Source organism: Arachis hypogaea, chromosome 12 (genome assembly GCF_003086295.3).
Source record: "Arachis hypogaea cultivar Tifrunner chromosome 12, arahy.Tifrunner.gnm2.J5K5, whole genome shotgun sequence".
In the NCBI taxonomy this organism is placed as follows: Eukaryota; Viridiplantae; Streptophyta; class Magnoliopsida; order Fabales; family Fabaceae; genus Arachis; species Arachis hypogaea.
Window position 1 is genome coordinate 63,194,050 of NC_092047.1, and position 72,089 is coordinate 63,266,138.

The 72,089-nt window shown below is 35.2% G+C and overlaps 3 protein-coding genes, 1 long non-coding RNA gene and 1 other non-coding gene across 7 annotated transcripts; 4 read left to right on the forward strand and 1 right to left on the reverse strand.

The window, feature by feature from the left end:
- The first annotated feature begins 4,039 nt into the window (after nt 1-4,039).
- LOC140177318 (uncharacterized) lies at nt 4,040-5,465 on the forward strand. Its single transcript, XR_011869145.1, has 3 exons — nt 4,040-4,233; nt 4,393-4,493; nt 4,978-5,465. It is a non-coding gene; the product is annotated as an uncharacterized lncRNA (long non-coding RNA).
- Nucleotides 5,466-8,095: 2,630 nt separating this feature from the next.
- Nucleotides 8,096-18,374, forward strand: LOC112727448 (probable voltage-gated potassium channel subunit beta). The gene is made up of 4 exons (XM_025777185.3): nt 8,096-8,885; nt 9,176-9,319; nt 9,987-10,151; nt 17,964-18,374. The coding sequence occupies exons 1-4, from the start codon at nt 8,316-8,318 to the stop codon at nt 18,075-18,077; spliced, it is 993 nt and encodes a 330-aa protein (XP_025632970.1). The 5' UTR covers nt 8,096-8,315; the 3' UTR covers nt 18,078-18,374.
- Nucleotides 18,375-19,428: 1,054 nt separating this feature from the next.
- LOC112727449 (protein FAR-RED IMPAIRED RESPONSE 1) lies at nt 19,429-26,063 on the forward strand. 3 transcript variants are annotated; one of them, XM_072209293.1, is made up of 6 exons: nt 19,429-19,702; nt 20,374-20,469; nt 23,612-23,692; nt 24,165-24,889; nt 25,043-25,446; nt 25,535-26,063. In XM_072209293.1, exons 4-6 carry the CDS (start codon nt 24,738-24,740, stop codon nt 25,924-25,926), a joined length of 948 nt encoding a protein of 315 aa, XP_072065394.1. In that variant the 5' UTR covers nt 19,429-19,702; nt 20,374-20,469; nt 23,612-23,692; nt 24,165-24,737; the 3' UTR covers nt 25,927-26,063. The 3 variants fall into 3 exon arrangements, with proteins under 3 accessions (XP_072065394.1, XP_072065393.1, XP_072065395.1); XM_072209292.1 differs by lacking the exon at nt 19,429-19,702 and adding an exon at nt 20,108-20,243; XM_072209294.1 differs by lacking the exon at nt 19,429-19,702 and having other exon boundaries at nt 20,337-20,469.
- Nucleotides 26,064-49,758: 23,695 nt separating this feature from the next.
- Nucleotides 49,759-51,823, forward strand: LOC140176741 (uncharacterized). The gene is made up of 5 exons (XM_072208286.1): nt 49,759-49,877; nt 50,208-50,728; nt 50,816-50,968; nt 51,080-51,357; nt 51,476-51,823. Exons 1-5 carry the CDS (start codon nt 49,759-49,761, stop codon nt 51,821-51,823), a joined length of 1,419 nt encoding a protein of 472 aa, XP_072064387.1.
- A 4,841-nt stretch (nt 51,824-56,664) lies between these two features.
- On the reverse strand, nt 56,665-56,772 carry LOC112730867 (small nucleolar RNA R71). The gene has a single exon (XR_003166671.1). It is a non-coding gene; the product is annotated as a small nucleolar RNA R71 (small nucleolar RNA).
- Nucleotides 56,773-72,089: the final 15,317 nt, after the last annotated feature.

Below are 72,089 nucleotides of genomic sequence, written 5' to 3' on the forward strand. Positions count from 1 at the left end.
AAAAATAAAATTATTATTAAAAATTAAATATCCAGATAAAAGAAAAATAAATTATAACTTGTAAAAATAATTTATAAAATTTGTTACACAAATATTAAAATGTATGAACCGTCGTGATGTCACTAACACAAATACAAATCATACAATATAAACAAATGTATAAAAGTAGAAATAAGATCTTCAAACTCAATCAATATAACAATAAATGAAAATTTTGTTATTTATCTACTAAAAACACGGTAGTAAATACTGGACAAAATAAAATCATATTTTTATAAATATATTTATAGATAAATAAAAAATTAAAAACAAACACACTAAACAATAAAGAGCATCAATGGTAAAATATAACCTAAAAAAGTCACTTAAATTAAAAAATAATATGTATGTGATGAATTATAATAAATTTATATATGAGGAGTAAAAATAAAATAAAAAATTAAAAATAAAATAAAGAAAACAATTAAAAGAAGTAAAAGAAGGTAAAACAAATAATGTGTGAAATAAATAAAAAATATATTGTAATAGAGAATTAATATAATTAATAAATATAATAGATAAAGGAAAAAAATTAAAATACGTTCTCATTAAACAAATTTCAAGAAAAAAATTTTGAAGAAGAACCTATTAATCAACTTTTATAAAAATATTATAACAAATTTAAAATATCTTTAAAAAAATAATTCTATTAATCAAAATACATAAAAAATAATTGATATAAAACTAAATTATAAAAATATTTAGCAAAATTCAGATAGAAAAATAACAATAAAGAAATTACAAACATTATACCTAAACATAAAATAAAAAGGAAAAAAGGATAGAAAGCACATTCTAATTATATATAATTAAAATATATTGTTGAATTATTAAATTAAAAAAATTAAATTGATGTCTAAAAATAATTACTAAAAATAATAAATTTTGATAACTAAAAATAATAAATTAAACTAAAGAAAATTTGAAAATATAAGAATCATAGAATATATAATATAGGAGTATATATACATTAATAACAAAATAAAATCGTAGCATATAGAATTAGAATCCTGCAATATTTTTAAATAAATTAAATGAATTCATTTAAAAATAATAAATATTCATTCACTACAATGATTAATATCCATTTTATTTACTGGACTGTACTAATAAGAGAGTAATTAAAAAATATATGTGACCAGTTTAAATAATTTATTTAAGTATCTATTAATTAATACAAAATATAAACTCGTTACCTTCTCAATAATTAATACTCGTTTTATTTAAGTATCAATTAATTAATACTTATTTTATTATATATATATATATATAATAATAATAATAATAATAATAATAATAATAATAATAATAATAATAATAATAATAATAAGATAATAAATTAAATTAAATAAATTCATTTATTTCATTGCCTTATATATTATTTATTAAATCATTTAATATTTATGTGGTTTAATGAATCGAACAAAATTTTAAATAATTAAATATCTATTCTAATTAAATTAAATATTTGATTAGTTATGATGGATGTAATTTAATGAATCAAATAAAATAATAAATGATGGAATATTATTTATTCTAATAAAATCAAATAAATATAATTTATTAGTTATAATTAATATAGTTGAATAAATCAAACACATTAAATTAAAAAATAATTTAGCTAACTTATTTCTTAAGGACACATTTTAAAAATATTTATTTTTTAATAATTTTTATAAAATATTTCTTTTATAATATTTTTAGCTTATGCTCTAAGAGCACAGTTAGCAGAGCCATCAAAAAATACTTAATTAGTTAATATAAATAATTAGTAGACTTGATTTGGTTCAATAAATTAAATAAAATAAATGTGAAAAGAAGAGATAAAGAATAAGTGAAAGAATAAAAATGTGTAGTTATCAAAAGACAATAAAAATTTTTTTTATTTATTAATTATTAACTTATTATAATTAATTTCACACCATTTATTATGTGTTATTCATCTTACAAATTAACACAATCAATTAGTTTAATTATAGATAATTAATTATAATTGATATAACTCATTTCACTATACTTTCTAAAAAAATAATTAAAAAGGCACGCTTTAATTTTTTGTTAAAGTAAAATAAAATAAAATACATAAATTGAATAGATATAAATCTGAAAATTATAAAATTTTATTAACAATTTAAATAAATTAGTACCATAAAACTGAATTCAATGTCTATTTAAAATAATTATTTACCTTCTATTCTTCTAATTATTAATAATGTAAATAAAATAATACACTATAACTTTTTTTTTATTTATTTTAAGTAATTACTAATATTTTATTTTTTAATTATTTTTTTGTCTTATTTATCATTCATGCTTTCGATCAAATATATTAATAAACAAATAAACTAAATTAACTACCTCAATTATACTTGGACTATTCAACAATTCAACATAATCTTTTCAATTTGGGATTAACTACTAACCATAGAAAATAAAAAATTTAGAGTAATTTAGTATTATTAACATTAATTATGTATAATGAAATAACCTAAAATCATAATGTAATTTATTTTTAAAAAATTAATCAAGCATTATTGTTAATTATAAAATAACCTAAAATTATAATGCATTTTATTTTAAAGAAATAATCAACCATTAACATCAATAAATAAAAACTATCGTCAAAATGCTTTGATTAAAAATATGAGGAGTTAATTACTATTCATTATTAATAATATATCGATTATATCAAAAAATAAAAATATAATTATCCACATTTACATCATTAGAAGAATTAGCATCACAAGTAGAATTTTATCAAAAAAAGAAGTAAAATCGTTTTATATATATATATATATATATATATATATATATATATATATATATATATAGTGAATTTTAAAATTAAAGATTGTTGAGTAATTAAGAATTTTTTTTGAAATAAATAGTAAAAAAATTAAATGTTATCAACTATATTCTTTCATAAATAACCCTTTTAAGTTGTACGTTATGTTTGGCATGGTTTATTTGTATATCATTTAAACTGGCATTGTTTTTATAACGATCATTTATTCTTAATAATTGTTAGAGTTTTTGATGCCTTACAATAATTATCTATAAAGAAGAAACATATATATTCTGAAAAATTTATTAAATAAATTTATTCTTTTTTTCCTATTTTCACATTAAAATTTTTTTTGTTCTATCCTTTTTTAACTATTATCATGTTATTATAATTGTTAAATAATATTAGAAAAAAATCTTTAAAAATAGAAATAGCGATGTCATCTCGAATAATTAATTCAATAGAATTAAACTTAAACGAATAAGATGGTTCAATTAATTATACAGATAATAGTATATTTATAAATATTAATAATAAAAATAGTCTCACTAATATAAATGACTAATTCAATAATTATATAAAAAAATAAATAATTACATAATTGCATAATTTTTAAGATCCTATACGATTGAATTTAATGGACAAATTTAAAAATATCTATACGATAATATCCTAATATTTTAGCATACTGTAAATCATATTATAATTTTATATATCATATTATAACTTTAAGTCAACTCCTTAAACACATGAAGTACACATGATAAAAGAGAATATTACAAAACAAAATTATAGTAAGATTATTTAAAAATATCGTAAAAAAGATACATCTCTTTTATTAATCAAAGCTAGAAAGAAAAAAATATGCGCCTAATAATGAGCAACTAAAATAGACAAAAATCTTTAAAAAATATAAAAAAAATAAAATGTATAAATAGTAATAAAAGAAATAAAAATTAAATAAATTACAAAAATTGTACCCTTAACATAACATATACACACTGTTTAGTTCAATAGAAAACAGAAAGAAAGAAAATGCAATGAAGGAAAAGAGAGAGAAAACTTCATCTTCCGTTGTTTGGATGTGAATGGAAACCGGAAAGAAAGTGAAAATAGTGGTGTGGGACCCACATCCAACTTTTCCTTCCAAAGTTGCGAAGAAAACTAATGACAACTCTACAATGAAAGTAAAATGATAAATTTACCCATGTTGTTAACATCGAAGAAAAATTCCTAATGTAAGCTATCTGTCTCTGAAACTTGGAGAGACTTCTCTTCTCCACCGCATCTTCATCGTTGTGCTCGACAGTGCTACCGCGGCTTCATTTTCGTTGTCCACAAGCCACGACAGCTTCGTCATCGTCGTGACAGCTCTTTCTCCTCTTCATCATTGCAAATTCAAGCCAAATGTGAGTTTTTTTCGTTCGATTTTGTACTTTTTTCAAAAACAAACTGGAAAAATAATTATGCACATAGTATGTGCTCTTTTTTTTCAACTAAGATCCTCTTGCTTTGGTTTCTTGTTGTTGTTCTTCAAATCCACCGTTTTGTGCATGCTTGCTTGCTAGGGTTCGACCTGTGAAATCTGGATATTCCATACAGTTCGACAACAGAAGGTGCCTGCTGCTGCGTAGTGTTTGGCTTGTGTGTGTTGGTGATTCCCGTTTGGGTATTGTTGCTCTATTCAAAAGATGAATTAATATATATGATATTGTGAACTATTTTCTTTATTGATTTCTGCATGTTTGATTTCGTAATTTTATTTTTTATTTTTTCTCCTCTTTTTAATTGATTTGATTTCTTTATTACCTGCTTCATTACCAAGTGTAATGATTAACTGAATTAATATTATAGTTATAGTTTATTCAAAAGTCCAAAGCTTCCTAAATGGTAAAAAAATCATAAATTAAGAAATTTTTTGATAACCCAAAAGAATAAAACATGATTAAAATTGAATATACCCAGTCCCAAATCCTCATCATGAAAGAGCCAAAAAATTGTAAAAACACAAAAAGGTCACTTCAGATAACATTGCATTCGAAATGTGGAATGTATATCAATCATTATAGGTGATAATGTTTCTTAAATGTGAATATGTATGTATAGTTTACACTCAGAATTATTTGATTGAATTTTTTATTGGATTGTTACAGGTTAGATAATGCCGAATAAGGGAAATAAAACAGCAGAAGCCAATCAACCTTTGAAAGATAATTTAAGATGGTCTGATGATATGGATGAAGTTTTGCTAAATGTATTAGCAGAGAAAGCATCGAAAGGTAATAGGCACGATGGCTCGTGGACAACTGAAACATATGCCAATGTTGTGAAGACTTTGAGTATAGCAATAGGCCCTCACATAACAAAGAATCACATAAAGAATAGAATGAAGATATTGAAAAATCATTTTGCTGAGACATATGACTTATTTCATCACTTAAGTGAATTTGCATGGAATTCTGTAACTAGAAAGTTTGAAACTGAAGAGGAAGTGTGACAAGACTTCATTAAGGTATCTTAAACTTTGCTTTTATTACTTATACTATTGATGAAGTTAGTCAATGAATAATTTCAACACTTGTTTATGTAAGAGAAACCACAAGCAGAAAAATGAAAAAAATACAAATTAAGAATTATGATACTTTGAAGGAGTTGTTCGGAGCTGATAGAGCTACTGGTAAAGGGGCTGCTACGTCACGAGAAAGGATTCAAAAAATTGATAGAGATCATATTGATTTGAATGACTCATTTGAAAATATTGAATTTTCTGACATAGATGTTAATATGGGACATGATACCCCAACGTTTTCTGCTAATTTAGATTCACCAAGTGCTCCTCATAGTCAACCAAATCAATTAGGTGGGACTTCAACGTCAAGAGGAACAAAGCATAAGTCTCCTATGAATGATTTTTTGGAGGCACAATATGAGAAAGTTGCTTTGAGAATTACTACCATGGCCGATGCTGTCAAAGAGGGTACTTATCTGTCTAGCAAGCTACATGACGTAGCTCAGAGGCAGGTTGAATCAGACAAGCTTCAGTGGCTGAGAGGCAAGTTTCAGTTGCTGAAAAGCAAGTCTCGTTAATTGAAAGACAAGTTGCAATTACTGAAAAAGGGTTGGCTATTATGCAACAAAGTAGGCCTCGCCTTTATAGCGAATCAGATGTATGGGATATGTTGACTGAATTAGGACTGATAGGTTCAGCTCGGATGCAGTGTTATCAGTTTTTATGTGAAAATGAGCAGAAAAAGCGCCAAATATTTGGGATCCCACTTGAAATGCGATTGGATGCTCTTTTTTATTTCATGACAGCTGCTGGTGTTCGCTTAGGAGATATGGTACTTTCATAAAACATTAACCATTACAAGTATAACTTTTATACACACTTAATTTCTGATTAATTTGAGGTTATTGCTTTCATTAATTGATTACGGGTTTCTGAGTGTCATATACTATGGGTATATCTTTATGTATTTAAAGAAGATATAATTTTCTGTTTTATTTATGTTAACCATGGTTGGAAATCACTTTATGTATATATACTTTGAGATTGATTGGTTGTTTAAATAGAAAGACATCGATAAAATAGATTATCATGATCAACTATGATCTTTGAATTAATTTGTCTTTGTTGTATATGCTCGTGCAGGAATCATAACTTGAAAATGTTTGGGAACAAGAAGTACGCTGCTTAGTACAAGTAAAAATCGATCATGTGTTAATATTTTTGACTCAGATAAACTTTATTTTTTTGATAGATGGGTACAGATGGCTCAAGCTATGTAGAATTGATTTTTTGGAAGTAGGCGATGTCGCTGACCATGAAGAATTACCGTTTTGAAAAGTGTTGTCTGATGATAAAATAGTACTCTCTAGGAATTCTTTTGATTATTACTTTTTTGGCGTTTTGTTATATGTTTATAAAAATTGTATATGATTTTTGGTCGCACGTACTTGGAAAGAAATGCTACTAACTTTTGATAATATTTTATTTTGTAAATACAATTTAGTGAAATTTTTTTTAAATATGCTTAAGGAGATTAATGATGTAAAGTATGAGTAGTTTTTATTATTCTTTTACGAGATTATTTATTTATATATTTTTAAAAGAATAATATATATTTTTATTTATGACATTAAAAGATAATAGAAAAGAATAAATTCATAAAAATAAATTCAAAAAAATATTATTTTTAATGAAGAAAACACGTTAAAATATTGAAATATAATTTGGATAATTTTTTTATTAGAAAATAATTTAAATACATTGGTATATTATAATTTATATATAATATAAAGAAGGATATTAATATAATTTCACTTGGTTATGATTTTCTCTTTTCTTACTTTTCCTTTCATCCAAACACAACAAAAATTTTTTTCTATTTTCTTTCCATCTATTTTCTTTTCATCCAAACAACATAAAAGAAAATCAACTTTTCCTTTCATTTTCTTTTCTTTCATTTTCTTTCCTCTCATTTTCTATCTTTCATCCAAACAAAGTGATAAGGTGTGTTTGTTTGAGGTAAAAATGGGAAGAAGGAAAAAGGAAGGAAAGAAATAGGAAAGAAAATAATTTTTTTTCTTTGTTTGGTTGAGGAGAGAAATGGAAGAGGAAGGAAAATGGATGGAAAAATAATAGTGGGACCCACCAATTTTTTTTCTTCCAACAATGGAGAGAAAATTAAATCTCTCTCTACTTCCAATATTACCCTTTTACTATTTTCTATATCATTTATAATATAAGGATAAAATTATCTTTTTATAACATTTATTTCCTTTTAATTTTTCTTTCATCCAAACACATCTAAGAAAAATAAAAATTCACTCAATTTCTTTCTTTTTCTTTCTTTCCTTTCTATTTCCTTCCTCTCTATTTCTTTCCTTACAACCAAATATAGCCTAGAGAGAGAAAAAGAAAGAGAGAAAAGAGAAGGAATGAGTAAAAAATACATTATAATTTGGTATAAATAGATGACATTGAAAAAAATAAACTAATTAAAGTAATTCATGTATTTCGTTATCATATTTATTATTTACTAAAATAAATTAATATTTACTCCAATCAAATCAAATTAAATAAATAATATAATTAACTAAATTAATTAATTGATATAATTAATTGTAAAATTTAAATTTCTAATCAAATTAATTAATTAATATCATTAATTAGTTATAATTGATTTGCTTTACATAATTTAAAGAAATAAATCGAAAAACACTTTTAGAAGCATGTTAAGTATAGAAATCCGATTTTTATAAGATAAAAAAAATAATAATAATAATTAGTAATTACACCTAATTACACCTAACACTTTAGCTGATAGATACCATCATCGCAAGAAAGATCTCTCATTTTCTAAAACCGTCTAAAACGTTCCACTACCACATCCCTTCTACTTATTTCTTATTCCCCCCAAATTGGCAAGTAGCACGCAACAAACTCTTGATCCACTGTGCATTTCCCTGTTCTTCGCCCACCTTGAAGATGACGATGCAGTACAAGAATCTAGGGCGATCGGGGCTGAAGGTGAGCCAGCTGTCATACGGGGCATGGGTGAGCTTCGGGAACCAGCTAGACGTGAAGGAGGCAAAGTCCCTGCTGCAGTGCTGCCGCGACCACGGCGTCAACTTCTTCGACAACGCCGAGGTCTACGCCAACGGCCGCGCCGAGGAGATCATGGGGCAAGCCATCCGTGAGCTCGGCTGGAAGCGCTCAGACGTCGTCGTTTCAACCAAGATCTTCTGGGGCGGCCAGGGCCCCAACGACAAGGGCCTCTCTCGCAAGCACATCATCGAAGGCACCAAGGCCTCGCTCAAGCGCCTCGACATGGACTATGTTGACCTCATTTACTGCCATCGCCCTGACGTCTCTACGCCCATTGAAGAAACCGTTAGGGCCATGAATTTCTTGATCGACCACGGCATGGCCTTTTACTGGGGGACCAGCGAGTGGTCCGCCCAGCAGATCACTGAGGCCTGGGGCGTCGCCGATAGGCTCGATTTGGTCGGTCCTATTGTCGAACAGCCCGAGTATAACCTCTTGTCCAGGCACAAGGTTAGCTTGATGATTTTGGATGCATTCTTTGTGTTGCTATAGTAGATCTTAACTGGAGGGACTTATAGCGGTTACTGGATTCACGTGGAATAGAATAGTGAAATAGAACATTGGGGTATATTTGGTTAGCAAGGAGATGCTGATTGGTTATTGATATTGTTTGAAAGAAAATTTATAATTTTAGCTAGCCAGTGACTGTTCATAGTCTATTGTCGTAATTTTCTTTTTAATTTTTTATCAACGAGATTTAGTAAGAACTTTGATTTGACTGTAACTATTTCTCTTTACAGGTTGAGTCTGAGTTCCTCCCGCTCTACAGCAACCATGGTTTGGGTCTGACTACTTGGAGTCCACTTGCATCTGGAGTGCTTACAGGGAAATACAAGAAAGGAGCTATTCCTCCTGATAGCCGCTTTGCTTTGGAAAATTACAAAGTAAGGCTTGATTTAAATTTCCAGAAAGTTATATGTGTTTGTGTCTTTTTTTTCGGAAATTTGCCAAGCAGTGGATGTCTAAAAGAAAGATACTATGGACATGGTCTTCTAAGGCTGAAGGCTCAAGTTGGGTGTTCTGTTTTTTTGTGTTGCATTATATGCTTTTTGTATTGACTTTTATAGCATGGATTAACTTTGGGGATTTAGTTTCTCACAAGTTGTGGTAAAAGAAATTGACTTATTTGTCTAGTTGATACTGCGATATGTTACATGGTGGATGGTGCAATGTTATCTGTATTTTCTGCTGCAACTGACATCTTAGGTGTAAAAAGTATCACAAATTTGAGGTCGTATTTTGATTGCCGAACAATGATGTATACTTGCCTATTTATTAGAGTTGTGTGTATGGATCAGCATTTTATAATGTAAATAATGGGACACATGTATCCAATGATATTGACTAATGAGAAGCATTGATTTTGCAGACGCTCCTTAAAAGAGTTGTTTACAAGAATTGTAGTTGATATATTGTTGCTGTTTGTTTTTGGCTCAGAGTTAAGTTTAGCATTTAGATGCCTACTTTGTTAACATGTATTGAATGATTTTTCTATCACATTTGTTTGTGACCAAGCATGTAACTATTAACTCTTTTTCTCACGTCCTGTAGAATCTGGCAAATCGATCACTGGTCGACGATGTGCTCAAAAAGGTTGATGGGCTGAAGCCTATAGCAGATGAACTGGGTGTGCCATTATCACAACTTGCAATCGCATGGTGTGCAGCCAATCCTAATGTTTCATCAGTTATTACTGGTGCTACGAAGGAGTCTCAGGTTAGTTCTCGCCCATTCAAGACGTATTTAGAAGACCTTTTAGTTGGAATATCAATGAAACCTATCTGATACAAATCCTACTCTTTCATTTTACACATTTAAAATAAAAATGCTTTCCAAATTGACCATAATACCGGTACAACTGTTCTGAAAGCTAATTTCTGTATCCGGTGAATTCTGTTTGCTTAAAACAGAAAAGAATGGGACTGAGCAAAGGAAGGTATTAAAGTGTAAAAACTAGAGAATACAAGAAGGAATAGAAAAGGACATAAAACACATTTATGAAAGGTTCAAGGAACAAACGATAAAGGGCCTGTTTGAAACAGGTTCTGTTCTTTAGTTTTGGAAAACATTTCAAAAATTAGAATAATTCTATTTGAAGTGGTGTTTTTAAGAATAATTTTAAAAATCTAGAAAATAAAAACCTATTTGGGAAAATTGTGAAACCAAAGGGCAGAGACTTGGGTGGTGGTGGATGCCACAAGAAACAAGCAGTAAAACAAGTACTCTGTTTTCTGACTTTTGAAACACTGCCAGAAGATAATTCCTTAACCAGGTCATTCTCTTTTAAAAATTGGAAATTGCCTCTGAAATCTGTTGTCAAATAATCCCAAAGTGTTTTTTTAGTGTGGTTCATATCAATTTATCATTCGAAAGAGGGAAAACAATCAGCAGATTATTGAAAATTTTAAGCTTATTTTCAACCCCATACTAGGCACTAACCTATACGGAATCAGATCCAATATGGGTTATCTTAGTGGGAATTGGATTAATTCATGGGCCACCTTTATCCTCAAGGTCGGAGGTTGAAATCCTAGAAGGTTTTTTGGGAAGGGGACTTGAAGTGTCTGAATATTATATATATATTCAAATGTACAGGAAATCATCTCTTTATAGAGGAATTACAGAAATAGAAATAACTAGAAAATGGGAAAGATACTAGCCTAAAATAAGAAAAGATTTCTAATAATAAAATCTCTAAAAATAAGCTAAACTAAAACCGGAAAGGATATTATAATTAATTCTATTTACAGAAAAGATTCATGAAATAAATTAAGAATCTGATTTTGATTTGATCTAGTCAACACTCCCCCTCAAGCTGGCTTGAAGATATCCTTCATTGACAGTTTGCTTATTATTCTATCAAAGGTCTTCTTGGGTAATCCTTTAGTTATAACATCTGCCAATTGTTCCGTGGTCGGAACATATGGGATACAAATCTGTCCTCTCTCAATCTTTTCCTTTATAAAATGCTTGTCAACTTCAACATGTTTAGTTCTATCATGCAGAACTGGATTATGGACAATAGAAATTGCAGATTTGTTGTCACAATACAACCTTATTGGTGGAGAAATGAGAACCTTTAATTTTTGTAGGATTTTCTCTACCTATAGTGCTTCACATATTCCATGAGCCACTGCTCTAAACTCAGCTTCTGCACTACTTCGTGCTACAACACTCTACTTTTTACTCCTTCAACTAACCAGGTTTCCTCCAACAAAGGTGCAATACCCGGATGTTGACTTTCTATCCATGACATTTCCAGCCCAATCTGCATCTGTATAGGCTTCTACTTGAAGATGTCCATAGTTTTTGTAGAGTAACCATTTTCCAGGCGACCCCTTCAAGTACCTTAGGATTCTAAAGACAGCATCCATGTGTTCTCGGCCAGGTGAATGCATAAACTGGCTTACCATGCTCACAGCAAAGGCTATATCCGGGCGTGTATAGGATAAATAGATTAGCCTCCCCACTAACCGTTGATATCTCCCTTTGTCCATTACATTTTCTGGTTCAACTGGCTTCAATTTTAAGTTAGGCTCTATAGGTGTTTCAGCAGCTTTACAACCAAGTAATCCCGTCTCTTTTAAAAGATCTAAGATGTACTTTCGTTGGTTCATAAAAAATGCCTTCCTTAGACCTTGCAAATTCAATTCCAAGGAAGTATTTTAATGAGCCAAGTTCTTTGATTTCAAAAGCTTTGGCAAGCTTTTCTTTCAAGTCTTTTAGCTCCAAGCTATCATCACCTGTCAGAATAATGTCATCCACATATACAATTAAGATGGCAGTTGTATTAACTGCTGAATGTTTATAGAAAAGTGTATGGTCAGCTTGGCTTTGAGTATAACCAAGTCCCTTCACCACCATTCCAAGTCGTTCAAACCAAGCTCTTGGGGATTGTTTCAATCCATAGAGAGATTTCTTTAGTTTGCATACTTTATTCCTCCCTAGTTCAGCCTCAAATCCAGGTGGAAGTTTCATGAATACCTCTTCCTCTAGCTCCCCATTCAGGAAAGCATTTTTTACATCTAATTGATGTAAAGGCCAATTGTAAATCGCAGCAAGAGATAAGAGAATCCGCACAGAGTTGAGTTTAGCAACTGGAGCAAAGGTCTCTTGATAATCTACTCCATAGGTTTGTGTAAATCCCCTAGCTACTAACCTAGCCTTATACCTCTCTATGCTTCCATCAGCATTGCACTTGATGTTGAAAACACACCTGCAGCCAACCAATTTTGTATTCCGGTGGCAGATCTACAATCTCCCAAGTTTCATTCTTCTTGAGTGCATGCCACTTTTCCATCATTGCTAATTTTCAATTGGGATCATCTAGTGCTTCCTCTATATTCCTAGGCTTAAACAGATTTGTAATTTTAGAAGTAAAAGCTCGACGTTTTTGAGAGAGATTTTGGTAAGAGACATAATTGGAAATAGGATGGTTGGTGCTGGTTTTGAGTACCTTTTTGGTGCAGGTTTTGGTTTCTTTCTTAAGGGCTATTGGCAAATTATTATTAGAAGTAGCAATTTCAGATTTACCTGGAAGATCCTCAGGTACTACAGTTGGGCCGTCTTCCGGGTTTTCAGATTGGGTTGGTATAGAGATGATGGGCTGGTCTCTATTCTTCTTGGGATATTTTCGAACATAACATCGAAGCTCCTTTTCTGATTGTGGTATTTTTTTTTCTGTTTGTGTTCCAACTAATTCTGGCACAATTTCAGAATTGATTTCCTCATCTTTTTTGGCAATTATTTTAGAAATTGTTTGATCAGTGAAAGTTGTATCCTTAATATGTAAGATAAGAGTGGGTAAAGGTTCATGCAAAAAATTTTCTTCACTTAGACTCTCGCCCTGAAGAAATTTCTTCTGAAAAAATGTTTCATGTTCCAAAAAAGTAACATCCATGCTTACATGACATTTCTTTGTGTGTGGATTGAAACATTTATAACCCTTTTGACTTGGGGAATAGCCAATAAAAATGCATTTTTCTATCCTTGGATCAAGTTTACTTCGGGGTGAAGGTGTATGCAAAAATACAGTACAACCAAATACTTTTAAAGGTAAATTAGAATGCAACCTACATGCTGAAAAATTCTTTTTGAAAGTATCCAACGGTGTGTAGTAATTTAACACACGCGTAGGCATTCGATTTATGAGATAGGCTGCTGTTAGGACAGCATCTCCCCATAAATACTTTGGAACATTACCCTCAAACATAATGGCACGTGCTACTTCAAGGAGATGTTTATTCTTCCTTTCAGCAATGCCATTTTGTTGGGGTGTATTGGGACATGTAGATTGATGTTAAATACCTTTTTTTTTTTGAAGAAATTCACCAAGATTTTTGTTAAAGAATTCAGTACCATTATCACTTCTTAATATTAAAAATTGTGTCAAATTGAGTTTCTACCATTTTTGAAAAATACTGAAAAATTTTAGGAACCTTAGATTTTTCATGCATGAGATATATCCAACATAGTCGTGTGTGGTCATCGATAAAAGTCACAAACCATTTCTTTCCAAATTGAGTTGTTGTTTTCGATGGACCCCATACATCACTATAAATCAACTGAAAATGTTTAGATGCATGATAAGGTTGAGAGTAATAAGAAACTCTATGGCTTTTTGCACGAATACAACTTTCACATTTAAGGAAGAATCAATATTCTTAAACAAATTTGGAAACAAATGTTTGAGATATGGAAAATTAGGATGTCCTAGTCTGTTGTGCCAGAGCATTATTTGGTCCTTTATAGGTATAAAACTTATACCACTAAATCCTTGAGCTACTTTATCTTCCGAAATATTCTCAAAATGATAGAGCCCGTCCATCATCTTAGCACTGCCAATCATCTTTTTCGAGGTCCGGTCCTGAAAAATACCATGAGTGTCAAAGAATGTCACAGCACAATTGGAATCCTTGCAGATTTTACTAATAGAGAGAAGATTACAAGAAAGCTTAGGTACATGTAGGACATTTCTTATGTCAATGTTTTTGGAGAATTTAATTGTACCTTTTCCAGCAATGGATGAAAAACTACCATCAGCAACTCTAATTTTCTCATTTTCAAAAGGAGGAGAATAAGTTTTAAATAAAGGAGAGAGGCTGGTCATATGGTCAGATGCACCTGAATCGACAATCCATGGTGCATTCAAGTTTGAGGTGCAGTTAAGGGACATAGGAATACTAAAATTACCTGTTTGAGCCAAAGAACCACTAGGAGTACTAGATACAGAATTGGAATTTAACAGCCTTATGAGCTGCTCAACCCGTTTCTTAGTCAAGGATGATTTTTCAGCATCATGAGCAGTTGGGGTAGAACATATTTTAGGACCAAGTTTGCTGCCTTTAAGATGTGCTGATTCTCCATGAATCTTCCAGCAGGTTTTTCGGGTGTGACGAGGTTTATTGCAGTGGTCACACCAAAGATTGGAGGGATACTTTTGATTTGATGAACTTTTAAGTGCAGTAGGTGCCACTAAGAGTGCATTAGACTCCAAAGAAGTTTGTTCAGTCTTGCCTTTCTCCATCATCACAGCTCTACAAGTTTCTTCTCTTCTAACCTAAGCAAAAACTTCTCCAATTGAGGGTAGGATTGTTCTTCCAATAATTCTGCCATGAACTTCATCTAGCTCCACATTGAGGCCTGCAAGAAACTGAAATGTCCTTCCTTCTTCCACTGTTTGTTGGTGGTGTTTGGCATCAGCGGCTGAAATCCACTTGTAGTTATTGAAGTGGTCAAGGTCCTGCTACACCCGCTTCAATGTGTGGAAATATTTGGTGACATTGTCACTCCCTTGTTGAATTTCTCTAGCTTTTAGAGTAAGTTCATAAATCTGGGATTTATTCCCAAGATCAAAGTACATCTCCTCGACACTATCCCACAATTCTTTGGCAGTGGTATAGTACATATAGTTACTACTGATATCCTCCTCCATTGAGTTCACCAGCCATGTCATCACCATGGAATTTTCGATATCCCACACATTATATAGTGTCAGTGACGTTAGGCTGGCTTTGCTCATCAGTGAGATATCCAATCTTCCCTCTTCCACGAATGTACATCTAAACTGATTGAGACCACCTAAGGTAGTTTGACCCATTGAGTCGAAATGTGGTGATCTGAATTGAATGGGAGTCACCACTAATTAGTACCCGTTGCTCAGATTTTAAATCTGATGGAGTAGGAGTGGTGTTCTCCTTTTGTTCATGATTAATGACTGAGGAACTGTCAGCCATATCTATAAATCAGAGGCACAGTGCAGAGATTCTGCTCTGATACCAACTTGAAGTGTCTGAATATTATGTATATTCAAATGTACATAAAATCATCTCTTTATAGAGGAATTATAGAAGTAGAAATAACTAGAAAATGGAAAAAATACTAGCCTAAAATAAGGAAAGATTTCTAATAATAAAATTCCTAAAAATAAGCTAAACTAAAACCAGAAAGGATATTATAATTAATTCTATTTACAGAAAAGATTCATGAAATAAATTAAGAATCTGATTTTGATTTGATCTAGTCAACAAGGAACTGTATCGTTAACAACTCTAGGTCCCAGGGAGTTAGACTTCCTTTCCTAACCTTGAATTATCAAAATGAAGAAAAATATGGAAAGGGTACTAGTAGTTCAAATTTGAAAAACTAAAAGATACTTGTTAAAAGATAAAGAACTTGATCCCCTATTCTCTATGACCCAAAAGGATTTAAAAGAAAATTTTGAAAAAGTCACAAAATTCTCTCTTTCATGAAGGGAAGAAAACCAAAGCCATCACACGCGCATACGTGCACATGCACACACGAAAAAGGCGAAACTAATGGAAAGTTAAATTATTGAAACAGAACTTAGCCTTAAAATACTTAAAAGGCTTACTTCCTGAATGGAACTTTTGCTTCCATAAAAACTAAAACTACCAATCTCAAGTCCCAACAATGTTAAAAACATGACTGCATTTATGGGTTCTTAACTGATGTTAAACCGAAAGGGGAACATCTCAAAACCAATGTTGAAAGTTTTTTGTGTATCGCCAGGCTTCATTTTTAAAATATCTTATATTAGGGAAACAGAGCCCTGCGCATCTCTAACACCATGCTTTTTTAGTTTTTATGCTGCCGCTAATACCACAACAATCGTAAAAGAAAAGACATTTTTCTTTTACTCACAGAAATCAAGAACGAAAATAGAAAAAAGGAAAACAAAGATGATAGACATATAGAAGGAGGAAAGAAGAATAAGGGAAAGAATATATAGTCCTGGCTGTACCAGACTAGCAGTTTACCTATTGAAGAGTCTAGCAAAAAGCAATTAATAGGCTTAAACAAGTTTTCGGTTCCTATAAAATACCCATTTAGACCATCTCCAGTAGCGAATTCATCCCAGTTTCTGTTTATGGTCCACCTGTCATAAAAAATAACTCCATATCAGCTTTTGCGTCATAAACAGTAAATAAGAACTCAAAGCATCTCTCTCTTCTCTATTAGGAGGAACTAATTTTAGTCTTTGTTGTGGTTCCACTTAATTAATTAATTAAAATACTTAAAATTAATGTAATTAATTTTTTTCAATAATATAATTTAAATTTATAAATTTAAAAATAATTCACTATTAAAAGATATTAATATTAAATAAATTCATATATAACAATAATACACAATATATAATTCGCGATTACACTAATTTGTAAAATTGCTTATACACAGAAAAACATAATTAAGCTCTATAGTTGACGACAAGCATTGTGAAATTGCCATATTTGTTAATGATAACGGTAACATAGTAACGACTAGTTTCCAACGGCTAATTTTGAAACGGCTAACGGTTAGTTTTACAACAGCTAATTTAATTTAATAATATAATTAATATTCAATATTAATTTAATTACTTATATTAATTATGATTTAAATAATTAATATAATTTAATATAATTTTTTAAATAACTATATTAAATACTTAATCATATTTAATTTATAAATAATTATAATATTTAATTATATACATAAAGTTAAATATATGTATGGTTAACATATTATGCAACGTTAGTTATTATATTAATACCATATTATTTAATTTTTTTTTAACTTAAATGCCACAAGTTAAAATATCAAAATCAAAATGAAAACAAACCAAGTCTCTCTGAGCAGGGCCTTGCTTGCTTTGAAAAATGTGCTGGGACTCATCTTTATTTTGTTCCAACGGTTGGTCTTCATCTTTTGTTAGACAAACAGTAAACAGGTCCTTCATTTATTCACCGTTGGAGATGCTCTTAAAATTTCTTTTGTGGTCCAATAAAATTTAAAAGGTTTTTTATATTAGTACATATATACACGTTACCAAAATTTAATGTTATCTTTTCCAAAGCTATTGTGTTGAAGTGAAAAATATAAAATCGATGGATCATACATAATGCATGATCTATATGCATATTTTCGTACCTTATATATACATGCATTTTGACAATTTATAGTAGTACTAAGTATGATTAAAAATATCCTGGTTATTTATCTTACTTTTTTCTGTTTTCTGTTCAGATTCAAGAGAACATGAAAGCCATTGATGTCATTCCATTACTTACTCCTGCTGTGATGGATAAAATCGAGGCTGTTGTTCAAAGCAAGCCGAAGCGGCCCGACTCATACAGATAGATGCTGCTTCAGATCCGCTACAATGCTACATTATTTGCACCTTATATCGGCATGCTTGGTGTTATTCCCGATTGAGATCTCTTCTTTTCTTCCTTGTTTGTATCTTCTTTGTGTTGTACATTGGTGTTGACTTTGCCTTTACTTTTGGGTTCAAGGTTGCCAAATTGATTTTAGTTGCAATATATTCCCAGAATTGAGTAACTGGGGTATAGGATTTACATTGGCTCAGATTTAATGATGGCTATATGATTTGAACAGTTTATAAGTTTTTAATTTTAGACTTTATTTGGATTCTTATCTATGTTGTGAGCTCTAGAATGTTACTGGGGCAGAAATTTATTTTTCCTGGTTGCTTATCAAAGAGAGCATATTTTTTGGCATAAATATGCTCAACACTTCGTGTTTTAGAAAAGTTTTTTTTTTATTTTTTATTTTATTTTTATTTTTTTAATATAATAGATCCATATATGATCTGTGCACATTTGTTAAGATGTGAAGGTTTCATAAATCTAATTTTGTTCGAGTATTTTAGGTGCTAAAAATTTAAGATGTTGTGCATCTACCAAAGCTATTAATTTTTGGGTATATTATCAGAGTTCAGTTCTGGGTTTTCCAGTTATGCTCAAATTAGTAATGTGCTCAGAAACAGTGATCAATTCACGCACTCGGTCTCGTGCTCTATCTTCATGATCTTTGTTACCAACATGGGTACTGACTCGTGCCATATATAATAGCTGGTTGAACTTATTACCACTATCAGTTGTACATCTTGCAAATTGTTTCATTCACTTATTGATGTTCTAAATCACATCCTCAAATTCAATATAATTGCAGTCGTCAAAGCTTTAATAGAACTTTAAAATCACATGGGAATGTATTGTAGTCTTTATTAGAAAGATATCAATGATTTGGGATATATTAATAAGAACGTTCAATTTTCAAACCCATTTTATAAAAGCAAATCAAAGCAAGAATATATATATATATAGCTATGAATTGTAAATGCAATCAACGGGGGAAAGCATAGCGGAGCAAGAAAAAGTCAAAAGAAATAGGTGCAAATCTTTGGTAATAAAGAGGGCCAAAAAGTAAATATCATGCAAGTAAATATTTAAGTTATTCACCTTTGCTAGGTTAGTTTTCTAATCGAGTAGAACCTCACCCTAGCCCCTGACGATTTCGCAAAACCCTTTTCCACCCCCTAAAAAAAGGTATAATGTCATTGCGACCTCTATCCATCACTTTCGTTAGATATCATGGCTTTTCTGTCAAAATTTCCGTTAATAAGAGGTAAAGACTACATGTAAGGTTATGTTGCTACATGTTATTGGACAATCCATTTGGACAGATCGGCTCCTTATACCGTAAGCAAAACATTGGCGTTCTGATGAGGCCAAAACGTTGCATTACACAACAGCAACATCATATAAGCAATCTCTTCCCATTCATTTCCCTTATTAACACTAACAATTACAGAAGAATCTTAAGAAAAATCCTATTTCACACCAGAAATTCTCCAGTAAGAGACACCGTGATGGAAGACGAACAACGATGTGACGATGCAGTGACGGCGAAGATCTGACGTCATCATGACATAGCATGACGTCCTGTTCGAGGATTACGAGGTAGGCTCTTTGCTTGGTTTTCTAGCATTTTTTTATGTTTGGTTTTGTTGTGGTCCTGTGAGTGTGATTCTGCTAGATGGTCCTACTTTGTAACACCTTGCACGCAACTCAAAGTTAGTGGAATTAGTGGCTTGTCTAGTAGCTAAGGCGACAAATATTTTCTGTTTTATGGTTAATTAAAGTTATCAAGTAATGAAAATCAATTAGCGATTTCTGATTAATGTTGAGTGAGGTAATTAAAAATTGGTTTTGAGTTGTTGAAGTTTAGTTTAATTTACTGTTAGCTTACTACAAATGTCTTATGAAATTGTGCTTGTGTTTTATCATGGAGGTTGGTTTAAAAGAAATAAAAATGGTGTTCTCAACTACATGAATGGCAAGGTTAACATGTTTTCTAAGTTGGATAGAGACTTGGTCATTTACAAAGACTAAGTGGAAATGCTTAAGGGTTTGGCAACAAAAGCGAAAGAAGCAAAGAACAACTGAGGCTACTGACAATCCATCAAGGCAGCAGCAACAAGTCCAACAAGCTGAGTAGCAAGTACTATGTAGACCTAAGTTTATAATGTTTGTGGGTTTAAGAGTACTCTATCAATATCTTTAGGGATCTAGTCTGCAAAAAAAGTCAATTAGAGTTTAATTGTCTCTATTTTATCTGTTTACAACATCAGGATGTGCCTCCCACTAGCAATGCTCCAGGGCCGAATGGAGTTAATCCAAATGTGACAAATGGTGAACCAATAAAGAGTGAAGCAATTGATCATGTTGTAAGTGCTACTTGTGTATAATATTGCATTTGAAACATTACGAACATATTAAGTCTAAATTTTAAACTTAGTTGTGCATATAAGCTAAAGCTAAGAAGCAGAAGAAGAAATAATCAAAAATAGAAATTACAAAGTCGCCACAACTTTGGGCGTCATTATTTTGATAAAAAAAAAGATCTTTTTTTAATAAAAAAAGATATTTTTTATTTTTTAACGTGTTTGGCAAATTTCTAGTAGTAAAAGTAAAAGCACTAGAAAAAAAAAAGATCTTTTTTGAGAAGCTGTAATTTATATCTTTTTTTAAAAGATCTTTTTCTCTTAAAAAAAAGATGTTTTTCATCTAATAAAAATAAAAAAGTACTTTTATATCGTTATACCCAAACATAATTGATAGATAAAAAGATTTTTTGTATGAGATTCCCAAATATAAAATTACTTTTACTTTTCCATAAGATCTTTTAAAAAAAGATAACTCAAAAAAAGATCTTTTCTTAGAAGCTCACCCAAACAAGCTCAGAGAAGATGAGATTCCACATTCTCAATCTATACCACCAATTGAGGTATTGGAATTGTTTTTCTCAATGTCAGTGCTTCTGGGTTTAAGAATTGGAATTGATTTTCTTATAATGTCTTGTAATGATTTATTCGGTCAGAAATTGAATTTGTCATTTCTGTGGCCTATTCAAGAGGCCAATGTTAATCCTTAACCCAACTCCATAACTTACAACGACATACAACTAGGGATCACACTAATAGCAAGACCATGGAGATCAAAACAACCCATTGTGAGGCCATACTTGCCTGATTTAAGCTTTTTACATGTTACACCAGTAACTGCAAAAGCATCCAAGCCAATACGTCCTAAACCAAGTAACAATAATGGAATTTCTTCAAAGACATTAGCATCCACGAGCCCTTTCACAACAGCAAGGCTTTTCTAGTTTATCCTAACTCTAGGACCCAGGCTTCAATCCACCCTCAGGCTTCAAGGCACCAAGTAACTCTAATGCACCAGCTGCTTTCAATCCTCTAAAGAAGAAGTGAAGACTAGGGCCTACTTAATATAAGTTGCTATTTTACTATTACTAGGATGATGTAGTTGTTTGTGTTTATTTTGGATGGTAAGTTATGACTTTTGTTGCCATATCCACTTATGGTCATCCTTATTAGGCATCCATTGTAATTTTGGCGAATCCTTGGATGGATATCACAATGGACTTCATTGTAATTTTGGCGAATCCTTGGATGGATATCACAATGGACTTCATTGTGTAGCATCCCAAATTAGTCTGGTTCATCACATATCGGTGGTTGTTGATCGTTTTAGCAAGGTTCACAAAAAATCTCCTAAATTTGAGTGGTACCCCTTTTTGAGTAGGTTCTGGAAAAGTCTTCTAAGTTTCAGTGGTACTGGTACCAGTTTCTTTTACAACACGACCTCTCATCCCAATCAGATGGCAAAACAAAAGTCATCGATAGGTCTCTAGATCAGTACCTTAGGGTTTCCACTCATTCTTACCCCAAGATTTGGAGCGCCTACTTGTTGTGGGCAGAATTTTGTTATAATGGCACCCACCATTAGGCGTTAGAAAATGTCGCCTCATGAAACTCTCTATGGATTTCTAATGAGAGCATTGTCAAATTATCTACCACAAGTGTCGGAGGTTTAGGAAGTCAATGATTTTCAAAGAGCTAGAAAGGTGATACATCGCGAACTGAGGTTTCTCCTCTAACAAGTTCAAGTGAAGATACGGCAGTAAGCAAATCATCTTTGATGACCCAATGAGTTTGCTACGAATGATTAGGTTTTGCTCTAAATCAAATCGTTACGCCAACTTTCTCTAATCATGAGCAGCCATAACAAACTAAGCAAATGGTTTTATGGCAGGTTCAAGATCCAGGAGTCAGTGGATCATGTGGCTTATCAATTCGCACTACCGTCGATGTGTGTCCTGCACTTGATCTTCCATATCTCGGTTTTGAAGAGTAAAAGGGTCCTCCACTAGTAGATGCGCTAGTTGCTCCATATTTGCCCTTATCCTATGGCGGTATTAGAAAAGAAAACCATGACAACCTCAGATGGAATGCGAGTTGATGCTATGGTCGGTTGCAAAGGGGTTTCGCGAGAAGAGGCCATCTAGGTTGATATGTTTGAATTTACAACTCTATTTTCTGAGATGGAACTTGAGGGAAAGGTCTCTATGGAGGAAGGGATAGTTGATATAGCTCAATTGTAACTCCAAACCAAAATCATAATATTGAGGATGGGCTAAGAAAGAATGAGAAGGAGAAAGATTGGCTAGAACCAATTGAAAGAGATGAAATTGAGCCAAAGAGAATGAGACGAGCTCCAACTTGGTTGAAGGATTATATTAAGAAACAGAGGAGGATGCAGGGAACTAGAGCTAGAGAACTAAAGTATCCTAAGTAAGTTAGAGGGGAATGCAAATGGAAATAAGGAGAGAATCACGTCAATATAGGATTGGAGAAGAATTCAGTTAGATCTCTCTAGGAGTTTCATCCTCACTCGAAGAGGAAATTTTTGCATCTCATTATGTTCGATCCACAAGCATACATACATATACATTCTCCAATTCATTCATCTAGTTTCTATCATTTTCTCACACAATTATTACTATGAATTTAATTTTTCCAGGCAAACACAATTCAACAATTTTTGTATGGATCAAGCTCCTCTACATTAAGGAGATTGATAAAATAAGACGACGAGTATCTAATTACTCTTATCTTTTCACTTTAAATGATCTTTTCTTATTTGTGTGATTAAGATTACGGAAAAGCTCTGCATACAAGTCCTGTATGTTTTACAAGTTCATTAAACAATAAAATCAAAATATGCGCTGCTTCAGGTACGTTGATTACACGCGCTATATAACATCGCGCGTATATCTAACTACCAGATTTAAAATATTTCTTTCCTTTTTCGTTTTCGTTATTTTGAGATTTCGTTGTTCTTCTTCTCGCGCGTCTTCCCTCCTTCTTCTCCATCGTTCTTTTCCTCTCCTTTTCTCACTAGCATCTTCTTCGTTTAGGTTACCTTTTTCTCTCTCTGCAACTCGACCTTCGTTTTCTATTTTTGATTTGTTGTTTTCTGAAATCAAAGTTTGATCTCGTTTTGAAGATAATGGATCATTCAACCTCAGATTCTCAGCTGAATGCAGGCGAAGTGGATTATGAGTCAGAATCTAATGAAGTTCCTGAGGTTTGATTTACATAGGATTAGTATGAATTTTCTTTTAGTAATTTGTATAGCATTGTGTAGTTGAAAAATTGCTGAACATTGACTGTGAAAGTAACACGTTTACCTGAATCTGTCGATTCAATGTATTAGTTGTGATTAATTACCTGGAATTTGTAGTAGACGCTCGGGTGTAGATCAATTCTTGTTTGGGTGTATTTTAGCTAGAAGTGTGGGTGTATCTACACTTTACTGGTTTTTTTTGTTATTTTAATTGACTTGTTGTTGTTTAGGTGTATTATATTAGACATGATTGGGTGTGTTTTTAGTTTTTGAGATGGTGTATTCTGCAGCCTGTGTATTTACAGTTTATGGCTTTAAAAGTCATTCTGTAGTTGAGTTGTTGCAGTTCGGGTGTATCGTATTAGACATGATTGGGTGTATTTGAATCATATCTATGGGTGTATTCACAGTTCTGACACGGTGTATTTTGCAGCCTCTCTCGGTTGTTGATGACGAGTTTGTTTCAAAGGTCGGAATGACCTTTACCACCCTTGAAGATGCTGGAAAATTTTACAGGAACTACGCCAAGGCTGCAGGTTTCTCTACAAGAGTTCGGTGCACAAATAGGAAGGGAAACGAGATTAAGAACCAACTGATTACATGTAGCAGAGAGGGAAAATGGAAATCTAAAATATCTCCGACCGAGAAGACCAATCCGACAGCCGGTCTAAACTGTCCTGCAAGAATTTATATACACACATTGAAGGATGTCGGTGCTTGGATCATTTCAAAGGTTGTGCTGGATCATTCACACCCCTGCTGTCCAAGCAAAGCAGAGATGCTCAAATAGCACAGGGAACTAAGCATGTCCATTCGTCGTACGATATAGAACAACGAGGAGGCCGGTATCAGACCAAGCAAAACCTACCAATCATTTGTTGCTGCTGCCGGGGGTCACCGCGAGTTAAATTTTATCGAAAAGGACGTGAGGAATTACATTACCAGGGAAGTGTGGAATGTTTCCGAACAAGAAGATGCAAAGGAATTCAGGAAATATTTGTTAAGAATGAAAGAGAAGAATCCGAATTTCTTTTTTGAGCTCCAACTCGAAGAGGATCAATCGATTAAGCTGGCTTTTTGGGCCGATGCAAGAAGCAGAGCCGCCTTTGAGTATTTTGGAGACGTCATTTCATTCGACACCACCTACAATACAAACAGGTAACAAACTGCCCCTGTTTATGATGCTAAATTAATTTATTTTTACTAATCCGCATCAGAGGTGTATATTGGCTGTTTCATTGGGTGTATGCGAAGCATTTGTTAAGGTGTAACTAATGATTTTGCATTCTGGACCATGATAATTTGTTTCAGGTATAATTTGGTCTGTGGTTCTTTTGTCGGGGTGAATCACCACGGTCAGTCAACATTTCTCGGATGCTCTTTGATGAAGAACGAAGAAATTGAATCATTCAAATGGTTATTTCAAAGCTGGCTTCGTTGCATGGGAGGAAACGCTCCGAAAAGGTTTCTCACCGATCAGTGCGCATCCATGAAAAGGGCTTTAGAGGCCTGTATGCCAACAACAGTTCACCGCTGGTGTATTTGGCACATCATGAAGAAGATTCCAAGCAAATTAAACAGGTACAAGGGACATGCCGATATCGAACAAGAAATGAGCCAAGTTGTTTGGAACTCTCACAGCAAAGACTCATTCGATAGGAATTGGAATGATTTTCTGCTGAATTTTGGTCTTGCGGACAACAAGTGGCTTTCAGGTAATGTCTTTTTAAAATCTACAGCAGAGGTGTATATTGCATGTTCCCTCGGGTGTATTTACAGCCTGTGTTTGGGTGTATTATGCAGATCTGTACGAAGACCGTCACATATGGGTTCCTATCTATCTGGATCACCACTTCTGGGCAGGGATGAGAAGCACACAAAGGAGCGAGAGCATGCATTCATTTTTTAACAAGTATATCACCCGGAACAGCTCGCTTATTCAGTTCGTCAAACAATACGATAATTGCCTCGGAAGCAGGGAGCAAGCAGAGAGAGAATTAGATGCTGCAGATTTTCATACGCTCATACCGTGTGCAACCAAATCCTGCATTGAAGCTCAGTTTCAAGATGCGTACACTCACGCAAAGTTTAGGGAAGTCCAAGCGCAATTCAGAGGAAAGGCGAATTGCATCACGAGATTAAAGAATTCCGCTCTAGGCTATGGGAAAAAATATACATGGAATAGAAGTTGTTGATAAATGGCAAATATTTACATCATTTGTTCAATTTACAAACTACCAAGCAGTTGGATTACCCAGTTTCTATATCAGCAGAATTAATCTGACAAAACGGACTTAATAATATAGAGGATGGCTTCGACAGCCTTATAGCACTACTCTCTCTAATTGCCCGATCTCTCTGTGTATTCATCTCACTGAATAGTATCCGGGAAGCGTACTCCACTCTATAGTGGTCCACCTCCTCCTACAATTAAAAAGTATATTCTGTTTAAACAGCAATATTAATTCAGTAAAGTAATACAGAGTTATATGGTTCTAAAGACAGTTACCTGTGGCCAATTATCCCATTGATACTTCCCCTTTTTGATGTTTTACGGCTCAATTAACTCCATCCACTTCATAACGTACACAGCGCAGTCATAGCTGAAAACGAAGAAAATAAATTACAAATCTCATTTACAAAAGTTTAATGTTCAGAGTCACAAATTTATACCTTGTTTTTTGGCCAGATATTTTAACATATGGTGATTTAATTTCCTTCTCCCTCTCCCCTTTTTGAAGAGGTTCCCCGCCGGCATATGTTATCAATCTTGAAAATACGTATCCCTTAAATACGAAAACAAATCAGTAATACACCCGAATGAATGGACAAGATACACCCAACTGAATGGACAATATACACCCATCAGAACTAAAGAAATAGACCTATCTATTAAAGTAAAGAAGACAGAGGCAACTTACAGTGAATTTATTAATGGCCTTTCTCTCATCGGTGGGAGCTTTTTTGTGTAGCGGGTCAAGTATTTGACATTTTCGCTTTCTTGTATTTATCAGCCATAACCACCAATGCCCCGAGTAGCAGACAGGGGCAAAAATCTGAAGGATTGCCACACGTGAACAGTGTGTTATTTTATTTTGCAAATAAGTAAATAAGCATACTAACAAATTTAGCAAACGAAAACTTACATATGGGTGCGAAGTCAATTTTTTTTCTATCTATGAAGGGAATGAAACTCGGGTAGGCTTCCACCCTGAATTCCTTTTTCATTTTCGGTGATACGAATTCCCCGTTTGGGTGATCCGAAAGTGCCATGCACTGCAAGAATTGCGAAACAAGAAATAAAATACTAAACTTACACCCAATGGAACGTAATAAAGACACTCAAATCAATACAGAAAATACACCCAAAGTTCGGAGAAGTAACACTTACCACAATATCGGGGGGAGACAGTATATTTGTTCTTTAAACCTCTTTTCATTTTTGTTGTTGAGGATGAGGCAGATGGCAGATACAATCTAGAAATATATGCCAAAATCAATTTTACATTAATAAGCATTGTAATTGACTTTGGTATAAAAAGATTAATGTTATTCTAATATTACCTGAGATTCTATATCACTTTTTGCCTGGAGGGAGGCAAGGTGCATTCTCATCAAAATGTATTCTCCTTGGCCAATCAGAGTGCACATTTCCTCATACTCGTTAGTATTGCCATCTGCATCTTCCTTCAGTCTCGTCCCCCAGATGTAGCACTTTTGTTTCATATCATCTGGAATTTGATTCATTCCCCCAGGAGTTTCAAACTTTGCAGAACTTTCTCCCCCAGTCTCCCTCTGAATTTGTGGACTTGTGTTTTTCCCTTCGCCGCACTGCTTGCTATTCTTTGGACCAAACTGTCCAATTGTTCTATCAAATTCGCAGCTTCTGGAGATTTTTCCCTTTCTGTCTCCTGCGTTGACGCCCCCTCCTGGCTTGAATCAGTCAATCCAAGGCTGAATGATGGCACCCCTGGATCTGTTTTAGGAACATAGGACGCTGTCCGTGCCATCATCAATAGGGCAGCAGCGTCTTCTGTGTCTGGATGACTGCGTCATCATGTATAAGAATAAGAATAAGAATAAGAATATACGGATGATAAGCAAAGATTGATTTTAGTCTGATGAACTTACATTTTAGTTGGAGCTGGGGGAACCGTGGGTGTGGTCTCTTGAAGTTGTTTGGGGGTTTCAGGAGTGCTGCACAGTTACAAAAAATTAATCACGGCGTAAAAAAAACTAATCAGGAACAATATACACCCAAACTGTTAGCTAATATACACCCAAACTCTAAACAAATATACACTCAGTACTATTTCTTACGTTTCTGTAGTCCCTTCAATCTGTAGCATAGGGGTTGGTTCAAAATTTGTCTCAGTGGTTGTTTGGGATGCCGGCACAAAAACCTGAATCGGGACTCTAAACAAGAAGAAAAATGAAAGGTTAACAACGCCTTTGAAAATAATAAGGTTATAAGGTTGAAATATTATTGGAAAACTCACATTGCAAGCGCTTCCGACGGTGTCTGTTCCCTCACAACCATCATATTCGAATCAGACGGACTTAACCTAAAATACACCCAAAGAAATTCAAGAAATACACCCGAACAATTCAAAAAGAAGACAGGCTTTGTTTTTTTGAGAACTTACATACTTGCAGTTTTTGCTTTTTTTTCCTGCCTTTTTTTTCTTGAATAAAATAATAAAGGGCTTTTTTTTCTAAAAAAAATATATACAGAATTAGAAGTAGAAGGGTAATAGAAGAACAAAAGTAACGGTTATTTGAAAGAAAAAATTACATGCTCTGTGATGGCTGGTTTACACTACTCTGTTCTGTGTGTCCTTGAGAGGAAGGAGCATCACTTCCCAAGTTCACAGCCGGTATTCTAAAACAGATTTGATGTTATTCAGACAAAATAAGATACAGGTATAAAATATACCCAAATGAATGCACAAGATACAACCAACCGAATGGACAATATACACCCAACACAACAAACTTAATATCCCAACTTATTAAACAACATACACCCAACTTGATCCACAAAATACACCCAAATGGTTCCACAAAATACACCCAAATCATGATAACAAGATTTTATTAAATAATAAAGCTTCTTACGTTTCAGACGACACATAGCGACCTTCTGTCGATCGCAGGTCAGGTTGGTTCTCCCTGCAAAACAAGAAACAATTATTAGCATACAAAACACACCAAAATATGAAATAGACAGCCCAGCAAGACATACCCCTCTGCAGCAGATTTATCAACATTTTGCCCTAGCCATTCATCTAGTTCGTCACTTGATATTTCATATGTCTCACTACATTCATAAAAGAAGACGTTAACAAAAATAATTACGATGATAGACGGTAATATAGCTTACGAGGTACTGTACCCGTCAAAGTATTGATCTTCTTTAGGAGGTGAATCCTCCACAACAACTTTTTTCTTTTTTGGTTGTGTTCTGGGTGGAAAAAAAAAGAGTACCAATCAGAAATAAAAAATTAATTTTATCACAGAATATTATGCAAAGAAGTGCTTACTTTTCTGGTGTTGTTTTTGTTTTTTTCTTTTTCTTCTCCTTCTCTGCAGGTGATGATTCTTCGCTCCTATAAGTTAATAATAGACACTTCAGTTAATACACGAAATCTTTATAATGAAGCCAAAAGAAAGGAGTAATAATTTCAGGACATTACTCATCACTTGGTTCAGATTCAGATTCTGAATCAGAATCTAACTCCTCTTGCCTCTGCTTTCTTTTTCTGGAGTCCATTCTGGAAGGCAAACAATGATTATTTAGAACATACTAAAAATACACCCAATGTGATCAACAAAATACACCCAACTCGAAAAAGAAATTACACCCAAGTATGGTACTTACTTTTTCCCCTTTTTGCTGGGGTGTTTTCTTGCTGAATCCTCTGAGTCTTGTTGAGTCTCAGACTCAGAGGTAGAAGTGTCACTGTCAGTAGCTGTTTCTGTCTCCAAAGACGATGTTGGACTCGCCTTCCTTTTTTTTGTTTTTTTTATTTCTTGTTTTTTTTCTTTTTTTTTTCTTTTTTTTTCATTTTTTCTCTTGCTCTTGTCTCCACCATCTTCACAATCCCCTGAAACATGAGATATTTTAGCTAGCAGCATTCAGGTAAATAAAATACAACCAACATATTATGTTTACTTACCAAAATTTCCTCTCTTTCTGCAGTCATTTTTTCCACCAATTGCTCCTTAGTCCAGTTCGCAATCCAAGGCTTTGGTGGTCTTTCAGCCCTCTTCTTGCCTTTGTTTTCTGAAAGATGAAAGTATATTATCATCAGGGCAAAGAGGCAGCCATCAATTACCTTCTTCTTCTTCTCCTGGTAGTCTGTGATGCCCTTGATTATAAAGGTCAAAACATGTCCCCCCCAGTTTCTCTCCGATATGCCGTCCATCTTAAAAATTGGGGCCAGGTGCACGGGCGATATTTTGTTTATCGTCGTTGGTAAAAGGAACGCCATCTGTATGTAGAGAATGAATATCCTCTTGAACATTAGGCGTTCCTCTTCACTGCCAACGCCGATTTCCATCATTTCATCGGTAAGACTTTTGAGGGTCTTACCCTGGAATCTTCTATAAATTATTTTGTCATCGTCAGAAAGTTGCTTATAGTCAACTTTCTCAGGAAACAGATTTCCTACAAAAAGGAAAACAACAAAGTATCAAAATCGGTTCAAACACACCCAAGCATCAACCTTAAATACACCCAAGCATGAACTTAATATACAACTATAATTTTGAGCTAGTTACCTGTTGCATTGATGCCAAGCGCATCACCTATTATCTTTGGTGTTATTTGGAAAGAACCATATCCTGTCTTCAGTTTGTTCTCCCCAAGTTTGAAGTTGTTTGCCAGTTCCCTTAAGAGTTGGTGATCCACCCTTAGTGGTGGGATGTGCATCAACCCTCCAAATCCGAGATCCCTGACAATTGCCTTCTTCTCCTCAGTCATGTTTCTGAACTTATCACTCAGGAGATGTGTGGCACACTTAAGGTCCTTTGTTTGGTTTCTTGCTGCCATTTTGTCTGAAACGAAAAATACACCCAAAGACATCAGTAATATACACCCATATATATGAGTCAGATACACCCATTAATAACAGTAAGATACACCCATAGTTATGATTCAGATACACTCATTGATAACAGTGAGATACACCCATAGATATGATTCAGATAAATCCATATATATCAGTCAGGTATCACTCAAACATGCTTCAATATCAAATTAATTGAGATATTAGTAAGATACATGCATATATGAGTCAGATACACCCATTGATAACAGTAAGATACACCTATATGTAAGAATCAGATACACCCATTGATAACAGTGAGATACACCCATTGATATTATTCAGATACATTTATATATATCAGTCAGATATCAGTCAAACATGCTTCAATATCAAGCCACATTACAAGTTCAAGCAGTATTCACCCCCCAATCTACGGAATAAACCCCCAAAAATCAACAACAATAGCAGGAGAACTTATTACAAGAACGTAGAACGACGTAGAACTTAGAAGAACAACGTAGAACTTGGAAGAACGACGTAGAACTTAGAACAGTGTAACAAAGAAGCAACAATAATAGTAAACCCTAGAAGAACGACGTAGAAGAAAAGTAAAATATACAGTAATCTTAAGGAACTTACATTGAGTGTTGTTACTTTGTTTTCTCTTCAGATTCTTCACGGAGATTTTGATGTTGTTTTGATGGAGGTTTCGAACAACGATTTGTATATTTTGAACTTTGATTTTTGCTCGAAAATGGGAGCGTTTCCTTGTTTTCGAAGCGTTTTGAGAAGTGGAAGAGTCTGCCATACGTAACCATTTGTGTTGAGCGCGTGATTTTGACGCGCCATGTTATGTTTCTTTATGCGCGTGTCTTCGATTTGGGCTGGGCCAACTTGGATGCTTGTAAACTTGTATGTGTAGCAGGCCCGTTAAGATTAGGGGTGAAAACAGGATAAGACAAGCTTTACTCCTAATAAGCCTAGTCTGTAAGGTAGTTAATTAGCTTAAATATTGTTTGCAGCCTATTATAGCTTAAATTTTAATATTATTTTTTGGCAAATGTTAATGCGCTCCAAAAAAAATAAAAAATGGAATACTATTTGAACATCTAAATCTTAAGCCACAAAACTAAAATTTTGAACCCTAAATCTTAAATTCTAAATTCTACATGCTTTAAATTTTAGTCATTAATGTCAAATATTTTGTTAAAGAGTGCAAAACTCTTTACTTAGTAAAAAACTTTAAAGATGACTATTTTTTCAATATTTTGAAGTTTAAACATATTTATTAAAAATTTTATATTCCTCAAAAAATAAGATATGTTTATAAATGTAACGACATATGTTTATATATATATATATATATATAGTGATTAATTTAAAATATTTCTAAAAATATACTTTAAAAATATAATAATAAAAATTGTTTAAATTTTATATATATTCAAATAATTGGAACTATAAATCTTTTATGGTATCTCTAAAATGTGTCTTAGCATGACTGATGAGCGAAAATTAAAACTCATGAATGTTGACAAGTGTACTGAATTGTTCAAGTAATACTATGGTAAGTGGATATCGTTCTCACAAGGATTAGAGGATTGAACAAGCAATTATCAGATTAGAGAGAAGATAGAGAGTTTGAATGTTAATTTGAGAGAAGATAGTGATGGTAATAGTCAAGGGCTTCGGAGATGTTTATGCTTTTAGAGAAATCAAACCTTATTTACTTATCTTGAAGTTTGCAAAGATCTTTCACGAAAAATCTTTAGTAACTGATTTCCAATTTCTTGACTCCCCAGTTTCTCAAGCATTAATTAGTCTTCAATTAATTAATCAAGAGATTAAGCACAAAAATTGATTTTAGATTCAAATAAGATTTAAACACAGAATTATGTTACGTATTTAAACTAGTCTTGTCCAGTTAAATCTTAAAAGAAAACACAATTTCAAAAGTTGTTCTAATCCGAATTATATGTCACTTATTCAAAATTAGAGTGATTGAAAATTATGTATGTGTCACATACTAATTGAACCATTATTCCTAGTCGAATTCAAAGAGTCATGTGAAAGAGTTTCAAGCTTTAATTCAATTATTAAATTTTTCAATTATAATAAAAGAATTCAAAAGAGATTAGCATACCTTTCGATATTACTAATCGGAAAGAAGAACGAATAACTCAATCATGAAATAGATAAATACAAAACTTTAAAATAAAATAAACGTAGATTAATAATCCATAGAAAATATAAACAGAGCTCATAACCCTTTGACACAACATTACTTACCCATGAAAAAGTAAAAGAAAACAAAACAAAACAAAAGAGGGAGAAAAGACACGTGAGGGATCCGAAGATCATCCCCTCGAATGTCTTCTCTTGTGAACCTTGTTCACTTTATTTATATCCTAATTCTAGAATTCAAATTCAAACTAAACTAATCTTATCTCTCGGAGAAGAAGATGAGATAATTATCATAAACTTATCTTTCGAATAAAAGATAAGCTAACTAATTTCTGACTGGTAAATTCAAAATTCAGAACAATAATTCAAATCAAATCTAATAACTGAATCTCTTATGTTTCTAGAAAAATTAATAACTAATCTTCTAGAGTCTTCAATGTTTTGGATGTGACTAAGACTTCTATTCATGTGGATAATTAAGCTTGGGCCTTAATTATTATTTTTTGAGAGTTGTAATTAGCTTAAAGTTGGGCTTGTATTAGAGGAAGTTGGGCAAAAGAGCCCAAAATTCACTTCCAACATCATCACTTCGCCGAAAGTGAAGCATTGGCCGCCGGGCGTGCTTGGAGGCTTGGAGGGGTCCGCCGGGCGCAGGGACAGGCCGCCGTACATGAGGGTCTTCCGCTAGGCGTGCTCCTTTGTCCGCCAGGCGTGGCTTCATGGGTGCCTTTAGGGCACGCTTTTGATTCCTTAGGTTACGATTTTGTTGTCTTTGTATTTTCTTTTTGGAAAAGCTTTCTTTCTTACTTGTTTTTGAGCCGAAAACTCCTGTAAATATAAAATCACTAACATAACTCTAAATATTTGATTATTTATTAAATTTTATTAGAAAACATAAGAAATTTAATTAAAATCTAAAAAAAATGAAAAAATACTTTAAAAATCGCTCAAGATGATATGTTATCACAACACTAAACTTAAAATTTTGCTTGTCCTCAAGCAAAAAAAAAAAAAGATTAACGGAGTTTAATTTAATAAAAAAGAATTAAAAATCTTTTAAGATTGAAAACAAAAAGTGGAATTTATGATAATCCTTGTAGTTACATTTGACTTCTCTTATCCTTCATGAATCTTGCATACTTAGGTTTTAGGAATTTTCAAAACTAAAATTCGAATTATATTATGAGAATTCTTTTAAATTTATATTACTTTTATGCAGTTTACTTCTTATTGGGATTATGAGAAAGATCTTTTACGTGCTTTTGACTCTTAGTGCTTTGTCACAAGGCAACTCGTAATGGACTTTTAATCGATAATCCTGAGCTAGTTGGCCTAAGTTAACAGGTGATAAAGAATCCCTCAGATATAATTATCCAAGTCTCTCCTTAACTCAGTCACACCACAAGCACATAACTAGGGTTTTGTCCCAAACATCGATACATAGATCCTCTTTGGACTTCTTAATATTTTGTTTTAAGGCAAATTTTTAAGCAGGCTTTCAATAGATAATTTCGGTCTAGTTGGCCTAAGTTATTGGGTGATAAAGCACCACTCAGATTTACTAGCCCAAGTCTATCCTTAAAACAGAAATATCATAGGCACATAACTGGGTCCTAATAATTGGTGTTTAAAGCCTTAGAACTTTTGATTTCTTTGATCTTTCCAGGCTTCTTTTTTCAAACTGCTTCAAGGAACTGATGGTCAAATACTTATAATACTTTTTTAAATTTCTATTTTTGAGTATTTCTTCTTTCGTTTTCACAAGATTCAAATATTTCAAATTTTTTCAAATGTAACCACATATACTTAGACACCTCCGCTGTTTGTTTTTTAAATTATTTATTCAATCTTTTCATAAAGATATTCTCCATTAAAATTAATTACTAGAGGAATAAGTATTCAAATTTTAAATTTTTAGAAAAGAGGAAGATAAAATAAAAAAATAAAAAATAGAATATGTAATGCAAGCGAAGAAAAAAAATACAGAGAAGAAAACAAAATGAAAGAAACAAAATAAGAAAACCTAAAAGTAGAATAAAAACAAAAGAGAAAGAATTAACTAATAAGTATTATACAGAATTTACCTTATTCGAATTTTATCCAAGTTTATTTAGTCATCACCACTAAGAAGAATGCGTATATAGAAGAATGGGTATATAGAATACTTAATTAGAACAAAAAGGATAAGGACTTCCTTTATTGGATTAAGCTTTTTTTGTGTTTGCACTACGAGTTTAGAATTTTATTCCGGTTATATTTTGTGCATGCACATGGTGGACTTATTTCTTTCAGATTTCTTGAGAATATCTCCTCTGTTGAACAAGTATTTTTTTTCTTGGTTTGTTGGGACAAATTAGTTAGCCATTTTATTGAGCACTTCTTGGCTTAATGGTTTAACCAAATCATTCACTGGTTTCTTCAGATTTGTTGAGATTTCAGCCCTATACATGAAATGCCTCACATTCTTTTGGAGAATTTTTTCTTTTTGTTAGAAACTTGGCAACATGCTCTACTTGCATCTCCAAGTTTTTAATAGAGATTTCTTGAATTTTGAGGTGTATTCTTGTTTCTTGTATGAAATTTTGGATTTGTTGAGTAGTCTTTCTACGGCGAGTTCAAGAGATGAAAGTTCTTGAAAGATTTGATATTCAACATTAAAATTTATTTGCTTGTTTGACATTTTAAATATTCTTATCTTTGATTCTTCCAATAAGAAATTGGATAATCTCTCGATTCGAAAAAGATGAGTAATTGGAGGAGTATTCCAAGTGTTTATACTACATTTGTCCCACCTGTTTCATGAGAAAGAAAAGTTGTTGCATCATACGTTTATTGTTTGCTAAATTTTTTTTTTACAATATCTAATTCCATCATTTTTTGTACACAAAAACAAAAAAAGATCAAACACACCATGTGGAATAAAGAACATTAAAAAAGAAAAGAAGGTTTAAACAAAATAAAAAAATAAAAAAAATGAAAATAAAAAGGAAAAGAAAAACGTGAATAAGAGTAGAAAAATAAGAGAGATAAAAGGAAAGAGAAAGAATGTCGAAAAAAAGAAAAAAAAAAAGAAAAGAAAGAACTAAAAATAAAAGGAAAGAAAGTAGACAAGATTTATGTTAGGATTTAGTCGGATGTTATGTTGTTAATTTCAATTAATTCTCAGCAATAACACCAAAAATTTGACGAGCGAAAATTAAAGCTCACGAATATCTGTAAGTACCAAATCATTCGAATAATACCATGATAAACACGCTTTTAATTTTTTAGGCCATGTTTTTTCTATCTTTGTTTTTTTTTTTTTTTGTAGAAAAACTTTATTTCTTGCTTGTTGTTCAGCCCAAAATTTTGGTAAACATAAAAGTACTAACACAACTCAAAATATTTGATTATTTATTAAATTCTATTAAAAAATATAAAAAATTTGATTAAAACTAAAAAAAATAAATTAAAAAAACTTTAAAAATTATTTAAGATAACGTCTCACCAATGACACCTAAAATATTACTCAATTTATATCTATTTAATATAGAAAATATATATGAAAATGAAAGCATATCCATTGATCTACATGGAAATCCTTAATCTTTTTGTAACAATACATGCTCTTTCGTTTTGGCACGCATTTCAAACAAACAGCTAGCTAGAATCGTCATGTACAAGCGTTCTCAAGAGCGTGAAGAACACCCCCCTCCCACCCTTTTTCACACCTTTTGGATAGAGAGAAAATAAGTAGAACGAAATTAAGAAAAATGAATTTTTTTTTTTTTGGTTAGTCACTTAGTGTTATCAAATATGATTTTTAGTATATAATTTTTTTATTCCAGTTAACGAATGTTCAATAAAATATCATATTTAATATTATCAATTGAAGAAAAAATTTAAAATTTATATTCAAAATTAGAAAATAAAAAGAAAAAAAAAATTGATTTTATCTGCATTTTGTATAAAATGATCAGTAGGAGAATTGATTACATTTACGGTTGAAACCTCACATAAAATATAGAAAACTGAAACAAAAGAGGTTTAAGTATAAAAAATGTCTTAATTAGCTTGTATATATTTTAAAATCATTAAATGAAATAAAAATAGTGTCAATTCTATTTATGTAACTTCTATTGATTAATTTATCTAAAAATAAATGAAATTAGTTTTATATTTGTAAAAAATAGATAAATTAATATTTATACAAATTCAAAATCCTAATAAGTCTAGCTACATAAAAATTAATATTAATGTAGTTTTATTACACAAATTATCTTTGAGTATGATGTTGATTTTATTTTTTTTCCAAAGTCAGACAATTTCATTTATAAAATGAAAGAAACATATAAGTGTCCATATATGGAACAAATAAAAAAAATGGGAGACTTTCATCGCTCTACTATAGAAGTAACATCATATAATAATCTAATAAGAGAAATAAAAGGTAAAGTGCTCATCAATTAGGAAGTGGGAATTTGTTGAAGCTCTTTCTGCAGCTTCAAAGTCGACGCCATTATCTCTTCCTCACTAGTTGATACATTATCAAAGATGAACCTGTTCCTAACCTTCCATAAGGACCAGCTCAAAATCACCATTATCATTCTTTGAGAAGAGCTATTGGGTTGGGTACGCAAGACTCCCATTCTCAAGTTCCACTCAACATAGAAATTAGAGTCTTCAGTGTCCCTTCTAGTAGCTGGTAAGCCCATTTTTGACCAAATTTCCTTTGATTTTATACAATGGAAGATGCAATGATTGATTGTTTCTGGAAATTGTAGGCATCTTCGGCAGGTAGGTTGAATCGATGGGATGCGATGATGAAGCTTTTGCAGCACTTGAAGCTTTTCATGGAAGCCCCTCCAGAGAAAAATCTTAATCTTCGCTGGGATTTTCAGTTTCCACAGTTCTCGCCACAAATTTCGTTATCGCATCATCTCTGCGCAAAATTCAATGGGAGGATGCGAGAAACCATAAGTCACACAGTACCCAGTTCTCACTTTATACAAACCACTTTTATTAAAGGCCCAATAAATTTTATCTTCTCCACCCCCAATTGTTGTTGCTAGCACCCGCTAATTAGTGACCTTAGAAAAAATACTTCTAATTAGAGTTTGATTCCATTGGCCATTAAGAAGTATTAAATCTTTGACTATCAATAGTGGTTGATTTTGTAGATTGGAAGTTTCAGATGAAGAAATAACATAAGGATGTGGAGGAGCAAGCCAAGGATCGCTGAAGATTCAGATACTGGACCCATCACCAACTCGCCAAACCAGCCCCTTTTCAATAACCTTACGCCCTTCCAATATGCTACGCCACCCCCACGAAGGTACTGTTCCGATCTCTGCATTCATTATAGAACTGTATTGAAAATATTTACCTTTGAGGAGTCTAGATAGTAGTGATTGTGGCTGAGAGGCAACTTTCTAACATTGTGTTGCTAATAGTGCCAAATTCTGAGCCCCTAGATCCTTAAAACCTAGTCCACCTTCCAGTTTCGGTCTTGTTATAGTATCCCAACTAACCCATGCCATTTTTCGCTCTGTACCTTTTTGACCCCACAAAAATTGGGAGGTTATGTTGTGAATCTCCCTAATTAAAGTGTCAGGAAGATGAGAAAATGATAATGAATAAATTGGGATAGCCTCCCCAATAGCTTTGATTAGAACATGCCTGCCTACAGAGGAGAGAAGTTTTCTTTTCCATTCTTGAACTCGCTTCCTCACCTTATCCTTGATTTCTCCGAAGGTGGCTATTTTTTTTTATTTTTAGACTGTAGATGGAAGACCCAAATATTTATCCTATGCACCAATATGGACAATTTTCAATTTCTGAGCCAATAGTAATTGAGTAGCGGGAGGAGTATTATTACTAAAGAATAGAGTTGATTATGCAAATTAACTTTTTGGCTACTAAACCCCTCGTATCACTGAAGAAGATTGAGAATATTTTTACAATTATTTTCTGACACTTTGCAAAAAAGGATTGAGTCATCTGCAAACAATAAATGATTAACAGTAAGACATCTTTGGTTGATCTGAATACCTTCAATGAGACCGTTTTGCTCTGCCTTGTTTAGCAAAAAGGATAATCCTTCTGCACAGAAAAGAAAAAGGTAGGGAGATAGAGGGTCTCCTTGACGGATACCTCTATTTGATTTTAAAAAACCAAAAGGTTGACCTTCAACAACGACAGAGTAAGAAACTGTAGTCACCACCTCCTGTATCCAACCAATCCACCTAGATTCAAATCCCAGCTTCTCCAAAATGTACCAATGAAAATGCCACTCAACACGATCATAGGATTTGCTCATATCCAATTTAACTGCCATTTCACTTGATAGGCCCCTCTTCTTTGTCTTTAGATAGTGCATACATTCATGAACGACTAGGACATTGTCTGAAATCAATCTACCTTTAATAAAGGCACTTTGATTAAGGCTGATCAGCGAAGTCATAATTTTTTGTAGCCGATGGACTAGTACTTTAGAAATAATCTTATACACAACTGAGGAAAGGATAATAGGTCTAACCTGTGTCATATCCTTTGCATCAGGAATCTTAGGAATGAGATAGATTTGTGTATGGTTGAAGCTCTTTATTAGTCTACCACTGACAAAGAAACTGCGGACAGCCTTAAAAACATCATCCCCTACTAAACTCCAGTAGAATGGAAAGAATTTAGCTGTAAATCCATCATCACCAGGTGCGCTCTGGGGTGAACACTAAAGACCGCACGCTTTACCTCATCAAAACTGACTGGTCTAGTTAATTTTCTGTTCATGGTTGCTGAAACTTTGGTTTCAAAATCTTCGAATGCATGTGCCGGATTAGCTTGGTTAATCGGTGTGAAGATATCCTTGAAGATGTTTCAGCTACTTGTGCAATTTTCTCACGGGTGGTAGCATACGTACCATCATTCTTTTCCAGTTTCAAAATTTTATTTCTCCGGATTCTGGATTGGAATGATTGGTGATAGAAACTTGTATTTCTGTCCCCTTCTTTTTGCCACTTTACACGAGATTTCTCCCTCTAATTGCTTTTCTCCCTAATTTAAGCATCCTCAAGTTTGTTTTTCAAGGCTTCAACCTGTTCTCCCCCTGTAAAACCCTCCTTTCTGAGAATTTCATGCTGTGATGTGAGTTCACCAATGTCCTTCCTCGAATTAGATTTGTTTTGTTGCTGCTATTGAACAATACGGTGCGTACAATACTTTAATTTTTGAGCCAAAACAAACATTGCTAAGCCATCCACCCATTTTTTCCAAGCTTCAGTGATAATTATCCAAATTTCTTCTAAACCACACTATCTTTCTTGAAACTTAAACCTCCGATTAGATTTTTCTATGACCGGATTTGTGTCAAGGAAGATAGGCACATGATCTGAAGCGTTTTCTGCAAGCCGGGACAGCGAGGCTGATGGAAAACAATCCATCTGCTCACCGTTTGCAAGTGCACAGTCAAGCCGTTCCCTGATCTGGTCCTGCCCTCGTTGCCTATTAGTCCAGGTGAACCTTCTCCCAATCATACTGATGTCCACAAAAACTTGTCTCTCAACAAATTTCCACCGGCAAGTGCACCGGATTATCGTCAAGTAAAAACTCACTATAGAGTGAGGTCGAATCCCACAGGGATTGGTTGGTTGATCAATGTTAATTGGAGAATTGTTCTAGTTGAACTGAATCAGATTGAAATTGGGATTGCAGAATGTAAATTGGCGAAAAATTTAAAGAGCAGAAATGTAAATGAATAGAAATTAAATTGCAAAAAGTAAAGAGCAGAAACTTAAATTGCAGAAATTAAAAGGGAGTGGGGTGATTGAGCATCAAAGTAAACAGCAGAATTAAAGAGAATGGATAGATCAGAAGTGGGAAATCTCATTGGGGTCAGGAGATGTTATAATTCTCCGGATCAAATTCATTTTCATCTCTTCCTCAATCAATGCAATCATTGATCTCCTTGGCAATATTAAGTGATTGGATTCCAATTCCTTGGCAACCCAATTTCTCTAAGCTTGAACAATTGCCCAATTCCTTGATTTAATTACTCATGGGAAGAGATGAAGTATGATCACTGATTATACCATATGTATTTCCAAATCAAAGTGTCGGTAGGATTATATGTCATAATATCCATCCAAACCTCAATCCAGTCTAACATGAGAAAGCATTTCTAGCATGATCTCCTCATTCCTCTTCCAAGGTTCAGAGGAGATCCAATTATGAATAGCTTATTTTCCAAGACAACTACCCAATTGGATGAAGATCGAAAGCTTTCTAGCAAAATCAAGAGAAAAGAAAGAAGAAGAAGACTGAAAACTATTATTGATCCATTGAATTACAACAGAGCTCCCTAACCCAATGAAGAGGGGTTTAGTTGTTCATAGCTCAATACAAATAAAAAATAAAGAAAAGTGCAGAGAAAAATAAAAAAAAAGTACAAAAGAAACTAAAAGAAAAGTGCAGGACAATTCAGAGTTCTGAACTCACAGAGCCCCCCTCAGGGCCTCCCGAGAGCTCCCTTTCAATCTTCAACACTCTTCTACTCTTCTTCTCATTTTCAATTGGATCAAGTACTTGGACTGGGCCCTTTGGCCTCTGTTGAAGCAAGTTGGGAGTGGCCTTTTGTGACGTTGATGAGGTTGTTTGAAGGTTAACGTTCATACTCTGCATGGGTGCCTTTTTGTATTGGAGTTGGATTGACGTTGGAGTTCAACGTTTGTGCTCAAACATTGGGTCAAACTTTGCCAAACAAGGCTGGGACGTTGGCCCTGAAGTTTAACCCAGCGTTTGACTCAACGTTGGACCTTGCGTTGGAGTTCAACGTTTGCTCATCTACACGTACACGTCGTTACACATTTTCCCAATCTCCAAAAACTTGAAATTTGTCGAGCACGTTCAATGTAACGTTGGACCACCAACGTTCTCTCCAACGTTGGTACTTCTCTACCTCAACGTTGGACCCATAGTTGGAGTCCAACTTTAGCTCCAACTATGCACTTTTCTTGGGCAACATTTGAGGTAGCGTTTGAGGTCCAACTTTGGGCTCAAACGTTGCTTTCTTGCTTATAGTTTGAGGCATAGTTGGAGTCCAACTTTGTCTCCAACTATGCACTTTTGTTTGCCAATGTTTGAGGCATAGTTGAAGCTTTAACTTTGGCTCCAACTATGCACCTCTTGAGTATAACGTTTGAGGCAACGTTGGAGCTCTAACTTTGGCTCAAATGTTGCTTCCCTTTGCTTCCTTCCATGGCCTTTTTGTTGCTTGTTTGCTTTCCCTTTCTTAGCTTCCTTTCCTCCTATCATCAACCAAACACTTGCATCAAAGTTTGCTATAATTCAGAAGAATTTGCATCATTCATAACAAGCTAGTAAATATAGCATAAATCCTATGAAAAAGCACATAAATAACCATGTTTAGTTGAATCAAGGTATGCATGAAATTCTCATCCAAATACTTACTTATTGCCTAAGAAATGCATAAACTATCCTAAAACAAACTAAAAATAGCTTGTGAAACTAGCTAAGATGCCCTGGCATCACATACCCAAGCCCTTCAATCTATTACCGTCAATAAAATTCACAAATTCAGAAATAGATGAAGCTGATTTTAACTCCCTCCCTCCTTCCTTCTCATCGAGGCTCACTATAGCATTAAAATCACCCATAATTACAACTTTTCCAAATAAACGTTGTACAAAAGAAGAAAGTTCTGTGTATTGGGTAGACCAAATTCTATCCAAGCTATTTAAATGTACCCCAATCAGCCCCCAAGAACAGTTCAAAGCATGATCAGTTACCTTGGCAGCTATGAAAAACTCTTTTTCAGTAAGAATCTTAACCGTTATGCCCTCCTTCCCTGCTAAAGTCAATCCACCAGCTATACCTGTTGGACTAACAATCCTCCAATCCGTAAAATGACAAGATCTCAATTTTCTTTCCACCAGGCGAGATTGGTTTTTTATTTCACATAGAAACACAATCTTGGACGAGTGGGATTGGCACATCCCTTTAAGGTTATGAACTGTCAGGGATCTTTCCAAACCACAACAATTCCATAAAAGAACTCTCATGGCGAATTAAAGGAAAGGAACAAAAAAGGGAATAAAGAAAAAACTAAAGAAAGGAATTGATAAAAATCAAACATTAACTTAGACGACACAAAAATTTTGTTTTGAAAAAAATCCTAGCGGAACAAGATAAAGGAGTATGTACTCCTCACGTGAAAACCCGAAAGTGCTAATGTTGATTTTATTTATTTATACATAATTTATCAGAATTATAAATATTTATAGATAAAAGAGATAATTTACTTAATATAATAATAATAATAATAATAATAATAATAATAATAATAATAATAATAATAATGAAAGTATTTGTAAACGACATAGATATACATATATCTCATTTTATTTATAGTATAAATAAGATATTTGAGAAAACTATATATTACACACTCTTAGTTGCTAAAAAGATATAGTATCTACTATATATTATAAATAAGATATATCTATATTTATTTAGTTTAAAATAAAGAGATAAAAAATAAAGTACAAACATATAAATTATTTAAAAATGCATATAAGTGCAACTATAAAATTTAATTTATTTATTTATAAAAAAATAATTTTAATGCATTAACAATATAAAATTTTACACAGCAAAATCAAACTTTATATATTTAGAAAACTTTTAATCTGGTGAATAAAAAACTGGTAACACATATTTAATTGTCTGCAAATAGATAAAACTCTTTCAAAACAATTTGTACTTAATGTGATATATAAAATATGATCTAAGCTATGATAAAGAGAAGAAATGATAAAGAAATACATTTTTTAACAAATAATTAAATATTTATTTAAAAAATATTTCATTTTATTTTGTAAATTTTTAAAATAAATTATAAATCTCTCTTTGTTCTGTCCGTACCAAAAAACCCCTTTATAAGTATATTGTCCATAAAATATAACAGTATAAATAATAGAATAATAGATATGACACATATAATGAATTTTTTTATTTTAATAAATAAAATAAATATGATCATTATCAAAATAAATAATTTAAAAAATATTTACTGATTCAAATTCTCTAATCTTATCTCGTTTACATTGCAAACGAGATGATATTACATGTATTTCGTTGGAGTGTCTCCGGGTTGTCTGTCGGGGACATTTGGCGGACACAATCCCGCAGTCACATCAGCTTCAGCGTGAAAGATTCCTCCTCTGCGCAGCCTACTGTGCTGCCATCGGAGGCCTGGCACCAAGCAGCTGCTTCACCAACGCCCACGTCTTAGTGCCGTACCACCTACCGAAGTCACGGAGGCACCCCCAACGGGGATACCGTGTGCGCGTAGGCCTAGGTGGTACGCCACGTCCTACAGGGTGATAGTGACCTCACCCCACAGGAGATGAAACGTGTGCGTCTCTAGATGCCATCGCTCCACGAGTGCCGAAATAAGGGAATTGTCAAAAGGAAGTCCGTAAGGGACACCGTGTCGCCGAATTCGGCCTCAGCCAGATACGGGACGATGGCGTCGGGTGGAGGAAGGGTATGACTCACTCCCTGAGGCAGTAGAAGGCGAGGCCTCTGAAGAATAAAAAAAATTCATGCTTAAAAAAAATTCAGCCAGACACTGATTTTTTTGGTTTAGTAATTAGATCTGCTTAACATGATACATAGCACATTAGAAGTTACACAAATATTTCTATCTAACTTACAGCTACTTCTACTTAAGCACATACTTCGATGTTTCTAGCCTACACATGTCTCTAAATTACATATTCCATACTAACTAAACCCTAACTAGAACGTTATAAATACTAACAACCTAGCACAAGTAATTCCAAACTAATAATTATGTCATAACAACCTTGCACAAGCAAATACAGTTCTAAATTCCTCCTACAGAGACCTATCCCTAAACCATTTAACTATGTTTTGCCTCTTCAGGACTACCCTAATAATGGCCACATAATTAGATTAAACAAATAGAACATAACTAACCTCGAAGTCGGCCACTCCGGTGTAATGCGACGTCTCATTCAGCCTGTTGATGTCTCCATCGTTTTCCCCCTGACGCGCCATCAGCTTATCAGTCTAAAATAAGGTAAGAAATGGTCAAAAGTGGGGAGAAAAGGTTGACAAAGTCAAATGGGGGCCCGGAATGAAGCTGTAAACGACTTCTACTTATAGGCACGGACAGACCTTATCTCGTTTACAATATAAACAAAATATGTACAATGTCATCTCATTTACAATATAAACGAGATAAGATTGAGAAATTTAAATCGGTAAATATTTTTTAAATTATTTATTTTGATAATTATCATATTTATTTTATTTAGTAAAATAAAAAATCCCTCATATGATACCTTATCTTGTATACGTTTATTATACATTCGGAGGAAAAAAAAAAGGAAAGGTAACAAGTTGACCACATTACGCGTAGAGGTTCCATATGGGCTTCTTTCACATAGCTTTGCTTAGAAGTTTGGACACCATGCCTTTTGACACCGTCGTAAAAAAACATTATCAAATTGAGAGCAGAAAACAAGAATTTTAAAAATAATAGTTTAAAATTATTTTGAGGATGATGCATATGATGATTTTTTTTTTTTAAAAATATTTTACTAAGTTAAAATTTAAAAACAGAAAATAGAATTTAAAAAAAATTTAAAGAATTTTTTCAAAAAAGAACAAGAAGAAGAATATGTATATAAAATACTTAATTAGAACAATAAAGATAAGGACATTTTTTTTATTTTTTTAATTAATTAAAAGAAAAAACTTTAAAGAAAAGAAAAAGATATTCACAGATTGAATTTCTTCACACAATTTGATTACCTCTTTGTGAACATCTTCTTTTGTTGGATTAATTCTTCTTCGTGTTTGCACTACGAGTTTAGAATTTTCTTCCAATGAGATTTTATGTGTTAACTCCGCATAAATAATGAATAATTAGTTAATAAATTAAATACTAATCAAAGAAATTAGAAATATAAATTTTATAGTTTAATGAGATAGAACTAATTAAAATAAAAATTTTGACACTAATTTTAAAGAATTTGGCCCGAAATTAGGCCGAACGAATCGAACCAGACCCAAACCGAGCCCATGGGCCCAACCAACCCACTAAACTTAATGAGCTTCAGCTCATTCTCTCCCCTTTTACATGCAAACACACTGATAGTTCAGCAAGAAGGGGAAGAACATATCAAATTCACAAAATCCTTGGATTTCATTCAATCTCCCATAACTTCTCGCTCTGAGCTCCGATCGTTGTACTGTTTGTGGTCATCGTCCACGGCGGTCGAGTTCTAAAAGGTACAGTACTTGATTAGGTAAGAAAGTTACGTTTTCATTTTCAATTTCTCCTCCCCTAATTTTGAAAATTTAATGAGGTGAGGTGTTGAGATCTTTGATTTTTGATGTTATAGGATCTGATTAACTTGAGGAATTAGCGGGTTTTTGTTAGCTTGAGGCACGGGTAAGGTAAGGGTTGTCAAACCCTAGTGAATCCTTTAAATAATGGTGATTGAGAATTGAGTTTATGTGTATGGATGTGATAATATGTGTTAGGTAGTTTAAAAGTGGATTTGGCACACAATTGAAAATATTAAAAGCTTGAGTGGGAGTTTTGGGTGTTGAATTTTGGTGGTGGAGACCTGGACCTTGCCTAATTGAGTTGTCTTTGGGTTATACGAGGAAATCGGTCAAGGTATAGTTTTGGTTTCTCGTATATAATATGTAATGTCTTGTGAAAACTTAGGTTAGATGACCATAGGATAGGTTGGAATGCATGATTATATTAAATATTTAGCATCCTTGGTGATAATTGTTTAATTTGTTTGAGTGCGGTTTTGGTGATTGATTCTTGTGGTGAAAATGAAATGATAAATGATGATTTTAATGATGACAGATTAGGTGATGGGAATGAACATGTATGCGGCGGTAAATTGATGATTTTGTTTGTATAATTGAGAAATTCTTATAACGAGGTTGTTTAAATTGATGTATGGTTGGTTGAGATGGAATGTGGAGCTGTGTTTGATGTATTGGAGTCTTTTGGAAATGTAGGATTTGGATTTTTTGTAAAAGAAAATTGGTAGGATAGAGGTTTGGAAGATTTTGTAGAAACTTGGTTTTGGACCGAACTTCTGCAAGCCATAACTTGGCTTTCAGACTTCAAAATACTTTCAAACTTATTTCATATGAAAATTGGGTCTGTGAGGTTTACACCATTTGAAGAACAGATGAAAAATATTTTAAAACGAAAAAGTTATGTGCATCGAAAGTTCGATGTGTAAAATTGAAATTCTGCAGAACTTAAACAATTTTTGCCTACCTTGCAGAATTCGCGTACGGGAACCTGCACGTGACGCGGCCATTCCTTTCAGGTTTGGTTTCGCGCGTGCGCGAGCAAGTGCATGCGTACACGAGACCTGAGATTTTGAGGGGTTGTGTACGCGAGTGTTGGTACGTGACGCAGCCAATGCTTTCGGGTTGAGATCCCCACGTACGTGAGACATGCCCACATACACGGAACCCCTAATTTCAGCAAAGTGAATTTTATATTTTAAAACCTAATTTTGAACCTCTAAACCTCTATTTTTACTCTTTTAGCCCCTAAACCTTAGTTGTATACTTAGTGATGAGGTGAAGTTAGGAAGGGGCGGTAACTCAGAGGAGAAGTAAGCTTGAAATATGATTAATTATGATATGTATGAGAAGTGCAGAAATATGATGTATATGTGATATTTATGGCTATAATGAATGATTAAGAAATGATTATGAATGATTATAAATGATAATGTGGCTTACGCACTTCTTTTATCTGAGATACGAGTTTTCCTGGGTAAACAGTAGTGGCTTGCCACCACGTGCTCTAACTCGAGACTCGATACTCTGTTGACTCTATGTCGCAAGGGTGATCGGGTACTTATAAATTCCTGGGAAGGTTCCCTCAATGAGAAAAATTTATATATGTATGAGCAAAAGCTATGCATAGACTCTTGGGGATGCGCGTCGAGGGACTGTTCAGGGTTTAACAGCCAGACATGTCGGGTTGGCTTGATAACCAACAAATGAGACTCATCATCCATAAGACAAGCATACATCATATGCATATGTGTGAATTTCTTGCTTGTGCATTAATTGGGAATACCTATGTGAATTTAATATGTTTAATTGTTATACTTGCTATCTGCATTACTTGTATTCTAATTATGTTTGCCATTGTCTGCTTGTTTGTCTGTATGATTCCACCGGAGTTGGAGGATTTGGAGGAAGGCGGATGATGGAGGATTTTGGATATAGTTTTGGTTAAGTTTAGGAAACTTAAAGAACCACCCTACTTATGGCTTTCGTTTTTAAATCTTCAGTTTTATAATCTGAGTGTCAGAGTACTAGGATTGCCTCTAGCTTTTTCGGGATCTTATATCTTATGTATGTGGCACCATTACCATGCTAAGAACCTCTGGTTCTCATTCCATACGGATATTTATGTTTTTTAGATGCAAGTTGAGAGGCTCCTCATTAGGCATCTGGAGTTCTTATAGCGAAGTGGGACTTTGGGATATTATGTTTTGTTCTGCTCAGACATGTTTATATCTATAGAACTCTTCTTATGTATATATTTTGCTTTTGCACCTCTTAGAGGCTTTGTGGAGAACCAGGATTTCTTTTGTGTACTTTGGGACTCAGACCTTTATATGTATGTATGTAAATATTCTTCGGCCAGTCTTAGCTTCGCAGGCTGAGTTTGGAGCTTGATTATTTTGTATCCTTGACCTTATACTCTCTTTGTCTATATATATATTTATATGCACTTATGCTTTTTTCATACGCAGTAAACGTTATTCCTGAGTGTTGCACTTTTAATTTTACAATTTTTCTTTACCAATCCTTCAAGACTCCTCGTATATTATATTCTTTCGATTATTATACGTATATATTTTATTTTAGAGGTCGTAATACCACACTATCACTGTTTTATGACTTAAGCGTAAAGCTCTGTGTGGTAGGCTGTTACATTATGGTATCAGAGCAGTTTGTTCCTGTAGAGCCTAAGGAACAGATTGACTATGCTTCTGGGCATACTCTGAGTGTCTATACATGCTAAATTAGGTTATCTAACTGATATATATGGCATGAATCCCATGAGCATGCATTTGGAACTTTGAAGCACCTGACTTGCGATATTGAGACTAATCAACTTGATATCATTTGTTTGGTGTGAACAAGAACCAGATGTCGACTTGCGGACGCGATCGCGAGCGAGGCAGGGGTAGATTAGGCAATGAAAATCCTGAAATGGCAGGGAATAACCCTGTGGACTTGGGCTGTCCTGGAAAATATGGCTGCGGCTATGCAGGCAATAGCCGAGGCATTGGAGAATCAGATGAATAATATAAATGGAAACAATGGTGATGAGGGGCCAATGACACTTGCCTCTTTTCCGAAAGTGCACCCTCCGACCTTCAGGGGGACCACAAACCCTACTGAAGCTGATAAATGGCTACAGGCAATGGAGCGGGCTCTGCAGGCTTAGTAGGTTCCTGAAGAACAGTGGGTTGAGTTTGGGACCTACCAGTTACAGGGTGAAGCCCAGTACTGGTGGCAGGGAACACGGCGTATCCTGCAATCAGATGGTGCTGTGATACCTTGGGAGGTGTTCGGAACAGAGTTTTATATAAAGTACTTTCCCAGTTCAGTTAGGAATACTAAGGAGCTTGAGCTGCTATAGTTGAAATAGGGCCAAATGACTGTTGCAGAGTACACTAATAGGTTTGAAAAATTATGCCGGTTTTCCCGAATCTGTTAAGGTCTCCGGAAGACTTTGCTAAATGGAAGTGTATAAAGTATAAGGGAGGGATTCAGAGTGATATTCTGAGCTCTGTTGGGCTGATGGAGATCAGGTTATTTTCTAAGCTTGTGAATAAGAGTAGAGTAGCTGAAGAGTGTGTGAGGAAGGTAGCATTGGAGAAAGAAAATCAGAGGATGCCTTTTCAGAGAACTCAAGGAAGGAATTTCGCACCAAGGGGTAGAAATTTTAAATGTGGAGGCTTTGTTCCACAACATAATCAAGGTCAGAACAACTTTTTAAGGCCAAATAACAATGGTAATTAGAGGAGAAGGTTCGGGAAATAGCCATAGAATGAGCTAAGTTGTCAGAGGTATGAGAATTATCATCTTGGAGTCCCATGCAGAGTAGGAACGGGAATGTGTTACATTTGTGGATGACCCAGGAACCTAGCCTGGGATTGTCCAAAAAAGAAGAAGTATAAATCTGGGAGAGTACAACAACTAGGGAGAGTGTTCACTACATCTGCCGCTGGTGCCGAGGGATCCGAGACATTGATTAGAGGTAATTGCGAGGCGGCTGGTAAACTTTTAAATGCTTTATTTGACTATGGGGCGACACATTCATTCATAGCATTTGAGAAGGCTAGTGAGTTAGGACTAAAGATGGTAGTGTTGGGTTATGATTTGAAAGTGCATAATGCTACTTTTGAAGCCGTTGTAACTAGAATAAGTTGTCCACAAGTTTCGTTCCGAGTTAAACAGAAAGATTCTATCCGTGATTTGATTTTTCTGCCGATGACTGGTCTTGATCTCATCTTGGGATTGGATTGGCTGTCTGAGAACCGCGTTTTGTTAAATTGTTATGAGAAGACGCTGCATTTTATGTTGGAAGGGTTGGAAGGTCCAGTTATGGTGAAGGATTATTATCTGAACTCTGTCGTTGTGAACAGTAGTGGGTACGAATGTGAGGGTGTTATACTATTAGCTACAAATGTGTCGTGCGAGGAACAAAGCTTAGAGTAAATTTCAGTTGTATGTGAATTTCCTGAAGTGTTTTCGGATGACATTCCTGACTTCCCTCCTGCTCGAGAAATCGAGTTTGCGATTGAGTTGGTACCTGGAGCCGAGCCAATCTCAATTGCTCCTTATCGAATGTCACTGTTGAAATTAACTGAACTCAAATTTCAGTTAGAAGAACTAATTAGTAAAAGTTTCATCTAGCCAAATGTTTCTCTATGGGGAGCACCAGTGTAACTGGTAAAGAAGAAGGATGGGAGTATGCGTCTGTGTGTGAACTACTGGTAACTGAACAAAGTCACTGTGAGGAACAAATATCCATTACCAAGAATTGATGATCTAATGGACCAGTTACAGAGAGCTGGAGTTTTCTCTAAAATTGACTTGCGATCCAATTATCACCAGATAAGGGTGAGAGATGAAGATATCCCTAAGAATGCTTTCAAGACTTGTTATGGTCATTACGAGTACACTACAATGTCTTTTGGGTTGACAAATGCTCCTGCAGTGTTCATGGACTACATGAACAAAATTTTATTTGCAGACTGTGTTACAGATCTTGAAGGAAAGAAAGTTGTATGCCAAGTTATCTAAATGCGAATTTTGGAAGAGTGAGGTGAAGTTTCTTCGTCATGTGGTAAGTCAACAAGGGATTGTTGTAGATCCTGCTAATGTTGAGGCGGTAATGGACTAGGGGCGACCAACTTCTATGACAAAGATTAGGAGTTTTCTCAGTTTAGCGGGTTATTATCGAAGTTTCATCAAAGGTTTCTCACAACTCACTTTGCCTTTAATGAAGCTGACTAGAAAGGATTCACCATTTGTCTGGACCTCTAAATGTGAGGAAAGTTTCCAAGCATTGAAGCTGAAGTTGACCATTGCACTTGTGTTAGTGTTGCCTGAGCCAAATGTACCATTTGAGGTGTACTGTGACGCATCATTGAAGGGTCTTGAGTGTGTGCTGATGCAGCACCCTAATGTCGTGGCATATGCTTCATGGCAGTTGAGACCACACGAAATGAATTATCGACTCACGATCTAGAGCTCGCTGCCGTTGTGTTTACTCTAAAGGTTTGGAGAAATTATCTCTATGGCGTTAAGTTGCAAGTTTTCTCGGATCATAATTAAAGTACCTTTTCGATAAAAAGAACTGAATATGCATCAGAGGAGGTGGATGAAGCTACTAAAGGATTATGACTTCGAATTGAATTACCACTCTGGAAAAGCAAATATTGTGGCGGATGCCCTAATCCAAAAATCATTGTGTGCTGCTTGGTTGGTGCTTCGAGAAGAGGAATTGCTCAAGGAGTTCGAGAACCTAAAATTAGGTGTCCAAGAAGTGTCCGGAACTCTTTGCTTAAGTCAATTACAAATTTCGAGTGATTTTAAGTCTGAGATCAGAAAAGCTCAACAAGATGAAAAAGAATTGCAGAAGGTGTGGCCGGCAATTGAGCAAGGGAAGCAGTGTAGAGTATCATGGGACAAAGACGGATTATAGAGATTCAAGGGTAGGATCTATGTGCCGGATGTTGGAACCTTGCGACAGGATATCTTCAAGGAGGTGCATAAAAGCAGATTCTCTATTCATCTTGGAAGCACTAAGATGTACCATGATTTGAAAGCAATGTTCTGGTAGCCGGGAATAAAGAATGACGTGGTGTTGCATGTATCTAAGTGCCTGACTTATTAGAAAGTCAAAATTGAACATTAGAAATCATCAGGAACCCTTCAACCCTTAGAAGTTTCGTAATGGAAATGGGAGAGCATTGCAATGGACTTTGTGTCAGGTTTACCAAGAACTCAAGGTGGATGTGACGCTGTTTGGGTAATTATGGATTGACTGACAAAGTCGGCTCACTTTCTACCATATTGGATGAGTTGTACGTTGGAGGAGCTAGCACATTTGTACATTAAAGAGATTGTAAGGTGATGAGCGGATAATTTATACGCTTTTTGGCATTGTTTTTACATAGTTTTCAGTATAATTTAGTTAGTTTTTAGTATATTTTTATTAGTTTTTAATTAAAATTCACATTTTTGGACTTTACTATGAGTTTGTATGTTTTTCTGTGATTTCAGGTAATTTCTAGCTGAAATTGAGGGACTTGAGCAAAAATCAGATTCAGAGGTTGAAGAAGGACTGCAGATGCTGTTGGATTCTAACCTCCCTATACTCAAAGTGGATTTTCTGGAGCTACAGAACTCAACATGGCGCGCTCTCAAATGCGTTGGAAAGTAGACATCCAGGGCTTTCCATCAATATATAATAGTCCATACTTTGATTAAGGATAGATGACGTAAACTGGCGTTGAACGTCAGTTCTATGCTGCATTCTGGAGTCAAACGCCAGAAACAGGTTGTAAAGTGGAGTTAAACGCTAGAAACAGGTTACAAACTGGCATTCAACTCCAAGAAAGACCTCTACACGTGTAAAGCTCAATGCTCAGCCCAAGCACACACCAAGTGGGCCCCGGAAGTGGATTTCTGAATCATTTACTCATTTCTGTAAACCCTAGTAACTAGTTTAGTTTAAATAGGACTTTTTACTATTGTATTTACTTTCTCTTTGATTAGTTTTATGCTATCTTAGACCTTTGTGGGGGTTGGCCATTCGGCCATGCCTGAACCTTTCACTTATGTATTTTCAACGGTAGAGTTTCTACACACCATAGATTAAGGTGTGGAACTCTACTGTTCCTCATAAATCAATGCAAAGTACTACTATTTTTCTATTCAATTCATACTTATTCCTATTCTATGATATCCATTCGCACCCAAGAACATGATGAATGTGATGATTATGTGACGCTCATCATCATTCTCACCTATGAACGCGTGCCTGACAAACACTTCCGTTCTACATGCAAACAAGCTAGAATGAGTATCTCTTCGATATCTAATACAGGGGACCGAGTCCGAGCTATTAGAGTCTTCGTGGTATAAGTTAGAACCCATGGATGGCCATTCCCGAGATCCGAAAAGTCTAAACCTTGTCTGTGGTATTTCGAGTAGGATCTGGGAAGGGATGGCTGTGACGAGCTTCAAACTCGCGAGTGCTGGGCGTAGTGACAGACGCAAAAGGATAGTAAATCCTATTCCAGTATGATCGAGAACCGACAGATGATTAGCCATGCAGTGACAGCGCATTGGACCATTTTCACAGAGAGGATGGGATGTAGCCATTGACAACGGTGATGCCCTACATAAAGCTTGCCATGGAAAGGAGTAGGAATGATTGGATGAAGACAGCAGGAAAGCCGAGGTTCAGAGGAACGAAAGCATCTCTATACGCTTATCTAAAATTCTCACTAATGAATTACATAAGTATCACTATCCTATTTTATATTTTATTTATCTTTCAATTATTAAAACTCTATATCCATTTGAATCCGCCTGACTGAGATTTACAAGGTGACCATAGCTTGCTTCAAGCCGACAATCTCCGTGGGATCGACCCTTGCTCACGTAAGGTTTATTACTTAGACGACCCAGTGCACTTGCTGGTTAGTTGTACGAAGTTGTGAAACAGAATTAAGAACATGAACGTGTGTATTGAGTTTTTAACGCCATTACCAAAGAAGGAATGATCACGATTTTGCACACCAAGTTTTTGGTGCCGTTGCCGGGGATTGTTCGAGTTTGGACAACTGACGGTTTATCTTGTTGCTCAGATTAGGTAATTTTATTTTAATTTTAAGCTTTTTATTTTTTATTTTTATTTTCGAAAAATACAAAAAAAAAATTCTTCTTTTTCATTTTTTCAAAATCAATTTTTGAAAAATCCAAAAAAAATTAAATTAACAAAATCATAAAATCCAAAAATAATTTGATGTTTCTTGTTTGAGTCTAGAGTCAAGTTTTAAGTTTGTTGTCAATTGCATCTTTTTAATTTTCTAAAAATTATTTTCGAAAATTTCATGCATTGCATTCTTCATGATCTTCAAGTTGTTCTTGGCCAGTCTTCTTGTTTGATCTTCATATTTTCTTGTTTTGTGTCTTTTCTAGTTTTTCATATGCATTCTTGAATTATTAATGTCTAAAGAATAAAAATTTTTATGTTTGGTGTCTTGCATGTTTTCTTTCCTTGAAAATTTTTCAAAAATAAGTTCTTGGTGTTCATCTTGACATTTAAAGTGTTCTTGGTGTTCATCTTGACATTCATAGTGTTCTTGCATGCATCACATGTTTTGATCCAAAATTTTCATGCATTGAGTCTTTTTATGTTTTCTCTCTCATCATTAAAATTTAAAAATAAAAAAAATATCTTTCCCTTTTTCACTCATCAAATTCGAAAATTTGAGTTGACTTTTTCAAAATTTTTTAAAAATCTAGTTGTTTTTATGAGTCAAATCAAATTTTCAATTTAATAATCTTATCTTTTTCAAAATCTTTTTCAAAATCAAATCTTTTTCAATTTTCTTTTCATATTTTCGAATTCCCTTTTTAAAAATTTTCAAAATCTTTTTCATTTTTTCGAAAATATTCAAATTAATTTTCAAAATCTTTTTCTTATTTTATTTCTTAATTTTTGAAAATTTTATTAGCATTTAATGTTTTGATTCAAAATTTTTCAAAGTTGTTACTTGCCTATTAAAAAAGGTTCAATCTTTAAACTTTAGAATCATATCTTTTTAGTTTCTTGTTAGTCAAGTAATCAACTTTAATTTTCAAAATCAAATCTTTTCAAATTTGATTTTCAAATCTTTTTCAAATTAAGTTTCAATCATATCTTTTTCAAAATTAATTTCAAAATCTTTTCTAACTTCTTTTCTAACTTCCTATCTTTTCAAAATTTAATTTTCAAATCTTTTTCAATCAATCCTATCTTTTTGTTTCAATCACATCTTTTTAAATTTCAATCACATCTTTTTCAAAATTTGATTTCAAAATCTTTTTTTAACTTCTTATCTTTTTCAAAATTTGATTTTCAAATCTTTTTCAATTAACCACTTAACTTTTTGTTTGATTCTTATCTTTTTCAAAACTGCCTAACTAACTCTCTACCTTTAATTTTCGAAAATTCCTTTTCTCTTTTTCAAAATTTCATTTTAATTAACTAATTATTTTAATTTTAATTATTGATTTTCGAATTTTAAATTTAATTTTAAAATATTTTTATTTTATTTTGTTTAATTTTCAAATTCCTTTCTTATCTCTCATCTCCTTCTATTTATTTATTCATCTACTAACACTTCTCCTCACCCAAAAATTCGAACCCCTTCTTCTCCTCTGAGTTCGAATTCTTCTCTTCTTCATTCTTTTTCTTCTTTTCTTCTACTCACACAAGGGGACCTCTATACTGTGGTAAAAAGGATCCCTATTATTATTTTCTGTTCCCTTCTTTTTCATATGAGCAGAAGCAAGGACAAGAACATTCTTGTTGAAGCTGATCCAGAACCTGAAAGGACTCTGAAGAGAAAACTAAGAGAAGCTAAATTACAACAATCCAGAGACAACCTTACAGAAATTTTTGAAAAGGAAGAGGAGATGGCAGTCGAAAATAATAATAATGCAAGGAAGATGCTTGGTGACTTTACTGCACCTAATTCCAATCTACATGGAAGAAGCATCTCAATTCCTGCCATTGGAGCAAACAATTTTGAGCTTAAACCTCAATTAGTTTCTCTGATGCAACAGAACTGTAAGTTTCATGGACTTCCATATGAAGATCCTTTTCAGTTCTTGACTGAATTCTTGCAGATCTGTGATACTGTTAAGACCAATGGGGTTGATCCCGAGGTCTACAAGCTTATGCTTTTCCCGTTTGCTGTAACAGACAGAGCTAGAGTGTGGTTGGACTCTCAACCTAAAGATAGCCTGAACTCTTGGGATAAGCTGGTCACGACTTTCTTAGCCAAGTTCTTTCCTCCTCAAAAGCTTAGTAAGCTTAGAGTGGATGTTCAAACCTTCAGACAGAAAGAAGGTGAATCCCTCTATGAAGCTTGGGAGAGATACAAGCAACTGACCAAAAAGTGTCCTTCTGACATGCTTTCAGAATGGACCATCCTGGATATATTCTATGATGGTCTGTCTGAATTGGCTAAGATGTCGTTGGATACTTCTGCAGGTGGATCCATTCACCTAAAGAAAATGCCTGTAGAAGCTCAAGAACTCATTGACATGGTTGCTAATAATCAGTTCATGTACACTTCTGAGAGGAATCCTGTGAGTAATGGGATGCCTCAGAAGAAGAGAGTTCTTGAAATTGATACTCTGAATGCCATACTGGCTCAGAATAAAATATTGACTCATCAAGTCAATATGATTTCTCAGAATCTGAATGGAATGCAAGATGCATCCAACAGTACTCAAGAGGCATCTTCTGAGGAAGAAGCTTATGATCCTGAGAACCCTGCAATAGCAGAGGTGAATTACATGGGTGAACCCTATGGAAACACCTATAATCTCTCATGGAGAAATTACCCAAATCTCTCATGGAAGGATCAACAAAAGCCTCAACAAAGCTTTAACAATGGTGGAAGAAACAGGTTTAGCAATAGCAAACTTTTTCCATCATCCACTCAGCAAAAGACAGAGAGTTCTGAGCAGACCCCATCTAGCTTGGCAAACATAGTCTCTGATCTATCTAAGGCCACTCTAAGTTTCATGAATGAAACAAGGTCATCCATTAGAAATTTGGAAGCACAAGTGGGCCAGCTGAGTAAAAGGATCACTGAAACCCCTCATAGTACTCTCCTAAGCAATACAGAAGAAAACCCAAAAGGAGAGTGCAAGGCCATTGAATTGACCATCATGGCCGAACTTGCAAGGGAGGGAGAGGACGTGAATCCCAGTGAGGAAGACCTCCTGGGACGTTCAGAGATCAATAAGGAGCTTCCCTCTAAGGAACCAAAGGACTCTGAGGCTCATCTAGAGACCATAGAGATTCCATTAAACCTCCTTATGCCATTCATGAGCTCTGATGAATATTCTTCTTCTGAAGAGAATGAAGATGTTACTGAAGAGCAAGTTGCCAAGTACTTTGGTGCAATCATGAAGCTGAATGCCAAATTATTTGGTAATGAGACTTGGGAAGATGAATCTCCTTTGCTCATCAATGAACTGAGTGATTTGGATCAACTGACATTGCCTCAGAAGAAACAGGATCCTGGAAAGTTCTTAATAACTTGTACCATAGGCACCATGGCCTTTGAGAAAGCTCTATGTGACCTTGGGTCAGGGATAAACCTCATGCCACTCTCTGTAAAGGAGAAATTAGGAATCTTTGAGGTGCAAGCTGCTAGAATCTCAGTAGAAATGGCAGACAACTCAAGAAAACAGGCTTATGGACAAGTAGAGGATGTGTTAGTAAAGGTTGAAGGCCTTTACATCCCTGCTGATTTCATAATCCTAGACACTGGGAAGGATGAGGATGAATCCATCATCCTTGGAAGACCCTTCCTAGCCACAGCAAGAGCTGTAATTGATGTGGACAGAGGAGAGTTGGTCCTTCAACTGAATGAGGACTACCTTGTGTTTAAAACTCAAGGATCTCCTTCTGTAACCATGGAGAGGAAGCATCAAAAGCTTCTCTCAGTGCAGAGTCAACCAAAGCCCCCACAATCAAACTCTAAGTTTGGTGTTGGGAGGCCTCAGCCAAACTCTAAGTTTGGTGTATTTTTCTGGACTTTACTATGAGTTTGTGTATTTTTCTGTGATTTCAGGTAATTTCTGGCTGAAATTGAGGGACTTGAGCAAAAATCAGATTCAGAGGTTGAAGAAGGACTGCAGATGCTGTTGGATTCTGACCTCCTGCACTCAAAGTGGATTTTCTTGAGTTACAGAACTCTAAATGGTGCGCTCTCAATTGCGTTGGAAAGTAGACATCCAAGGCTTTCCAGAAATATATAATAGTCCATACTTTAATTAAGGATAGGCAACATAAACTGGCATTGAACGCCAGTTCCATGCTGCATTCTGGAGTCAAACGCCAGAAACAGGTTGCAAAGTGGAGTTAAACGCCAGAAACAGGTTACAAACTGGCGTTCAACTCCAAGAAAGACCTCTACACGTGTAAAGCTCAATGCTCAGCTCAAGCAAGCACCAAGTGGGCCCCGGAAGTGGATTTCTGAATCATTTACTCATTTCTGTAAACCCTAGTAACTAGTTTAGTTTAAATAGGACTTTTTACTATTGTATTTACATTCTCTTTGATTAGTTTTATGCTATCTTAGACCTTTGTGGGGGCTGGCCATTCGGCCATGCCTGAACCTTTCACTTATGTATTTTCAACGGTAGAGTTTCTACACGCCATAGATTAAGGTGTGGAGTTCTGCTGTTCCTCATAAATCAATGCAAAGTACTACTATTTTTCTATTCAATTCATACTTATTCCTATTCTATGATATCCATTCGCACCCAAGAACATGATGAATGTGATGATTATGTGACGCTCATCATCATTCTCACCTATGAACGCGTGCCTGACAAACACTTCCGTTCTACATGCAAACAAGCTAGAATGAGTATCTCTTAGATATCTAATACAGGGGACCGAGTCCGAGCTATTAGAGTCTTCGTGGTATAAGTTAGAACCCATGGATGGCCATTCCCGAGATCCGGAAAGTCTAAACCTTGTCTGTGGTATTCCGAGTAGGAAATGGGAAGGGATGGCTGTGACGAGCTTCAAACTCGCGAGTGCTGGGCGTAGTGACAGACGCAAAAGGATAGTAAATCCTATTCCAGTATGATCGAGAACCGACAGATGATTAGCCATTCAGTGACAGCGCATTGGACCATTTTCACAGAGAGGATGGGATGTAGCCATTGACAACGGTGATGCCCTACATAAAGCTTGCCATGGAAAGGAGTAGGAATGATTGGATGAAGACAGCAGGAAAGCAGTGGTTCAGAGGAACGAAAGCATCTCTATACGCTTATCTGAAATTCTCACTAATGAATTACATAAGTATCACTATCCTATTTTATATTTTATTTATCTTTTAATTATTAAAACTCTATATCCATTTGAATCCGCCTGATTGAGATTTACAAGGTGACCATAGCTTGCTTCAAGCCGACAATCTCCGTGGGATCGACCCTTACTCACGTAAGGTTTATTACTTGGATGACCCAGTGCACTTGCTGGTTAGTTGTACGAAGTTGTGAAACAGAATTAAGAACATGAACGTGCGTATTGAGTTTTTAGCGCCGTTACCAAAGAAGGAATGATCACGATTTCGCACACCATAAGGTTGCATGGCGTGCCTACTACCATAATATCCGACAGAGATCCTTGTTTCACCTCAAGGTTCTGGGGAGATTTTTAGCGAGCATTTGGAACTCAGTAGAGTTTGAGTACTGATGCAGAATTTATAATCCACAAACTAACCGGCAAGTGCACCGGGTCGTACCAAGTAATATCTCAGGTGAGTGAGGGTCGATCCCACGAGGATTGATGGATCAAGCAACAATGATTGAGTGATTGGCTTAGTCAGACAAACAGAAAATGGTGTTTTGAGAGTTCAAAAGCATTAACAGCAGAATATCAGAAAAGCAAACAGTAAACAAGTTGTGAAGTATACATGGAGAAACAATTAAAGCTTCAGAGTTATCTATTTTTCGGATTGAATTTTCTTACTAACTATTTTAGTCATGCAAGATTCAATTCATGGCAAACTATATGTGACTAAAACCTAATTCCTTAGACCTTTTTAGTCTCCTCTAACCTTCATCAACTGCCAATTCCTTGGTCACTTAATTCCAATTAGAGGGTGAAGTTCAATTATAGTTCTATGCTACAAAAACCCTAATTACCCAAATATAAGAGGATTATATGTCACGTATCCCGTTAAATCCAGATAATTAAAAGTTTAGGAGAATATGTTTTCAAACTTTTGTTCAAGTAAAGAGCTTTTCCAAGTTATACAAGAACTCAATTAGAACCAATGTCATACTTCTGTTCCACCCAGATTCATAACATAAAGAACGAAAATAATTCTTGAAATATAAATCAGTATATGAATTAAAATAGAAAAATAATAGTATCAATCCATACAATTGACAGAGCTCCTAACCTTAACAGTGGAGGTTTAGTTGCTCATGGTTCAGAGAGAAAACTAGGATTCAGAAAAATTGTAAATTGCGGAATGAGGTAGAAGAGAAGAGAAGAGCCCGAAGGGTTGATTCTTTTCCCTTTTATATCTAATCCTAATTAATATAAAATATATTTCCTAAAAACTAAATAATATTTTTCCTAATTTTAATAATAAAAGTTTAATCAAAATTTGCAAAGCCTTCACGTGTAGTGCATCCTGGGACGAGTGGGGACCATTGGACTCATATAGGGTGGCACCAAACTTGGAAGGAACCAAGTTTGGCGTGGAGATGGCATATTGCTTTACTTGGAGCCTTTTGAGTTGGCGCCAAACTTGAGTAAACTCAAGTTCGGCGTGGAGATGGCAGCGAGTTGTCCTTGGGATGATTGAGCTGATGCTAAACTTGACAATGATCAAGTTTGGCGTGGAGGTGGCAGCAAGCTTCCTTAAGCCTTCTTATTGTGGCGCCAAACTTGGGGAATCCAAGTTTGGCATGGATGAAGCAGCTTTTAGTTCTAATCTCTCCTTGCTCCATCCTTGACTCCAACTCTTGTTAAATTTGTCCAAAATACTACCTGAAATAAAGAGAATTGCACACAACTCAAAGTAGCATTCATATTGGCTAAAATATATTAAATCTTGATTAAACTTATCAATTCAATTGCAAAATCACTAGGAAAAGATAGAGAAGATGCTGACGCATCACAACACCAAACTTAAATTGTTGCTTGTCCTCAAGCAACTGAAATTAGTACATTTTTAAGATGTAAATTTGCATGAGAGGTGAGAGTTCAGTTATGCTCATGTCTCTTCTTAAAGTAGGGTTTATCTGTTGTAATTCTGAATAGTTTTGGCATCTCATTCTCCTTTAAACCAGAGGAATGTCACTGTCATTCCGAACTAGAATCCAGATTATATTATGAATTTTCTGATCTTTATACTTCAGTTTAATCCTTGAACACATCAAATATCCTTTAATTCTCAAGTAATTGGTGCTTTGCACCTTAAGCCTAGCTGTTACTTTAAACGTTCTATCTCAAGGGTTAATTGACACAAGAATACCCTAAGCACTTAACTGAAGAACTCTCTTGAAGTTCTGATTTTTCTTTCAACTACTCCCAGACAGTGGTACTCAAAGCCTTTGGCATACTCTGCTAAATGCATTTGATCTCGACTCTAAATGTTCTGTCTCAAGGATTACTTGACACAAGAACACCATAAGCATATGACTAGGAAAATAACTCTTTGAGCTTTTAATCATGTCTGACCTCCCTAGTCATTGATGCTCAAAGACTTGGACCTTGCTTTTTATTCTTTCTTGTGCTGTTTCTTTTTCTTCAAGGATTAACTTTCACTAATTTCAGAAAATTCATAATGGTTCTCTAAATTCCTTTTCCTTATACATCAATATCCCTTAATTCAAACTTAAACATGCACATTTCATGTCATACATTCAAAATCATAGAGAACACCACCACATTTGATTAAATGAGACTACTTTCTGTTATAAACTCTCTTACTCATGCATTACATCCATTTTTTTCTTTTCTTTTGATTTCAAGCTCAGTGAGAAATACATGAGATACCCTTTCAGAAAAAAATCAAATAACAAAATAAATAGTGAATTAAACTAGAACCTAGGAATTAAAATAACAACTGATCATGCAATAACAAAAATAGCAGAAAACAGAGACCTAATCATAAAAATAGCAAAATAATATGAAAAATGAAAAGGAACTGAGCCACCTCAATCTCCCTAGTGGGGATCTCTCTTCTCAGGCTGTGCTCCGTATGGTCCTCTCAGGCGACTATAATCCTGTCTCAGCTAAGAGATCTCCTACCGCTGAAAGTCTTGAGTAGCTCTTATCTCATCAAGAGTGGTACAAAGATGTGCCCAACGGCTGTCCTGTATCACACTCATCTCCTCTACAGATGTGGTGTACTGCTGCCATCGGTTGTCGTTAGTGACCCTCATATGCTCCACGGAGGATGCGAGCTGCTGCCAATATTCTTGAGGAGAAAAGTAGTGTCCCTGAGGCAGTGGTTGCTCCTCTTGAGCTCCTTCTTCAGCCTGTTCGACTCTTGGGAGTCTCTGATGGTCCCTTACCAGTTCCATAGTCTTTTTTGTGATGGGCTTCTCGACTGGGATAGGGAAATCATTCTCTATCTTCACCCTAGCAGCCTCACAGAGGCGGAAGATGAGATGTAAGAAGCCCAACTTGGCATTGTCTTTGGTGCTGGCGGCGAAATGGTAAATTTGCTGGGCAATAACGTTCGCCACCTGCACTGGCTCTCCCAATAGAATGCAGTGAATCATTATGGCTCGGTCCACAGTACACTCGGACCGGTTGCTTGTGGGCATGATAGACCAGCGAATAAAATGGTGCCATCCTCTAGCCAAAGGCGTCAAGTCACCGATTCTGATATGGCCCGCTTTCCCCTCTGCCCCCAGTTTCCACTGGGTATCTGGAATGCATATGTCAGCGACTACTTGCTCCAATCGTTGATCCCTATCCGCCCTCTCACTGTAAGACTCAAGTGAGGGCATAGTCCGTGGTAACTGGAGGGTCTCCGGATAATCTCTGGGCTAAAATCAATGACTCTTCCTCTTACAAAGCTTCTGTGGTTCCTTTCATTGACTCCAGATACATCCTTATATGTGACCCACAGATTTTCATAAAATTCTTGAACCATTAATTGTTCCACTTGTGTGTGCGGATTGCACATAAACTGCATTCCATCCTCTTCTCTGAATCTCACGCTGAATTTCCAGATATTCATCCGATTAGAGATTAAACCGTACTTCTGGTAGAATCGGCCTCTTGCTAGTAACTTCATAAAAGTGCTCTTCATGTAGTTTAGAGCGGAAGCATCTTGCATCATGAGAACCGGTGGCTGGTTCCTTTCATTTTCTCTTCTTGGAAGGTTGGGTGTCTTTGGTGCCATAGAAATAACAGAATAAAAGCAGCAAAGTGACAACACTAAACTTAAAACTGTTGCTCGTCCTCGAGCAAAAGAAATAAATACAAAGGGAAAGAAGAAAGGAGAGCAGAAATTTAAACAGAAGAAAATAAAAATCAATGCTAAAAGTTTCTTTTTTCTTTGACTATTTTTTTTTATTAAATTGAAATAAATAAAAAGGAAAAGAAGATGGGAAATAGAAGAGGGAAGCAGGGACAAAGCGGGGGTACGGTTGAGGTGTTGGGTTATGGCTTGAGTTTTTGAAAGAGAAGGGATTGTGGATTGGGGAAGGACGGACAAAGGGTTGAAAGTTAGTTATATGAATGAAGAGGAAGTTGGGTTTAGTTGGAAGGAGGGAGGGATTGAAGTGCTGGGGAATGTGGTTGAAAGTGATTTGTATGTGATTGTTGTGTGTGGTTTGAGGGGTGTTGGAGGTTGTTTATATAGGAGGTGGGGTGGGGTTGGTAAGGCTAGCTGGAGTCATGGGTTGATGGGGGTAGGTAGGTGATGAGCGGATATTTTATACGCTTTTTGGGGTTAATTTCATATAGTTTTGAGTATGTGTTAGTTAGTTTTTAGTTTATTTCCATTAGTTTTTAGGAAAAATTCATATTTCTGGACTTTACTATGAGTTGTGTGTTTTTCTGTAATTTCAGGTATTTTTCTGGCTGAAATTGAAGGAGCTGAGCAAAAATCTGATTCAGGCTGAAAAAGGACTGCTGATGCTGTTGGATTCTGACCTCCCTGCACTCAAAGTGGATTTTTTGGAGCTACAGAACTTGAAATGGCGTGCTTCCAATTGCGTTGGAAAGTAGACATCCAGGGCTTTCCAGAAATATATAATAGTCCATACTTTGCACAAGGATAGATGACGTAAACTGGCGTTCAACGCCAGTCCTCTGCCCAATTCTGGCGTCCAGCGCCAGAAAAGGATCAAAAGCTGGAGTTGAACGCCCAAACTGGCATAAAAACTGGCGTTCAACTCCACAAATGGCCTCTGCACGTGAATTGCTTAAGTCTCAGCCCCAGCACACACCAAGTGGGCCCCAGCACACACTAAGTGGGCCCCAGAAGTGGATCTCTGCATCATCCATCATAGTTTATCCAATTTTTGTAAACCTAGGCTACTAGTTTAATATTTAAACAACTTTTAGAGACTTATTTTGCGTCTCATAACATTTTAGATCTCAACTTTGTATTCTCTGACGGCATGAGTCTCTAAACCCCATTGTTGGGGGTGAGGAGCTCTGCTGTGTCTCGATGAATTAATGCAAGTATTTCTGTTTTCCATTCAAACACGCTTGTTCCTATCTAAGATGTTCATCGCGCTTAACTGTGATGAAGGTGATGATCTGTGACATTCATCACCTTCCTCAAACCATGAACGTATGCCTGACAACCACCTCCGTTCTATATCCGATTGAATGAGTATCTCTTAGATTCCTTAATCAGAATCTCCGTGGTATAAGCTAGAACTGATGGCGGCATTCATGAGAATCCGGAAAGTCTAAACCTTGTCTGTGGTATTCCGAGTAGGATTCAAGGATTGAATGACTGTGACGAGCTTCAAACTCCTGAAGGCTGGGCGTTAGTGACAGACGCAAAAGGATAGTAAATCCTATTCCAACCGGATCGAGAACCAACCGGTGATTAGCCGTGCTGTGACAGAGCGCGTGAGCGTAGTTTTCACTGGAAGGATGGAAGGTAGCCATTGACAACGGTGATCCACCAACACACAGCTTGCCATAGGAGGACGTGCGTGCGTGAACAAGAAGACAGAAGAAAGCAGAGATTCAGAAGACAAAGCATCTCCAAAACTCCAACATATTCTCCACTACTGCATAACAAGTAACCTTTAATCCATGCTCTATTGTTTATTTGCAATTCAACTGATAAACATAATTGACTTCCTGACTAAGATTTACAAGGTAACCATAGATTGCTTCAAACCAACAATCTCCGTGGGATTCGACCCTTACTCACGTGAGGTATTACTTGGACGACCCAGTGCACTTGCTGGTCAGTGGTACGAGTTGTGAAAAGTGTGATTCACAATTTGTGCACCAAGTTTTTGGCGCCGTTGCCGGGGATTGTTCGTGTTTGAACAACTGACGGATTATTTTGTTGCTTAAATTAGGAAAAATTTCTTTTTTGTTTAGAGTCTTTTATTATTTATCCCTTGTTAAAACACTTTAAATCTATAGCTCAATTAGTTAGAACGTGGTGTTTATGTTCATGGTAATTGGCTATCATATTTTTTTTAAAACCTTTTTCAAAAATAATTTTTTCTATTAAATCCTGTGCCAAACTTTAAGTTTGGTGTTTTCTTGTTGATTTCCCTTTGGTTTTCAAAAATTTTGGCTTGGTTTTCTAAAAATTTTAAGTTTGGTGTTCTTTCTTCATGTTCTTGAGTTTTCCTTGTGACTTGATTTTAAAATTTTTAAGTTTGGTGTTCCTTGGTGTTTTCCCTCCAAAATTTTCGAAAATAGGGAACATTAGATCTAAAAATTTTAAATCTTGTGCTATCTTATTGTTTTTCTCTCTCCTCTTTAAATTCAAAAATATCTTCTCTCTCTATTTTAAAAACAAATTTTCGAAAATTATATAAAAAAAAAATATTTTTTTTAAAATCTTTTCCAAATCATATCTTTTTCAAAACTTTCTAACCACTTTTTCTCCCCTCACTTTTTCGAAAATCATAATTTTTGTTATTTTTATTTTTGGTTAAGTTGTCCTCTTTCCATAAAATAAAATAATTAAAAAGGTAAATCAGTCCAAGTTATATCCATATATCCATCATGGACATAATTGGAGATGAACAGTCCAGGAGGACTCTGGGGTCATATTCTAACCCCTCTACTGCTTCATATGGGAGTAGTATCTGCATACCCTCCATTGGAGTCAGTAGCTTTGAGTTGAATCCTCAGCTCATTATCATGGTGCAGCAAAGTTGCCAGTATTTCGGTCTTCCACAGGAAGAACCTACAGCGTTTCTGGCACAATTTCTACAAATTGCTGACACAGTACATGATAAGGAAATAGATCAGGATGTCTACAGACTATTACTGTTCCCATTTGCTGTAAAAGATCAAGCTAAGAGGTGGTTAAATAACCAACCTAAGGCCAGCATAAGAACATGGAAACAGCTGACAGAAAAATTCCTGAATCAGTATTTTCCTCCAAAAAGGATGACACAGCTAAGGCTGGACATCCAAGGCTTTAAACAAGGAGATAATGAATCTCTTTATGATGCCTGGGAGAGATACAGAGAGATGCTACGAAAATGCCCCTCTGAAATGTTTTCAGAGTGGGTTCAGTTAGACATCTTCTACTATGGGCTTGCAGAAGGAGCTCAGATGTCTCTAGATTACTCAGCTGGTGGATCTATCCATATGAGAAAGACAATTGAAGAAGCTCAAGAGCTCATTGATACAGTTGCCAGGAATCAGCATCTGTATCTAAGCAGCAGCCCTTCCATGAATGAAGAGGTTAAAACAGTAACTGCTGAATTCAGTACTGTAAAACAAGCTGCTGAATTCAATCAGCAATTGGATTTTCTAACAAAGCAGTTAGCTGAATTCAAGGACAGGCTACAGGAGACAAGGATAGCTAATATACATATGGACGAACAGTTTAAGCAAACAAAGCAGCAGCTATCAAGGCAAATAGCAGAAGAATGTCAAGCAGTTCAATTGAGGAGTGGGAAAACACTAAATACCCCACCTCAAGGCATCAAAAATTCAAGAAATGAGCGACCCACCAAAGATTCACCTGAGGACAGTAAGAGCCCAGGGAAAAATAATTCTGGCACTAAAACGCCAGAAAATGGGTGGAAGGCTGGCGCTGAACGCCCAGACCATGCCCAAAACTGGCGTTCAGCGCCAGAAACAAGGCAAGATTGGCGTTCAACGCCAGAAATGGGCAAGAATCTAGCGTTGAACGCCCAAATGGGGCAGAATCCAGCGTTGAACACCCAAAATGGGCACATTTCTGGCGTTCAGGCGCCAGGAACAGACAGTGAGCTGGCGTCTAACGTCACTCCAGTTTCTGACTCTGGCACTCAATTGCCAGTGAGGGATCAGACACACACAAGTGCTGATAACAACCCCTCTAAAAAGGCTTCTTTAACCACTAAGGTTGAGGAATATAAAGCCAAGATACCTTATCCTCAAAAACTCCGGAAAGAGGAGCAGGATAAGCAATTTGCTCGCTTTGCAGATTATCTAAGGACTCTTGAAATAAAGATTCCATTTGCAGAGGCACTTGAGCAAATACCTTCTTATGCCAAGTTCATGAAAGAAATCTTGAGTCATAAAAAGGAGTGGAGGAAAACAGAAAGAGTTCTCCTCACTGAAGAATGCAGTGCAGTCATTCTAGAGAGCTTTCCTGAAAAGCTTAAAGACCCTGGGAGTTTTCTGATACCATGCATATTAGAAGGTAATTGCACCAAGACAGCTTTATGCGATCTTGGGGCAAGCATCAACCTAATACCTGCATCCACTATCAGGAAGCTTGGCTTGACTGAAGAAGTTAAACCAACCCGGATGTGTCTCCAACTTGCTGATGGTTCCACTAAATACCCATCAGGCATGATTGAGGACATGATTGTCAGAGTTGGGCCATTCGCCTTTCCCACTGACTTTGTTGTGCTGGAAATGGAGGAGCACAAGAGTGCTACTCTCATTCTAGGAAGACCCTTCCTAGCAACTGGAGGATCCCTCATTGACGTCCAACAGGGGGAAATAACCCTGAGAGTCAATAATGATGAGTTCAAGTTGAACGCTGTCAAAGCCATGCAGCATCCAGACACATCAACAGACTGCATGAAAGTTGATCTTATTGACTCTTTGGTAGAAGAGATCAACATGGCTGAGAGTCTCGAATCAGAGTTGGAAGACATCTTTAAAGATGTTCAGCCTGATTTGGAGGATTCAGGGGACATGAAAGAGCCTCTGAACTCTCTTCTGAAAGAGGAAAAACCTCCTAAACCCGAGCTCAAGCCACTACCACCATCCTTGAAATATGCATTTCTGGGAGAAGGTGACACTTTTCCAGTGATCATAAGCTCTGCTTTAAATTCACAGGAAGAGGAAGCACTTATTCATGTGCTAAGGACACACAAGACAGCTCTTGGGTGGTCCATAGGTGACCTTAAGGGCATAAGCCCAGCTAGATGCATGCACAAAATCCTATTGGAGGATAATGCCAAACTAGTGGTTCAACCACAGAGGCGGCTAAATCCAGCCATGAAGGAAGTGGTGCAGAAAGAGGTCACCAAATTACTGGAGGCTGGGATTATTTATCCTATTTCTGATAGCCTCTGGGTGAGCCCTGTTCAAGTTGTCCCAAAAAAGGGAGGCATGACAGTGATTCATAATGAAAAAAATGAACTGATTCCTACAAGAACAGTTACAGGGTGGCGCATGTGTATTGACTACAGAAGGCTCAATACAGCCACCAGAAAGGATCATTTTCCTTTACCATTCATAGACCAGATGCTAGAAAGACTAGCAGGTCATGATTATTACTGCTTTTTGGATGGCTACTCAGGCTATAACCAGATTGCAGTAGATCCCCAAGATCAAGAGAAAACAGCATTCACATGTCCATCCGGAGTGTTTGCTTATAGAAGGATGCCATTTGGGCTATGTAATGCGCCTGCAACCTTCCAGAGATGCATGCTCTCTATTTTCTCTGACATGGTGGAAAAATTTCTGGAAGTCTTCATGGATGACTTCTCAGTATATGGAGACTCATTCAGCTCCTGTCTTGATCACCTGAAACTTGTTTTGAGAAGATGCCAAGAAACCAACCTAGTTTTAAACTGGGAAAAGTGTCACTTCATGGTGACTGAAGGAATTGTTCTTGGGCATAAAATCTCAAACAAGGGAATAGAGGTGGATCAAGCAAAAATAGAGGTAATTGAAAAATTACCACCACCTGCCAATGTTAAGGCAATCAGAAGCTTTCTGGGGCATGCAGGATTCTATAGGAGGTTTATAAAGGATTTTTAAAAAATCACAAAACCTCTAAGCAATCTGCTAGCTGCTGACACGCCATTTGTGTTTGACACAGCATGCCTGCAGGCGTTTGAAATACTGAAAGCTAAGCTGGTCACAGCACCAGTTATTTCTGCACCAGACTGGACATTACCATTTGAGCTAATGTGTGATGCCAGTGATCATGCCATTGGTGCAGTGTTGGGACAGAGGCATGACAAGCTTCTGCATGTCATTTATTATGCTAGTCGCGTTTTAAATGATGCCCAGAAAAATTACACAACCACAGAAAAGGAATTACTTGCAGTGGTTTACGCCATTGACAAGTTCAGATCCTACTTAGTAGGATCAAAGGTGATTGTGTACACTGACCATGCTGCTCTTAAGTATCTACTCACAAAGCAGGATTCAAAACCCAGGCTCATCAGATGGGTATTGCTTCTGCAAGAGTTTGATATAGAAATAAGAGACAGAAAAGGGACAGAGAACCAAGTAGCTGATCATCTGTCCCGGATAGAGCCAGTGGAAGGGACGTCCCTCCCCTTTCTTGAGATCTCTGAGACGTTCCCTGATGAGCATCTATTTGCCATTCAGGAAGCACCATGGTTTGCCGATATTGCAAACTATAAAGCTGCAAGGTTCATACCCAAGGAGTACAATCGAATACAAAAGAAAAAATTAGTTACTGATGCAAAGTACTACTTGTGGGATGAGCCCTATCTCTTTAAGAGATGTGCAGACGGAATTATCCGTAGGTGTGTCCCCAGAGAGGAAGCACAGAGAATCCTATGGCATTGCCATGGATCTCAATATGGAGGCCATTTCGGAGGTGAGCGAACAGCCACCAAGGTCCTCCAATGTGGCTTCTATTGGCCCACACTCTATAAAGATTCCCGAGAGTTTGTACGTAATTGTGACAGTTGCCAAAGAGCTGGTAATCTGCCTCATGGTTACGCCATGCCTCAACAAGGAATCTTAGAAATAGAGTTGTTTGATGTATGGGGAATTGACTTCATGGGACCTTTCCCACCATCATACTCAAACACTTATATTCTGGTGGCAGTCGACTATGTATCAAAATGGGTTGAGGCTATTGCCACACCCAACAATGATACTAAAACAGTGCTGAAGTTCCTCCAGAAATATATCTTTAGCAGGTTTGGTGTCCCTAGAGTACTAATCAGTGATGAAGGCACTCACTTCTGCAATAAACAGCTCTACTCTGCCATGGTTCGGTATGGAATTCGCCACAAGATAGCCACCCCATATCATCCACAAACCAATGGGCAAGCTGAAGTCTCTAATAGAGAATTAAAGAGAATCCTAGAACGGACAGTAAGTACCCGTAGAAAGGATTGGGCACGGAGCTTGGATGATGCTCTGTGGGCTTACAGAACAACATTCAAGACCCCTGTAGGGACCTCTCCATACCAACTTGTTTATGGTAAGGCATGTCACCTGCCCGTGGAACTGGAACATAAAGCCTATTGGGCAACCAGGTTCCTAAACTTTGATGCCAAATTAGCAGGAGAAAAACGATTGCTCCAGCTAAATAAGCTAGAGGAATTCAGATTCACAGCTTTCGAAAATGCCAAGCTTTATAAAGAAAAATAAAAAAAATGGCATGAGAGAAAGCTGTCATCTAGAATCTTTAAACCAGGACAGAAGGTCCTGTTGTTTAACTCTAGACTCAGGCTATTCCCCGGAAAACTGAAATCCCGGTGGAGGGGACCATACGTGATTACAAGTGTGTCACCATATGGTTACGTGGAGCTTCAAGATATTGATTCTGATAAGAAGTTCATTGTCAATGGACAGAGAATCAAGCACTATCTTGAAGGCAACTTTGAGCAAGAATGCTCAAGGCTGAAGCTAGATTAAAAGCTCAGCAAGGTCCAGCTAAAGACAATAAAGAAGCGCTTGCTGGGAGGCAACCCAGCCATGGGGCATTAATTCTCTAAGCATTTTGCCTTATTTTTCTTTTTTATTTGTTTATATAAAGTTTATTGACACTAAGGTAAAGAATCATTTGCATAAGTTTACAGGGTTACAGAAGGAATTTGCACACAAAACAGAGATAGGGAGCTCAATGGCAAGAAAACGCCAGTAAAGGGGCATTTTGGGCGTTCAAACGCCAGGAAGACAGGGAGGAGCCAAATCCATTTATCCCACACGTATTTCCATTTTAATTTCAAATTTTATGCTTCAAGGCATGATTTTTACATGAACATGTCAAGAACCCTGATTTCTAAAATCCTTAATTTCTAAAAATCCATCTTTCCAAATTCAATCCAACTCTTTTCAAAATCTT

What these genes read in the sequence shown, in the direction of transcription:
- LOC112727448 (XM_025777185.3), top strand. Translation starts at nt 8,316, where the DNA reads ATGACGATGCAGTACAAGAATCTAGGGCGATCGGGGCTGAAGGTGAGC. An exon ending in TTGCTTTGGAAAATTACAAA is followed by an intron (nt 9,320 to 9,986) that starts GTAAGGCTTGAT and finishes CACGTCCTGTAG; the next exon opens with AATCTGGCAAATCGATCACT. An exon ending in GTGCTACGAAGGAGTCTCAG is followed by an intron (nt 10,152 to 17,963) that starts GTTAGTTCTCGC and finishes TTTTCTGTTCAG; the next exon opens with ATTCAAGAGAACATGAAAGC.
- LOC140176741 (XM_072208286.1), top strand. Translation starts at nt 49,759, where the DNA reads ATGCCGGTTTTCCCGAATCTGTTAAGGTCTCCGGAAGACTTTGCTAAA. An exon ending in TCAGTTAGAAGAACTAATTA is followed by an intron (nt 50,969 to 51,079) that starts GTAAAAGTTTCA and finishes AACTGAACAAAG; the next exon opens with TCACTGTGAGGAACAAATAT. An exon ending in ATCTTGAAGGAAAGAAAGTT is followed by an intron (nt 51,358 to 51,475) that starts GTATGCCAAGTT and finishes GTAATGGACTAG; the next exon opens with GGGCGACCAACTTCTATGAC.
- LOC112727449 (XM_072209293.1), top strand. Translation starts at nt 24,738, where the DNA reads ATGAAAGAGAAGAATCCGAATTTCTTTTTTGAGCTCCAACTCGAAGAG. An exon ending in ACCACCTACAATACAAACAG is followed by an intron (nt 24,890 to 25,042) that starts GTAACAAACTGC and finishes AATTTGTTTCAG; the next exon opens with GTATAATTTGGTCTGTGGTT. An exon ending in GGACAACAAGTGGCTTTCAG is followed by an intron (nt 25,447 to 25,534) that starts GTAATGTCTTTT and finishes TGTATTATGCAG; the next exon opens with ATCTGTACGAAGACCGTCAC.